The 72,089-nt window shown below is 41.9% G+C and overlaps 1 protein-coding gene across 1 annotated transcript; it reads right to left on the minus strand.

Moving 5' to 3' along the window:
• Window positions 1-8,740: 8,740 nt before the first annotated feature.
• Window positions 8,741-28,656, minus strand: LOC134840104 (protein phosphatase Slingshot-like). The gene is made up of 7 exons (XM_063855797.1): window positions 28,527-28,656; window positions 28,413-28,451; window positions 28,311-28,344; window positions 28,149-28,231; window positions 12,379-12,431; window positions 12,237-12,311; window positions 8,741-10,338 (listed from the first exon to the last, which is right to left on the minus strand). Exons 1-7 carry the CDS (start codon window positions 28,578-28,580, stop codon window positions 8,796-8,798), a joined length of 1,881 nt encoding a protein of 626 aa, XP_063711867.1. The 5' UTR covers window positions 28,581-28,656; the 3' UTR covers window positions 8,741-8,795.
• Window positions 28,657-72,089: the final 43,433 nt, after the last annotated feature.

The following is a 72,089-nucleotide window of genomic DNA, read 5'->3' on the forward strand; positions in this document are numbered from 1 at the left end:
GGCCTCCAAAACATGATGGCAGGCCCGTAAAATTTTTGTAAAATTAGACCTGGTTCTTTGTTTTGGCATTTCTGATGCTGTGGTTGTAACAAAAAGAGGTAGCATAATCTACACATCAGTATGTACACATCAGGTAGCATCAGTAGAAAATCAGAAATAGTCCATTTTAATTCATACAAAAAAGCAAGAGCGAGGAGAAATATTCCGAGAAATGGAAGCTTGGTCTATTTCCCAGTTAACCCATGCTTAACAAAATTATTGCCAAAATTAACGAAATTCAGGAAAAAAGCAAAGCGAAAGAAAACTGCTTCGAGCTACCAAATTATAGTGTCGATGATGTTGAGCAGTTCGCCATACTTTATATAACACTTAAGTTGGTTTTACAACATACTGTTCTATTTTTTTAACCAGTTTGGTCTCCCTAAACTGTAGCGCCAGCAAAACTAACAGCTTGGCGGGCAATGCATTAACACGGCAATACTAGAAAAATCACAGGTTACTGTGAGTTCGGGCGAAGTTATACCCGAGCTTAGATTACGAGGTCAAACTTCTCATACAACGTACCGTTTGGGGGATGTGTGTCTCTGGAATTCGGGGACAAGCCTCTAAACATGTCAAAACTTGAATATGAAATCCACACAACAAAATTTTGTTTGAAAATTTTGGAGAAAAAATTGCACCATATTAGTTCTGATGAAATTCTAAGCAACTTTTTTTCTCTTCTTTTTTTGTCTAATTTTCACCCAATTTGAGAAAAACGTGTTTGAAAAATCATATTTTATTCATTTTGTCCGGATAATTTAAATCAGCACTGTATTGGAGTTCTCAAAGAATACTTGTAAAGTATTTTTTGTACGCAAACTTGATGTGTAGCGGAATCTGCAACGAGCAAACATAGGAACTTGTTGCGCGCTCCTCATTTGTAAAAAGGTTAGGTCCGCAAATTTGTTAGCGGAAGCCGCATTTGATAGAGGATTCAGCAAGAGGGAACTGGATTCCGCAGTTTGTTACCTGACTAAGAGCTAAGCTAGAACCAGATCAAAAGTGAACAAGTAAGAGCTAGCTCCAATTAAATGACATAGGTACCAGTGTAAGTTTATTTAAATTTATGAAAGTCTTCGGTTTCTGTCTGGGGACCTGCTGCTATGACCTTGCGATTGCTATTGTCTGGCATACACTTAAACAAAAAAGTGCAGTAAATTTAGGTATTGTGAACAATAGAGTTGTCTTATCAATTAAACCTCGATTACTCAGTTTTTGGATCTTTATCATGGCGCAGCCAGCTGCAAGAAAAGTAGGGGGAAAGAACCCATTGAGCATACTATCATTTTGGGACGCGCACACGCCGGAGCCGCCGACATACTGGGAGGAGTGGATCATAAAATTTCACCACTGGGGAAAGATCTCTAAATATGACATCGATCTCGATGATTTCTACTTCAATGATACCTTAGATGCCACGGAGATTGCAGCGCTGCCGGGGGAAAATAATGGAAAAAATCGTTTAGAGGGGGGAAGAAGTTAAAATCCAACTTGTACCTTTGCATTGGGATGAAGCACAAAGGATCTTTAAAGCCCGTAAACCGGCGGTTAGTATTAAAACGGAGAGATACTCACGAGTTTTGGACAAAATGCGAAACGTATTTAAACGAGAGCGTAACGTTACATATTGGCGAGGATTGTTTTACGGAAGACAACAGAGAGACAATGAAAACAGAGAGACAATGAAATTAATTGCTAAGCTCGGACAGTATTATGCCCAACATTATAACGACTTTGCAGTGAGAGAAAACTGTCTGTGGATGGACGGCCGTTTGGCCATACCGAAGGTTATGTCCAAATCAGTACTTAACCGACTACATCACAACCACCACTGTCGAGATAAAATGTTCGCGGCGGCGAAGGACACTGGGATCCCGCTCTTGCATAGGAACCTCTCGGCCACCGCTAAGTACTGCAAAAGCTGCTTAGAAGCAGGTGAAAACCTTAAACCGAACATTCCTAAAAGTAATTTTGGGATAACATATGTACCCATGGAAACTATCGATTTAGTCCAATTGGATTTCTGGGGTCCACTAAACTATGTTCAAGGTCGGCAGAAATATGTTTTAGTAGCGGTAGATTCTTTTTCACATTGGCCATTTGCATATGTTTGCTCAAGTAACAAATCGAAAAATGAACTAAAATTCCTAATGAAATATATAAATACACATGGTCACCCAAGGAAGCTACATACGGATCAGGCGGCCGGATTCTTTTCCAAAAAACAATTTAAACTTCTGTTATTACGAGGGTATCGAACTTATAAAATCCCCGGTAAAGGATCATCGCGCAACTGGTATGGTTGAAAGAACCATCGAATCAATAAAAAAATTACGTTCTAACATACCTACGGGAAAACAAAAACCAAAAAATCAAGATGATGATATCCCGAGCGTTAAGCGCTTTACAATTCGTACCGCAATCTAAGACTAAATTGACGCCATTTGAGGCCTATTATGGACAAGAAGTATGCTCCCCAAAACCGAAAAACTTCTCGGGGGTTGGAGAAACACGAATTAGCAGAGGCGGACGTCGAATTAACCCATGCGAGCGCACCAGCGTGGCTCAAGCGCAACAAGAATACCACCACAGCGGTGTATCAGCGAACCGGGATCACGGATCCAAAGGACCCTAGGAGGTATAAGCGTTTATCTTCCACAAAAGAAAAATTAACACCACATACGGTGCAAATGAAAAAGGTATTATTACTAAGGCGAAGCGGTGTTTCTTTTAGATCAGCGGTCGAAGGAAATAGGATAGAAAAGGGTCCCAGTGAGAATACACCAGGCTCAAGTACAGTTCAAGAGCCGAAAGTTAAACCAAGGGTTGAAACTCATATGGTATCAAACGAAAATTCGAAAAGGACGGCAAAGAAGCGAATGCAAGAGTAAACTACACGAGAGCGAACACGAGAGTAAACTAAAGAAATTAGGGCGACTACTTGAAAGTAGCGATGAAGAGAGCGATGACGACAATGACGAGAACGAAAGAGCGGGCGAAAGAAACGAACGGGAAGTCGCAGCGAGCGGCGGGACGGCGATGAATACGGCGAGCGAAGAAAGGCGAGACAAGGAGACGGGTGAACCGTCGGGCACGAAGCAAGCGAGCTCATCGAAAACCATAGGTCAAAAGACTAGAAAATTGGAAGAGGCTACGCGTCGGTCGACGAGACAAAGGAAAGAAGTGGACGAGATGGGCGGAGTTATGATCCATCTATTTGATCAAAAATAAAGAAAAGAAAAGGAGACAAAAAGGACCCAGGGAGAGGGTCGGCAGATGTGCCGAAAAACTCGAATATTTGCATTATCTAAACTCATTTTCAGTATATACATTTTTCCGATTAAACTGAAACTGAATGATGAACAAATACTTATTGAGATGATAATATGTATCAGATAAGGTGCGAAGTACTATAAGTTTTCAATCTATGGTTTTAAAATTTATTTGTGGTTGCCCATATGACATAGGTACCAGTTTAAGTTTATGTAAATTTTTGTAAGTCTTCGGTTTCTGTCTGGGGACCTGCTGCTATGACCTTGGGATTGCTATCGTCTGGCATACACCAAAACAAACAAGTGCAGTAAGTTTAGGTATTTTGAATATTACAGTTGCCTTATCAATTAAACTTTGATTACTTAGTTTTTGGATCTTAAACAGAAAAGCAAGTGCGGGACAGTTAAGCTAGTAAAATTTAGTTGAAAAATTAACACATCTTAAGCATTGGCTGACTGAAATCGCGCATGTACCTCTTTAACCAACTAAAGATGGTTTAAGCTTTAAAAACTTCCCTTGAAACAAAGTTATATTTCACGAAATTTGTGAATGTTTACGATAAAAAAATATGAATTTTTGATTGGATTATTTTTTTTAAACTAGAAGTAAGCTTCTTCAGCTCATGGAAAATTGTGAAGGTCCCAAACGGTGAAAACTCTTAATCGTTCCCTCAATGCTTATTACTGGTTCTTAAATATTGAAAAAATTTTCTATACAATTTCTGCGTCTTTATTTGCTGAAGAATGCTTTGACCAGATGGGCGGTTTTAGCTGGGGGCGGGGTTGCGGACGCCATCTTCCCTCAGGGATTCGACCCCCTGCCAACCAAAAGGGTCCCCCCTTTGGTAATTTTTAGGAAATCCAATTTTGGCCGACCAATCCTAAACTTTTTCTAAAGGCGCCTTTGGCGCCAATATACAAACTTTAAGGGAGAGCGCGCGCCAAAATAACGCGATTTTTTGTCAAAATTTTCCAAAACGTGACTTTTTTTAACCTGTTTTTTCAAAAATTTGCCTGCGGCACAAAGAAATTGGCCAAAACAGCGTCTTTTTAGTGCTTTAGGAGAACTGAAAAATCGATTTGATCGACCTAAAAAAAAGGTTCGACCTCGAGAAAATCCTAGATCCGCCACTGGTTTTGACCATTGAAAATGGTAAGTAAATTTGTTCGACCTCGAGAAAATCCTAGATCCTCCACTGGTTTTGACCATTGAAAATGGTAAGTAAATTAGTTCGACCTCGAGAAAATCCTAGATCCGCCACTGGTTTTGACCATTGAAAATGGTAAGTAAATTTGTTCGACCTCGAGAAAATCCTAGATCCTCCACTGGTTTTGACCATTGAAAATGGTAAATAAATTTGTTCGACCTCGAGAAAATGTTAGATCCGCCACTGGTTTTGACCCTTGAAAATGGTAAATAAACGCAATTGTGCTTTAGTTCCCTGATAACTATCAACGCAAAAACCGGAGGTTTCTTTTGTGATGTTAAGTTATTTTTTTGCGCTTAATTACTTATCCATATGTTACTGAACTCCACGTGCAATTAGTCAATTCCGTTTTCTAAATGCAGATTTCGCGACAGCGCAAACACTCATAAGTTGGGTTGTTTGTTTGTGAATTCCGCAAATTTTGTTCTGGATTGTGCAAACTTTGTTTCTTGAGCAACATTTGAGTTTTAGTGTTACAGCCATTTGTCTCTGAATTTAAAAACAGTTAGAAAGCCCAAAAATTGGCATTGTTGAGGATTCCGCAAGAAAATTTGTCCAGCTTTGTTGCAGAATCCGCTTACAATTCAAAAACACTGCTTGGTCTTGTAAGATAAGCACTAGGTGCACCACTTTGCTTTGCACCGTTTAACTAAAGACCCATTAAATTTTGCGAAAAAAGCGTGCACTTCCGGGCGATTTCCCACTCTAACCAACCCACCATTCAATTTCAAATAACTAATTAGTTTATTTGACCAACTTTGTCATAATTTGTCACAGCTTATAGTTAAACTTGTCATAGTTTATTGAAACATTGCCTGGCGGCGAAGTTATCTATTGTGAACAAATTTGTTGTTCCATCTTTTTATCTTATCATCACGCATTTTGCAATAAGCAAAGAAAAACACACATTTAGCTACAGCGAAAACACTTTTTTGCAGTATCTAACATTTTTTGCAGACGGGAAGTGGAATAAAGCCAGCCGACGTGTTATAATATATTTGGTACCGTGAACACGCTGATTACCCACTATTGCCACTTTTTCAAAAGCCAAATTTTAAAAGTTTTCTAAATTTTAAAGGCTTTTCAGGTTTCTTAAAAACCACTGAATGAATTTTTTATGCTTAAGCAAAATAACTTGAAAAATAGATTAAAAAGTTTTAGGAAGAACAAGGAAGAAAACTACGAAAACAATTTTAAAAATTTTGATTTTACAAAAACAGAAAACATTTATTTTCCTGAAGTACAATTTCTGGTCGCAGTTAGTTCCTTCGTTGACTGTTACCGTTCCAAGCATGCACGATACATTTGTACCTAACGAGCTAAGGTAGATGCTGGAAGTTCACATGCTACTCGAGTAAGCTTTTAAGACTTTTCCGACAACACTTTAGTGTGCCACTGAGTGAGTGTTTAATTTGATTTATCGTATTAGGAAACCCAAATTATTCCTATTCCCTTTAACGTCCCAATGGAAGAATTTAAAAATGGTTCATGTTTAATTTTAAAAATTATTTAGTTTTTGGAAAAATGAAAAGATCTGAATTTCCTTTTGATTATTTTCTCCATCTTATTCCCCGCCACGCCAGATGATAACTTTCGTGTATGGTAACGTAATAAAAAACCAAATAGCCTGCCTCAATTCTATTTGAAATTATTCATTTCGACACAAACGCTCTAATAGGACAAAAAAATGCGTGCTATTTGTCCCAAATTAGTCTAATTGGAACTAATCAAACCACAAAAATAGCCAACATATCGATCAAAAAGCCAACATATCGATCAAAAAGAGTCTATGAACGCAAGGAAACAGAAAAAAGAGACCTATTTAAAAAAAAACACTTCAATTTTCGAATTTTGAAGTTAAAAATTTTGATTTTACAAAAACAGAAAACATTTATTTTCCTGAAGTACAATTTCTGGTCGCAGTTAGTTCCTTCGTTGACTGTTACCGTTCCAAGCATGCACGATACATTTGTACCTAACGAGCTAAGGTAGATGCTGGAAGTTCACATGCTACTCGAGTAAGCTTTTAAGACTTTTCCGACAACACTTTAGTGTGCCACTGAGTGAGTGTTTAATTTGATTTATCGTATTAGGAAACCCAAATTATTCCTATTCCCTTTAACGTCCCAATGGAAGAATTTAAAAATGGTTCATGTTTAATTTTAAAAATTATTTAGTTTTTGGAAAAATGAAAAGATCTGAATTTCCTTTTGATTATTTTCTCCATCTTATTCCCCGCCACGCCAGATGATAACTTTCGTGTATGGTAACGTAATAAAAAACCAAATAGCCTGCCTCAATTCTATTTGAAATTATTCATTTCGACACAAACGCTCTAATAGGACAAAAAAATGCGTGCTATTTGTCCCAAATTAGTCTAATTGGAACTAATCAAACCACAAAAATAGCCAACATATCGATCAAAAAGCCAACATATCGATCAAAAAGAGTCTATGAACGCAAGGAAACAGAAAAAAGAGACCTATTTAAAAAAAAACACTTCAATTTTCGAATTTTGAAGTAAAAAGTAAATAACCCTAAATATCTTTGAATTTCCAGACAAATTTATGGTGATACTTTTCTGTTAAAGTTAACTAATTTTGAGAAACCAGCTACACAATTCTTGTAATTCTCTGATTACAGTTCAACTGTCACTTTTTGCAAGTTTTAGAACGCGCTGGTATTTCTAGTTGCTCAGGCTTTCAAAAAAATTGAGAACAATATGCTCTGGAACTTTTTTTATTAAGAACAATTTCACAAAACTCTATGCTCCCTAGAGCGATTGATTCTATGATCTGCATGGTCCCAGTCAGATGTGCACACCTTTATAGCATTCTGCCAAGAGTCTTCTAAACTGCTCGATTTATATATTACACGTGGCGAATTATCCCGCTCTACAAAATTTTTTCAAATTGAATAGAGGCAATGAGCCAAATGTTTCGACTTTCGAAGAGAACGGAATATTTGTGTGAGGTGCTTTTCTTTTCAGTCAACTTTCGGCAATCGAAAAAATAGTTTCTCCCTCAAATCAAATATTTAAAAAAAATACTTTACCTCCGATCATTTTGTGCAAAGTTTCAGGAGTTTGAAAATTGCCAACTTGGCCACGCTCTGGACTAATTTATGCGCGTTTTGAAATTTTATTCATAATACTGAAAGCACAACACGAGTTTTTATGCGTGGCAAATTATCCCTCAAAACAAAATTGTTCCAAATTGAATTAAGGCTAGCTAATCGGTCGTCTTGATTTGGTACTCAAATTTTCTCAATTCATTTTTGATATTGTCTAAACTTGTAGTATTTTCAGTTTTTTTCCCAAAAACTATTCGATATGGATTAAGGGGCAGTCGGAATCTTCAGGGCTTCGCCCTGATATACGAGCAGTCTTGTTTTGGTCTCCTCAATAATTCCATATACGACTCAAGTTTTAACATTTAAAATTTAATATTATGGGCCTAAAATTCAGTTTTGCCATTATTTAACTAACTCGTTTAACTAATCGCTAAAAATTGCTAACAAGTCAATATAGGCAACATTAGTTTGTCTCATTAAGGCAATATAAGACGCAATTCATGGCATTTTGATCATCATAAGTTCATTAATATTTTTTGCAGAGGATTAGAAATAATATTAAGATTTTTGACCTACTTTTGATCAACATTTTTTAAAACTCCTTACTCGAATCGACTTGTTGAATTTCACACACTGATAGAATTTGGAATAATTTTGTAGATGATCGTTCAGTTCAAATTTTCGATCTATGAAGTTGAATGAAAGGTAACTCTGTGGCAGCACTTCACAAACTTTTACTTACTTTTTTAGCAACTGTCAATTTACTAAAAAATAGCATAAAAACGTTTTGTAGCTCTACAAATAGCAAAAAAGGGCAGAAAACTAAAATATGTCTCTGAGACTCAAACATCTTAGACTTTTTCTGTGATGTCAAAAAAATGCATCCAATTGAAAAATGTAATAGCTAGTTAAATAATTTAATAAGCATTTTATAATTTTCAAATTATTAAACTTATAGAAAAAGATAAGTTTCTAAGCGACAAGAATTTACGATACTTGTATTTAAACTTCAATTACGCTGTAGACGCATTTATATTACGTTGGTATAACCCAACCCAACATGTTCACTGACTCTCGCATGACAAAAGAGCCCCTCTTATTTGACTTCTAATACGAGAGCCTCCTGAAAGCATTCAAAATAAAAACTCAGGTGGAAAAACTATACTGTCAGTGATTTTGAAAGTGATAGTTTACAAGTGCTTTAAAACTGATAATTTATCGACTGTCTTGAACTGGACAACGATTGGGTGGACCTTCTGGATTTACTGTCCCTTCCAAGTTCGTCTTTGTTCGCGTCTCGTGGGTGCCGACTCGTCGTGCACAAGTCGTGTTCTCGTCTCGAATACATTGCACGTGCTAATTTCGGTTCCCCAACAGGACATGCATGTGCATATGAACTCGAATCATACTGACGTGTGAACTGATTTGCAGATGAATTGCGGTTTCGGATTTGACGACCAAGTGAACTTTCGGCTCTTAGCCTAGGTGAACTCGGCGTACTGTTCGGGTAAGTTCGTTCTGGGCAAAGGTCAGAGTATTTTCTGGACCGGGTTACTCTGGATCTAGGGTGGTGAAAGCTCGGCTCATCCGTTTCAGCATCGTAATCTTCGTCGTCAACGCTACTCGGAATCCACCGAGATTCATGATATTGCACTTCAAGATAGTCCTCACAAGGCTCGCCATGTGACTTCGATTTACGATAGCAAATTGTTGTTTCGGCTCTCCGTCGATGATAACTTTTCTCTTCGCTACTGTTGAAATCCGAATCATCATAATATTCGCCCGAGTCTATTCGTTGCAAAGATCGCTGGTATTGATTTTCGTTAAAGGAACGATAAACACCTGCACTTCGTTGTAAACTAGGCGAGCTGCCTACCTCAAACTTTACAGGCGAGCTTTTCTTTCTGTTCCTGCGTTCAGGCGATTCTTTTCTTCGATTCTGACTCATAATTGAAGATGAACCAGAAGCACTTGATGTCAGAGGCAAAATATCGGAGTGCACTGATAAGGTATCGAACTGAGGTTGTTTTACAGATAGGCGGTGAAATTGTGACAAAACATTGTCGCTATGGCTCGTTGAGCGAATACTTCGATTGTCATCCGTTTCGCTTCCTTTTTGCTTCTTTTCATCGCACGACGGGTTATTTGGTGTTGTAGAAATGAGACGTGATTGGTCAGAACTCCGATCAATTTGACCGGCTAATGACACATTCGATTCGCGACCTTCATTTTTTATGGTAAATTTTGGTACATTTGCGGGAAAACTTAATGCTGAACTATATCTACGCTCGGGTTTTGAAGTACTTGACGCCGACGGTAATTCAGGAACAGTTGATTCTAGACAAGGCTCCCCATAACCAGGCACTTGTTTTGTATGCTGGGAAGGTGACTTTGTTGATAACTCTTTCTCAACGGCCCATGAGTACCGCCTTTTACCCGCTGGAGGTACGGGGAAAATATTTTCATCCATACTTTTGCAGTACTTCTCGTATGCTTTCAGACTGCGATTTAGAAGAAGTTGATCTTTCAAAGGGTCGTATGTCGGAAAAAGAGTCTGGACCCTCTTTCGTTCCTGCTCTAAGATGGTTTCCTGGTACTTCTGGAGTTGTGATTGGAAACCGAGGTTGGGATTGGCGGTGGACCTGTTGTATTTGATACACCTGAGGGCATCTTGCCATGATATGTCTGCGACTGTCATTAAGTACGCAACTACTAACGTGGTGCTGCGTGAAATGCCACACATGCTGCAAAAAGAAAGTTATTAAAAGCAATGGTTCAGTTATGTAGTATTAGTAACAAGGCCGATAAGTAGATTTAGGGAAGGGGCGTGGGGTGACGCGGACAACCTTTCCCCATCTGCTTAGTGATTTGAGTCACTGACTACCCAAAGAGCCCCCTTTGTTATTATTTAACGGCATTCATTTTCGGCCGACCATAACTTTTTCTAAAGTCGCCTTTGGCCAGCTGATTAGTACTAAAACTTAGGGGAAGCGAATGCAGTAATTTTTTGCAAAAAAGGGTCTTCGCAGTGTTTTGGGAGAGCTCGGGAAATCAATTTGGTCGAGCTATAAAAACTTGCACAATTTTTGAAATATTTTAAGAACCCCCCTCGAGAAAATCCTAGATTCTGTTTTTACCATGAGTTGATAATCAAGGATTTTAAAGTGGGAAACTCATAACTTCTACCACAAGATCGGAAAAAAAGTGCTCAATCAAATAACGGGAAACTAAACTTTGGCCGAAAAAAGAACATTTAATGTGGAATGCCTGGATGGTTTATAATATGGCAATGATCGAGATTTATTTGGGGTTGATCGGGTGGAAACGAGCTTCTTGATTTTTCAAAAATTTTTCGAATTGTTCGCGTCCTTTGACCCAGCAGTGATTTGGAGGACGATTTTCAGCTGACACAACCAATTTCTGACCCGAAGATTATTCCCGTTGTCTTTTTCCACAAACGATGCTTCGCAACGACCGGTCTTCGAAGCTTACATCAGGCACGAAGAAACGAACAGACGTCTTCTGTGATAATAAGCTCCAAATTTCATTGGACGAGCAATATAGAGCCAGTCGACAAATAAGACTCGAGCGAAGCTAATCTCCATTAGCTCATTCATGCAGGGAAAAATCGAACAGCTAGTCTGTTCAATCAGACCCCCCATTAAATTAGTATTGGTTCACACCAGAAAAAAAAAACATTAAAAGCTCTCACGAGAATGCTAAAAATAGTCTCGTTTCACCATGAACTGTTTTTATATAACTTAAAGTGAGAAAACATCAAATTTTGACTAATGATTCCAAAATACCAATATCGCCTAATTAGGCAAAAAAAAATCAAACATCAAAAATAAACAGAAAAGGCCTAAAGTTTTTATGAAAATGGACAAATTAAAAAGTTTTTATCAGGATAGGTTGGCTCTGATTATTGTGGGCGGAACGGTCTGTGTTATTTGTGCAGTTTTCAACCCAGAGACGAAACGAAGCTGCCCAATACTTGCAATAAATTACAAATAAAGTACGGCGGGCTAGGCCAAAGAGAAAAGAACCAGCCACTACGTCCAAAAGTTTGAAAAAGTCTGACAAAGTTTGCAAATGTTTGTCTCTGATGATGTTCGTTTTTGGGAAAAGAAACATTAAAAAAAACAATTGCCAGTGTTTAACTAGCATTCCTGTTATCGCTAGTTAATTTGGCTACTAAGTCGGCAATACTTGGTTAGACACCGGCGGCGCCAAAAGAAAGTGGTCAGAAAATTTTTAAGCTTTAAAACACTTGGACAGTCGAAGTTTTCAAAGTTCCTCCGACCCAAATCACATCCACGCATTAAAAAATATTTTACCCTTGCATTGACGCAATATGAAGCAATAAAAACTGAAACCATTTAAGCCGAAAAAAAAACGAAAATAAATCAAAATTGGTTTTAGTTAATTTGCAACCAACATGTTGTTAACAAGTATATGTTCCGAATTGATAGCGCTTACTATTCACAAGGTTAATTAGTTTTTTCTGCTCTCATCTTCTTTTTTCTTACCAACCATATGGCAGCTATTTAGATTTTCAAGTGAACGAATACACATGGTAACGTCGTAAAAAGTTCTAAAAAATAAAATTGATTGTCTTCTAAAAATAATATTGTTTACTGACCAGTGAACTAGGACTCCACATTGATTGACGCGGGCTCTGTGAATAAAGTCAACAGCCTCCCGGAAATGGTTTTGGCTAAAAAGACATATCTATGAACCAAGGCAAAAAAAAACTTTTTTGAAATAGAGCAATTTATATTTACATTTGACTGCTCGGATTATCCCCAATTTGAATGCATAGATACGTCAATTGCTTCTAAAACATCAAAACTATCATCATCAAACACGGTGATCGTTGACTCCTCGGAGTAAAAAAACACATGGATTTCCTTCGTGAATATCAATGGCTCTGACATTTTCTACAGCGTGGGGGAACTATATGAATTTTAAAAATCCTGCAATCTAGCTTTATTAGGAATGAAAAATTGATTTTTCGAGAAACTCAGAGACAATATTCTGAAGATACCGTTTTTGATCGTTTTCTTTTGTACAAGTTTTATCAACGAATATCCATTCACGTTACTTCATTTGACCTTGAGCAAAAATCTGCCAGTGGTGCCAAACAATGTTGAACCTTTACATGCCTCATTTTAATCTCGTTTTAATTATTTAATTGAGCAATCGTATCTGTTTTTTTTTGCCATCCCTTGATCACTGCTATTGTTACAACCAATTTTAGCGAGAAGGGATTGATTACGAATTGGTTATTTTGAAATAATCTTAATGGTTCATCATAAACTCATCTCGCAACCAGCATTGATTTGACTTTGGAAATGAGAGCCCATTTGTACTGTAATGGACTTTAATCATCCTAAATGAATAAAAGAGGGGAAAGCAAAGACAAATCCATTAACTGGGAAGCCCCCAGATTTAATTTGAGCCATTCATCAAATGCAAATAGTCACACATCATTTATAATTCCTAGATTAAACAGCGGATTGGAATGATGGGTAGAAAACTGCCATACAAAGGAAGCACCCCCCGGGTTTGACCAGATCAGGGAGGTCCGTGTTCATCACGGTGATGGATACTCAGCAGGTTACTGAACAAAGGCCAAGCAAAACAAAATTAAAATCTATCAAATCCTTATCATCCCACAGCTATATTTTCACGATTAAGCGTTGGTCTAGTTGTTTTTTTTTGTCAAAACATTCATGGGAATAATTAAAGAAAAACAGTAACAGGAAAAACCCAAAAAACGTTTGAATAAAAAAGGGGTCTAAATGTCTAATTGCTGTACATATGGCTCAGAAATTTTCGACCACGGCAGCTACAAGTTTCGCCACATTCCAATTCCGAAAATCACAATAAATAGAAAAATAGACAACAGACAGCTGAAAATTGGGCTACTTCACTCGAGTAATAGAAAAAATTCCTTATAGAAGATTCGACTATTCGAACTACCATTTTAACGAAATTATTATTGTTCCGACTTTCGTAACGAAAGTAACGGAATATTTGTGCTCGGGGTTGGTTTTTTCTCCAGGCAAATTTCGACTTTTTAACTAACCATTTTTCACGGAATTGTTTTTATATCATTCAAAATCTATTGTTGTCCTGAGCTTAAATCTGAAAAGATATTTCACCTGTGATCAATTTTCGTAAAGTTATGGGGGTTTAAAGATTGCCATTTTGGGCAATTTGGGACAATTAACTATTGTTGTCCTGAGCTTAAATCTGAAAAGATATTTCACCTGTGATCAATTTTCGTAAAGTTATGGGGGTTTAAAGATTGCCATTTTGGGTAGTTTGGGACAATTAACGCGCGATATATTTCGCGCTATTAACGCGTAAGCGGAGATTTAATCCGTCTTAGAAATCGTTCCAAATTGGTTGAACGAAGCTTGTTTGCCATAATTGATTTGTTACAAGGAACGAAATCTATCCTTTTGTACTTTATATGGCGTGTGGGGGGATGATTTTCATAAAAAGTTTCAAATTTTAGAAAAAAAAATTAATTTTATTTTATTTCATTTATTTTTTTTTTTATTATTACTGCTCCATAAACCTTAAAAGGCAGTTGGAACATTCAGGGCTTCGCCCTGATACGAGCAGTCTTGTTTGTTATCATTTGAAAGCTATTGATGTCATGAATTCAAACTTCAAACGGAAAACTTTACGAATTCAACAGTTGATTTCCTCTGAATACCATGAACACCAAAAACTTCTGAACTTTTGCTATTTCATTGTATAAACGAATAACCAGTATCCGTAAGTACAAAGGCGTTTGTTCAGATACAGCTGGAATTTCTCATAAGTCTCTCGAACAGTTCTGACTTCGCACAAAAACTCCGTAAGATGAGAACAACGAGAAAAAAGCTACCGAAAGTCAATTTTAGCTCGTGTTTTTTTACAGCATAACATCACGCTAAGTTTCATCAATAAGTTTCTTGTTACAATTACTGTAGACGCAAAATTTAGTTTTGATTATATATCGCATCGAAAACCTGTAAAATTCAAGCTGGAGCTATCAAGAAATAGCTCAATATTTCCACATCACACAATATCAAAGAAACAAGAATAGCCGGTTACTGTTCAAAAGTAGCACAGAATGTTCTGACCAGTCTTGAAAAAATACAACAGAAAAGTTATTTTTTCAAATTAGTGTCGATTTTTTTTCCGGAGTGGTGTGATAAAAGGAGCTGAACGAAAACTGGAGAATAGGCATACTCGACAGCCATTAAAAATGAAAAACAATTTTTGTAGAAAAATAACTAGAAAAACGAAAGAATAAAAAACAATTTCAAAATTTCAAAAACAATTTCACAATTTCAAAAATGTGCCAAAATACTCGCAAAAAACGTACGCTACTTGAGTAAAACTAAAATTTAGCGTTTTAAATTAAACTTTTGTAAGCTTTTAAGCCATTAAAATTAGCTATTGTAAGCCTCGCTTTATTCTCTCGAATTAAGACAAAAAACCAAAAAAATTCAAACTGGTTTTTCTCGACACTGAGAAAATTTGTTAAATTTTTTTATATCTTTCAAATTGTGGTTGTAAGGGCCTTAATGTGATATATCAAACAACTCTCTCCGATGATTATTTGTAGTAGCTGATTTGTGTGGATTTTTCAAACGGTCGGAACAACCAGATGGCTATGAACAATAACATAAAGTTCCCTCAGACTACATTTTTCATTTAAAGCAAGATAAGGGAAAAAAATGTTTCGGCAGATTTATGCAAACAAAAATTGTCGCTTTTCGCTGGCAGATAGTCTCGACCGATATTGTTATTTAATCCCAGTACACTCCAAAAATTATGAAACTTTGCCAAGATAACCCATTTGAGCTGACGTACCTGATTCACAATGCCATCGGACACTCAGTCTGAAGAGTAATTATATTCAGCACAATTTTTTATAGTGATAAAAATGGGAAATTTATTTTAGAGATGCTAATTACGACTGAAAAAGCTTTCATATGGTATTTTTTAAGATCGTATATAAGTTTTTTTGGAGTACCTGAAATGCGTGACAAAGTTTGCCTTAGGGCATGTTTCACTCCCATCCCCGGAAACTCTGCCGGCTATCAAGAACATGGAACCTCAAGCTGGATTGTAAAACCAAAGAAAAATCAAAGCTTGCTGTTAATTTATTGACTCTTCTCAGTTTTTGGACAATTAATGGACGCCCAGAAAAAATGTGAAATGAAACATTGGGGAAGTGGTTTTTCTAATTCATGAATTACTTGTTCCAAAAACTGGCTAATTTAATTGGCGAAAGCCATCATCTATCATAAAACAGTTTTATGTGGCAAACAACAAAAATTATGAGCTAAAAATATTTCATTTTTAGAATTTAACAAGAAACAAAAAATAAAAATTCAAATGTTTAGAAAAGTTTAATTAATAGTCTCTCACGTCATCTTATCGTATCTGAGCCATGATCGCTTAAAAATTAACTAGCCTAGCTACTAAAAAGCAGCTACTGTTTCTAGTAAACTGCGAATACTATGCAGCAAAAGCGCAACTAAATAAAATTGAATTTTTTTGTTATGTGCCGGAATCACACTTCCAATCTCCAGATTAGAATTCGCACATATTTGCATCTGCGCCATGACCATTTGCAGTTATATCAACACTAGCAATCAATAACGCAGCTGCAGATGCTATTTAACTCCAAGCTTCAATATGCACCAAACATACCGCAATATGAGCAAAATTTTTAGCAAGTTGGGTTGCAAAAACAATTGATTCGTAATATATCACTATGCTCGCTAGCTCGCGTGTGTAACTCTGAACTGAGAAGGGCGCCCTGTTGCATCAAGGTTTTTGGCTGTTTGCACCTATCTTTTACCTCAAATTTACACCTACCTAATGTCATAGCATTCTACATGATTCCCACCTCGATTAAAAACGTTACCTTCTGTTCAACAGTCACAAGTTTTACCATCTGAGACAATTAAAAGTGACTGCAAGCAAAACTTATAATTCCAAATATTAAGAACGAGTGACGTTAAGATAATAAGTAAAAAGTTGTTCGTAAGGTTGTTCCGTTCAAGCCACTGCGGGGTTACGAAACAGCCTGATAGGCTTGTACATATTCAACAATTTGAAAAACCTAGACACATTCATTCAGATAAATGAAGTATTCTCAATTGAATTGAAAAAAAAACAAGACTGCTCGTATCAAGGCGAAGCCCTGAATGTTCCGACTGCCTTTTAAGGTTTATGGAGCAGTAATAACATCAAAAATTAAATGAAACAAAACAAAATGAAAAAAAAAAAATCTCAAATTTGAAATTTTTTAATGAAAATCATCCCCACACGCCATATTAAGTACAAAAGGATAGATTTCGCTCCTTGTAACAAATCAATAATGTCAAATAAGGTTCTTTCAACCAATTTGGAACGATTTCTAAGACGGATTAACTCTCCGCTTACGCATTAATAGCGCGAAATATATCGCGCGTTAATTGTCCCAAATTGGCCAAAATGGTAGTCTTTAAACCCCCGTAACTTTACGAAAAATGATCACAGGTAAAATATTTATTCAAATTTGAGCTCAGGAGAACAATACCTTTCGAATGATATTTTAAAAAATCAATCAAAATTGGCTAGTTAAAAAGTCGAAATTTGTCTGAAGAAAAAAAAACAGCCACCCCGAGCACAAATATTCCGTTACTTTCGTATCGAAAGTCGGAACAAAAATACAATCTCAACCTAATTGAGAAAATACAATCTGAATTGTCCTACTGCAGACTCAAATTGTCTTATTTTCTTTTTGGTCATTTTTATTGCCACTGAACTACGATTTGCTGATACATACACAGTGACAACCAAGAGAAGAGGAGATAACTGATACGTTAAGGACTAAAAACCTTCAAATGATGAATTAAACAAAAGAGGAAAAAATAATTCGTAAGATCGTACCGAACAATCCTGATTTTATTACCATTGTAACCAAGGTATCAAATTAGTGACCCAGATAAAACCCGCATGTTTTCAGCCTTCTTGCTTAAGAATATATAAATATTGCATTTCGAATCAAATGGAATATATGTTAGGAAACTATATAAACAAGTAAAAAAATATTTCTCTCAGATTCAGATGCGAATCTGCCCACTCAGTATGGGAGTGCAGGACAGATACCGTAGACCCGAAACTTTCTTATCAGAGAAATTGAAAAATTTTGATTTCTTTCAATTTTACGATATACGCTGAATGAAAAAAAAAAACCTTTTTTGTAAATCTCTGATCTGGATTTGGATCTGAATACCCGGCGTGCTGAACAAATACACTCACCTTTGGTTGAAGGTAGTTATAACAAAATAATTTAAAAATTTGAAAAAATTTGATTGCCCTATCTGTAATTCCCAGCCCCTTCAGTGAAACTTCTCCAGGGAAACGAAAAGATTGAACTTTCAAAATTGTCGTTTCCTCAGTATGGGAAGCAATCCAAGAAATAAGAAACCCGAGCCAAATATAACATGAATTTGCGAGATCTTCAATATCCGGACCAAATCTACAAAGTTAAGAACTTGCTTTAGCTCGTTAAAAATGGACTGAACTCGCGCGCTCCTCTGGGGGTGGCGGGAAAACGCTGCCCGCCAAGAAAAAAATCCACTGCCGCAACGTTTTTCTTTTCAAAACGCTGGACATCAATTAACTGCTTAAAATGTACAAAAAGACGTAAAACAAAGTGTTTTCAAAGTGTTTTAGTTTTTTCTAAGGCTTAACGATTCGGCTTGAAAAGTACTGCCGGCCTAACCCCTGTACGCCAAACTGCATGCAAGAATTTTTTTCGCAATACTCAAATTTTCAGTCATTAAACAAATTTCAGTCATTAAAATAAATGTTTTTCTTGATACTTGAACTGTTTTTATTATCAAAGCTCTTGCTTTTATGGTCTTGCTACGCAATTTTCTTGTGAATAGTTGCCAGAATAGCCTGGTACGCAATTCTTAAGCAAAGGGGAGTGGTAATTGAGGTATAATTATCATCAAAATAGAGGAAAAATCCAGTGAATTGAAGAATAAAAAAACTGAAAGCTTAAGCTGCAAAAGGCAACATTGTTGTACAAGAAGACATTTAAAAAACAGATAGAGCTAGCAGCTGCTCTATTTTATTGACATTTATTGAAATTATAAGTCTATAGAGGGAAGTTTCGGGAAGTGCATATTTGTGGTTTCAGAAGACAGAAAAAGAAATCAATTTTATTTTTTCTGTTTTTCACAATGAAGCAATTAATTTCAAAAACAGCATTTAGATCTCTAGATTTCAGCGAACTTTTGATTTTATATCAAGCTTTTGAATGCATATGTGATCAATTAATAACTTGTAGAACATTGATCGCGTAAGGTACTGGTTGCGCCATTTTTTGGACTGGGTCAGCTTCTGTCACAAAATCCGTCCCACAGAGCACTTGAAATAAGTTCAAGTTTTTCCCTTTTGTTCATGTTTTGACATTTTTTTTCAATTTTTCCCCTCTTTTCTGTCGATCTTCCATCTAAATTTACCGCGCGATTGACTTCAATAACAAAAAAGACAGAAAACAGGCAGAAAAAATGCACCGGCATGAAAACAGTTGGCCTTATATGAATCTTATCTTAAGCTTCAAGTCAATGCTATCTGTTCCAAATCGGAGGGAAAAATTAGAGCATTTGTCCTTAAGCAATGCAATGAAAATATTCAGCAACAGCTAATTTTGAGTAATGCTTATATGGCACATGAAAAATATGCTACCTGTCTTAAAAAAATACTACTAGTAAGGAAGTTAACTTTAGCTTTTTACTGAAACTTATCGTCGACGAAAAACTAAATCATGATTATTTAAAATAGAACAAGAAAAGCTCGACTATAAAGCCCGCTGTGAAGGAAAATTAAATATGGAAGCCTTCTTGTTTATTGAAATATGGGAACTAATTTTTGCCATTCCTAAATACCAATAACCAATCAAAATTTCAACAATTTTTTATATCCTCCTTCAAGCCATTGAAAGGAATAACACCTCAAGAGAGCATTTAATAGAAGTAGTAAAAATTACAAAATTACTTCATACAAACTGGGAGAGAAGCAATTCAGTTCTGTGCGAGGAGAGGGTTTCAAAAAGTTTTAAAGTCATAAAAAGCAGGAGCGGATCTAGGATTTTCTCGAGGTGGTGAGCGAGTTTTTCGAAAAATAAATTGTAAATTTTTGTCGACCATTGTAAAGCTTAGGTCGACTAAATTGATTTTCCGAGCTGTCATAAAACACTATAAAGATCCTATTTTGAATTTTTTTTGCGACGTCATGAGCACAGAATTCGTCACTTTCTCCACAAAACAAAACAACAAACTTTTGTTTTGGGATAGCGTCGATGATGCATTTATTAAAACACAGACAAAAACGGCAAAAAGCAGCTACTAAGGCGTATATCTAGCGCATTGAATTTTTGCCTTAGTTGCTTGAATAAATTTAAACATTTGTTTTTAGGTTAATATTATTACCATTGCGCCACAATAACACTTCTTAAACAAAGGGAGTAGCCTTTGAAATAATTGTAATTGAGAAAAAAAATAGGAGAGAGAAGAACACATCTACCTGTTGACTTTCACAAGTGGATTTGGAAAGGATTAGAACCTACGCTCATAGATTCGCCTCACTCACCAGCCAAATTTTTTCACTCCGGTACTTTTTGCAGCAAACATTTTTGCAAAATACAAATTTTACCTAATTTTTAGAGGCAGCGTTTAGTCAGTATTTTTCGAAAAAACAGCATTTTAGGCACGCTTCTCCTTAGATTTGCCTGATAAGCTGAGTCGTTTGAGGAAAAACTAGGTGTTTCAATTTTTGCGGAACTCAAGGAAAATTTACCTGTTTGACCTATAGAAAAAAAACAGCAACAAAATTATCAAAATCTGTATGTCCATCTCTGCACTTAAGTAACACTAATATATTCAAATAAAGGAAGTTAATATCTTTTAAAATCCATCCACAATTCATTATTTGCAATTAAATTTATTAATTTACATTTATTTCAATATGTAAAATACTTACTCTCTAACTATTATGATCTATACTGAAAAGTCTAACAAATAATTTTTCTAATATATTCACATTTGTTCATGCTTTTGGGATTAATTTTAGTTAACAAAGAAAGATATGTCTTCCCGGATACCATAGATGAAATTTAAAAAATTGCCACATGTCGAAAGATAATTTGAGTTGATCATACCAAACTCTACAAACTATACATCTGGAATCTATTTCAGAAGTTCCCGCCATATTTGGTAAATATAGATCATACTAAAAGAGAATCGTAATTGGTGTATATTTAAACACACCAAAGGAGAGGTTATAGAGAGCCTTAGAAAATTTAAAAGCTAATTATAGTTTTTTTTAAAACAAAAACTCAAAAGAAAAACACTTCTAAAGACATTTAAAAAATCACTTAAGTTTATACGAAAACTTTTTTGTTGTCAAAATGGTTTTCAGTTACAATCTTAGTAGTTTAAACCTCCGGGTATATGCGTTTTACTATTCCAGTTATATGTGACACTATTCCAGTTATTAGTTAGTTTAAAAGTCGGAATCCATTCATATCAGTTTGTTAACTGTAGCGTTGTATGACTGATTCAATGGATGATGAGTTCATTGGGGGCTGGTGGTGTGGCCATGGCCTAAGCAAACCCCCTTCACCTTTTTCAGCTGACTTACTCTGTCAGAGTAGCCCACAAACCGCTTTTTCATTTCCTTGACTATCAAAGTGTCCACATAGTGTTCCTTTATTGCCACGTTAACCTTGCAATATCAGAACAGCACTTATCAAATTCCAAAATCATTTAATTTGAGAAAAACTACCCGATCGATTATTTAATTTTTAAAAATATCTTGATGCCGTTTCAAAATTATGAAAAAAACTTTGCCCTATAGACGCTATGCGGACGTATTTATCGACAGCGCGCTGTTTCTACACTGCTGATTTAAATTATCCGTACGAAACCAACAAAATTTGAAACTTCAAACAAGTTTCTCTCAAATTGGGCCAAGATTAGACAAAAAGTGAAGATAACAAACGTTGCTTAGAATTTTACCAGAGCTATTATGGTGCAATTTATTTTGTAAAACTCGGAACCAAAATGATATCTCAAAATTAATACATTAGCGCTTCCTTAAAAATTTTAATCGTTCAGCTAAAAATGGATGTCGTACAATAGTACCAACGCGATCCTGGGTGAGGTGAAAGAGTCAAATCCAAAAGCCAAACCCAATCGCCCCCCCCCCCAAAAAAAACCGCTACTGATATCGAGTCGAAGCTCGTTCAATAGAACCGGAGCAGCCAAAAAATTTAACTAACGATATACTTTTATATTGAATACACTGCTTTAAGGCAAACAGAGGTGTTTCTAATGAAATATTAGACTAGGAAATTGCAAGTTGGAAATGTCAGATTATTGAAAGATTGCTTTTCAAAATTGAAAGTCGCGCTGATTTTATTACAAACGGCATTCAAGCATGAAAGTGGAAGGAACTAAAGGGAAATTAACCCGTCACTTCATTTGAGGGATTAAGATTGACCTTTAGAGCATAATGAACAATTTCACATGTTGGTTTGAAAAAAGTTCTCCTTGCTTGATGGTAAAAAGGAAACAATCGCCAGCCCAAATAGTGCAGTGTAGGTCCTAATCACGGGAGCAACAGAGGGTCTCCAGAAAGCAGCTTGTATGTTGATAGTTTCCAGTATAAACTGTCTCGCCTTGCACTTAGAAAAGGGGGAGTTTGGGACTCGTTTTGTCAAAAGGTGAAGATAATGACATACAGAATCGATAAAAATTTCGATGAGCGAAAAACCAAATATGATATTCAAAAATCTTCAAAAATGGGCGTAGACAAATTTTTATTGAAAAAAAAATGATTTTGTAAGTTTGAAAAATTTTTAAAAAAATTCAAATTATTGTATAAAAAATCGGATGATCAACTTTGATCGAAAATGTTCAGTGAAGACTAAGAATCTAGTTTGAATTTAAGAATTTAAGTGGATTTATTCGCATCTAAACTTTGATGGGCTTCTTTGATTGAGATTTATTTAATCTATTGAGCCTAAGTTATTATTTATGCACTCAATGCCGTTCTTTGGTTTGTAATGGTAGACGAGCAAACTGCGACGCCAGTAAACTAGGTGCTGAGAATACGCACGTGTCTTTAGGATTATCTGCAGTGATATAAAAGAAACTTCCTCAAAATTTCTGCACCAACTGCATAAACTGAAATTTAGATCATAAATTAAACTCACATTCATTATACAATGCGAATTCATTCACTGCGCTAATCCGGGTGTAAAAATCAATCGTTCAACTTGCAAAATTTGCAGCAGTTCTGCACTTTGTGAAGATGGTTATTTGCAGTTAACCTTTGAGCTAAATAGATGCAGTTACAACGGACTGCAGAAATATATTTTATTCATCAACTGAGGGAATGCAAAAAGCAAAAGAGACGGCTGGAAACGTTTAAACTCAGCGGCAGAGGGATTAATCAGCTCCTCTGCACACAAACGACAAGCTACAGGGGCATAAGTTGCACCAGGTTGAATATTTTAAACGAAAATGTCACCAACTCAAAATACAAAACGGCATCAATTTGGAGCAGAGAGCACCAAATTTGATTAAATTTATTCAATAATTTAGGATATCAAAGCATCCCACTATTTCTTTTTAAAGCTCTTAAAATAGGTTAAGATTTAGGGCAAAGTAACATTCAATTCAAGGGATTACCCTAGCGGGCTTCAAAGAATTAGAGGTCCAAAATTAGACACGGTTCCCGAAAAAATCTTCAACGAAAGATTTGATTGATTTCGTGATGGCACAAAAAATCTGATAAATGAATGATTCACTAAATTTTTTGCACATCAAATAGCTGCTGCACATAAAGCATAGCAATAATCTTTCAGGTTACCGCTGATGAGAAAATACTTTATGAAAGAAATGCCGGTTGCTGTGTAAGAAGTACAGAATGTTCAGACAACAATTATTTTAAATTTTTTTTTATATATATTTTTCAAGTTTAGGCCGTTTTTTAGAATGCGGCGTGGGCGGAGAATCTAAAAAACTTTTAGAGGATAAATACTGGTCTTAATTGACCACAGCTATTTTTCAAAAAAGAATTATCAAAAAAAAATTCAAACACATAATAGCCTAAAAACTTTTCAAATTTTTTAAACAATATTTTTTTTTGCTGAGCGCTTGTTTTTTTTGCACACCAGGAATCTTCATGAGCTTCCGACCGGTTTTCTGCGACATTGAGAAAAAAATTTGGAAACTTAAGAATGTCGTTCAAATCTCGATAGAAAAGCCTGAATATAAAAATATCACTCGACCCAATCTGATTTTTTCGTTGTACCTAATTTTGCGTGGAAAAACTTTGGAAAAAACACCAAAGTCAACTTTCATAACTAATTTATGGATCTGGACAAAAACAGAGTTTTCCAGGTTCTTATGCGTTTTGAGAATTAAAGCTGAAACCAAAAACTAAGGGCAATCGATAGTAAATCAAATTCACTAGCTCAAAAGCATCATTTCGTCAATCAAAAAATGTCACACGTTTCGCAAAAGAAAATGTTTTACTTTAATCACAGCGGCAGGGCCTCGGACAAACTAGCCAGCATTTTCACCATCCCTCTCCTTACCTGTATTTATTTTTTCTCGGATCAGTTCTCTGGTTTCTTTTGAGTAGTCATGAGAGACACTAATGTTTTTGTAACAATTGTCGGCTATTTTCAAGTTTTTCAGAACTGCAAAAATTGTCGCTTTTAGTTCTTTGTGCTCCATGACTAGTTTTAAGGGCCTGCTTTTAATATAAGTTTGATCATTTGCATTGGAGTCACCGAGCCTAATGGCGCTTTTCACTGTGATTTCTTCGCATTGGAGTCCATTTCGACAGAAGTCAAGGAAGAAGGATAAATCATCGTCTTGTCTTTATTTTGCAATCAGTTTTTTTTGCCCTCAGGGACTCTGAAAGGTACCACATTTGCTTCTCTTTTCTCGTTTTTCTTTGTCCTGTTACTCCAGTGTTTCTCGCACGATCTCTTTTCATTTTGGAGGCTTTGAATGAGACATGTTCCATGAGTTTTTATCTCTTGAGGAATGTCGACTTGCTTAGTAAGAACGTTGTCTAGTTTTTTTTCGAAAGTGTTCCGCATGGACTCTGGCTTTGAGTCTATTTGTTTGTCGATAGCTACAGAGATCTTTTGCAGTGAGTTAGCGTTTTCTGCTACTTTTTTCTCAATTTCCTCAATTTTAGTGATCGATTTCCAATCCTCTTTTAACACCTTCTTCCCTTCAACTGCACAGTTGGGGCATAGCCACAGAATTCCGCTTATGTTTTCAATTGCTGAAAGCTAGTTCAATGGTAAATTTGAACAGTTACCACCATGAAACCAAGTTCCACAGTAGATACACTGGAGAGAGCATTCACCACAAGGGTATTTTTCGACATTTTTTAAATCAAGTCAGCCTTCCCACCAACTACATTCCAGACTACCAATTTGGTTTCCAGAGAGGCAAATCACCATTGTCTCAACTTCTCTGCTATCTCCACGATATTTAAAAAGGAATAGAGAACCAGGAATCAATTGTCGAAGCAGTGTACCTCGATTTCTCGAAAGCATTCGACAAGATAAATCATCAAATACTTCTGAGTAATTTACATCACATTGGTGTGAGAGGCCGCCTTCTAAATATTTTAAGGAGTTATCTTTCGAATCGCAGACAATATGTACAAATCGGCGACACGATGTCCACCTATCTTTTCATAACAAGCGGAGTGCCTCAAGGTTCACTTCTCGGGCCACTGTTGTTCCTTGTTTATGTTGCTGATATGAACGTAGGTGTTCAGTCACTGCCTTATATGTTCGCGGATGATACTAAATTTTTGTCTCTGAGAAACTGTATGGCTTCTTGTTTACAAGCCGACTTGGATGTTCTTGCGAATTGGTGCGAGGCGAACCAAATGCTATTCAACTATGACAAGTGCCACCTCATCTCGTTTGGGAGAAAAAGGTCCAACACAAGCCTTAACATACTGGGTCAACCACTTTCCCGTGTCAATCAAGAAAAAGATTTGGGCGTCATTCTCAAATGGAGCATCAACAGCATCCACTTTACAACAGCATGCAGAAAGGCAAACTTTATGCTTTCACTTATCAAACGCAACAGCTCTCCGAGTTTGACATGGCATCATAAATTAAACATGTACAAGTCAATGATAGTCCCTATTATTATGTACGGCAGTTGTGTTTGTTTTACATCCAAAACCGACTTGAAGACAATCGAACAAGTCCAACGTAGAGCGACGGATTGGATACTTGGCTATCCTAATACAAGCTACAAAACCCGACTCAAGACTCCCAACATCTTGCCGATATCGATGAATATGCAGATACATGACGTCTTAACGCTTTCTAAAATATTGGACAACAAATACACTTCGACTGGAGAAGGTTTCTGTCTTTCAATCAACCAAGTTACAACACAAGAAGTTCCTCATTACAACTATTCAGTTTACCCATTCTTAAGCTCGAAGTTAGTCGTGGAAATTTCTGGTATCGCACACCGAGACTCCTGAATATCATCAGTAAGAAAATTGACGTCTCAAACAATGGTTTGAAAGGAAGACTTTTACACTTCTTTTGGCAGTATTTCAACAACTTCTTCGATGTCGATAGACTGTGCACATGGAGGTTTGCCTGCATGTGCTCTGGATGCCGTGATACTCTAAATTAACTCTTTTGTTTTGGGATCACTCCCTGCGGTTCTACCGCGAAGCTTTAATAATAATAATAATGATGATCATAATAATAATAATCGTAATAATAATAATAGTAATAATAATAATAATAATAATAATAATAATAATAATAATCATAATAATAATAAGGATTTAGAAGTCCGTTTTGATCCAAAGAGGATGTTATTCGAAAGCTCAGCCTCCCCACCAATTAAGGATTTAGAAGCCCTTGAACTAGACAGAAGATCGAGGGTAGGAAGAGGGGGGAATAAACGGTTCAGAAGGGGGGCATTCTTCATCCGGTAGGTAGTAACTGTGTTATTGATCAGGTCGTGCCACATCACAATATATCTCCTTCTTTCTTAATAGGGTATTGCTCTGATTGTGTTTCTCAGCGAGCTTGCTCCGATGATAAATACCATTTACATACAATGCCGGTCACTATTACATAAGTTTATCATATCAATAAGGCTAACTAATTTTAGGAAATTTATTTTTAAAAAAGTGAAAAATTGTTCCAAAGAGTCTCAAAAAAATGAAAAGAACAACCAAATCCCCTACATTTTCATCATACCTACTTTTATCTAAGAGTAATTTCAGTTCCTCAATGAATCAACACCATAGGACTTTTTTGCAGAGTTGTGAATGATAGAGCGAGGCATGGCAAAAAAAACAATAGGCCATATGTTAATTTGATCATGAACTCGAATATAAAATTAACCAAAAGTTTAGGGATCAACAAAATAGGAACTAATTGCATGTGAGCCTCATAAAATAAGGTAACGTGCATGTAAACAATGCTTTATTACAGAATTCCAACATAACGCTATCAAAAAACATTTTTTCGCTGAAGGATTGGATTGGCGCGAACTATGAAATAGAAGATAAGCAATCCCACATAAACTTAGCGCAAACATTACAGCCTGGAACCAAACTAAATAAACCTTTTAGTTGATGTTGCATTAATTTTGTGTCAGTTAGAAATTTCAATTGCCAATAAGATTTTAATAAACGAAAACAAGCTGTAAGTTAGCCATTTTCTAAATAAAAAGTACATTTATGATTTTGTCGCATTAAAAAGTCTAATATCGGTTGCAATTCACTCGGTTTTGCAAAAGTATCTGCGCATTGAAAGCATTGCAGATATAATGCCTAGAAACAAAACATCAATTTCTTTCTATCAGTTCTATTCGCTGTTATCAGATTACTACCTGTGACTCTTCTTCCTCAATTACGATGCTCTTTATGCTACTTCTGCTTTCTAAACGACAATAAGCCTAAGCCATGTCAGTACGCCAAATAGAACAGATTGAAAAATTGGAACAGTTTTTGGAATATGAAAATAAAGATGACGACAATTTTTAAAAATTTATATTGATAAAACTTACGAGTGGGATGGAAAATACCCCCCACAGTACCACCGAGTAAAATTACACTATAAAGTTGGTTAAAAATGTTCATAGGGCAATTTGCAAGAAACAAATGTGGTTAAATTTGTTCGCTTGCTTACACTGACACGCTTCAATGCAATTTATATCATCAAAAAAAAAACATTTCCAAGCGGCTGTCGTGAACAAATCTCAGTTCGAAAAAGGGGTAACTCCAAAAGCGCATGATTCACGATGTTCAGCATATACCTTTTATTTCCTACTTTACAATACAAAGGTATCATAGTAACCGAGGTTACAGTCAGGAGTCCCTAAGGTATCCCAGTCAGGAGTTTCATCCATTTAGGAAATGAGGTGTTGCAAATAATGATGAAACATTTACTTACCGGGTAAATAGGGGTTGCATTATCGTGGATAGAAAGCACATACGAAACTTTATTCTTCTTCAGTTGATCATAATCTTTACTATCTAAAAAAAACAATTAATATAATTGTAACTCCTTGAACAAAAACTATTTCAGCATGAAAATTAAAAAAAAATGTGGCACCTCGCAGATTTCCCAGATATAGTCCCGGCAGAATCTGAAAGAACAAAAAAAATAAACCCATAATTTTAAACTTAACCAGTCAAGTTCCAGGAAAAATCTTACCTTGCTCATCCCATTTCCCATTCTAAATTTGTGAAAAACCTATAAGCAATAACATTAAAGAACGAGAGATATTCATTGGATTTATTCTTCGAAAAAATCTGGTTTATGTTTTACCTTTTTCAAGGCTGCAATTTTCTTTTCTTCTTCCTTCTCATCTTCATTGAACATAAAAATCAAAAAATAAACGTATTTATCAGAAAACTAGTATAATTTTGAGGTATTTTGGCAGTATTAAACAGACGTTTGGGGGATAATTAGAAACTTTATACTATTTTTGCTTTTTTTTAAGCATGCCTGAAAAAGTTTTGTATCAAACGAATTCTCCACAAGGCATAAAAAAAACGCACGTGCAATATAGTTGATGTTTTTGCCTTCTGATTTCTACATTTTGAAAGAGAAAAATCTAATTTTTTTTTCAAGTATAACTACGGGTGAAGGCTTTTTTGCCCCCCATTGAGTAAAACCAAGTCATGAGTCAACAACAACTGACGGAATCTCAGCTACCAATTACTCACGAAGTGCTGATTGAAACGGAGACAAATTTCAGAAATGCGCTAACAGCAAACAAATCGACGACACAAACAAAACAAATCCAAATAATCAAAATCATCCCCCCATTCTCGAGAGAAATTGTAAGGTCAACTGAAAATCTGGCGCAGGCATATCGAAGTTGTGCTTCCGATATACTTAAACAATTCCCCACAACAATGCAACAGAAGATGACAATCTCAAAAACAATAACCGTGACGAAAGATGACCGCAAACTTCATACACTGACAGTTATTGCTCCCCCCGAAGCAGAGCAATTCATAACTAGCATCAAAAGCGAAGGAATCGTTCTACTTAACAGGACGGTATTTCCCATGGGATGCTTTCCAAGGTCTCATAGACCCAAGAACATTTACCCTAAACTAGCAAAAATCAAATTGTCGAACTTGCCTTATGTATGCAACGATATCGAAGCGAAATTAATTCTCCAATTGCCAGAAGACATAATTCATAGCCCCATATTCCAACGTGAGACCTGTATCGTAGCTGAACCGGGTCAGTATGTTTACACAGGAAGAGCAATTTTAGAAGTTAAAATACAAAACGAAGAACAAGAGAAAAAGCTGAAGGACTGGTCTTATAAATCGAGAATGGATGGCTTCAAAATGTGGGAAGGTGTAGAAATCTCATTTCACAAACCTTCACTACATGAATGTCAAAAATGCAAGATGTCTGGACGCCAAGAAAAAGGTCATCACGATGATTGGTGTAACATAGGGAACCAAATAACCAAAAATCCAAATAATTGGATTAGTTTATCACTAAACTAAATTGGATAAGTTTATCACAACAATTTAGCCTAATTGTTGTGATAAACTTATTAAATAGATTTGTTATGTTTGATGTTTGTGCCTGTATGTGGAGCGCCCTCTGAGGGATTTTAGAGACAGGTCTGTCGAGTGGCTTTCTGTGGGGAGGTGGGGAACTGGAACTGGCTTGAGAAGTCTGGTGGTGCGCCGCTGAACCTGCTGAGCTCGGGTGAGATTGTTCCTTGTTTTTGATTTTTAACCTTTATGCTGCCTTTTAACCTTTTTAATTAATTTAGTTGTCTTTTTTTTTTATTTGCTGATTTGTAAAATTCCCACTAACCGCTTATCTGTAACATTCGCCCGGAAGATACATATCGACGGATAACAAAACTAAGTCTTAAGACGACTGGCTAGCGTCTAAACAGAGCTTTGCATGTTTTTCACCGTCTCTGCCAAGCCAGTACTTTTCGGTGGTCTTTCTTACATCGGGTCGACAAAAACGTTACTGTTCTCCGGCTTCGTCCAGAACGCTCAAATTAACTGAATTACATGCAAAAATAGTGAGCTCATGGCTGGGTCTCAGTATCCCCAGACCACGAGGTCACTCCTAAAAACAGGGCTACTACTTATTATATTACTATTGTTTTTGTTCAGTAGATAAAAATCATCATCTCCATCGAAGATGGATCAACCCTTTCCCCCAACTCCTAGCACCTCATCCTTGTCAAAACTAATCCAAATATCAGTTAAATTCAAGTCAGGACATGACAGGATGCTAAAAGTTTATGTGAGTTAATAAAAGTTTCCGTCCCGAGACCCTTCCGGATTCTTGAATCCGCCGAATCAAGCTCCTTACTCTTGATTTCTTGCTAATCCGGAAGGCTGGTTCTCACCCTTCACCGTTGTTGGCAACGGCCTTGCAACTATTGTAGCAGCACAATAGTTGCAACTCGGAACGTTCTCTGCTATTCTGTAGTTCGTTGTCGTTCTCCAATCTCAATTTTCGTACTGTTCGCAATCGCAGATAAAAGTTGTTCTGTTTTTCACTCGCTTTTTGTTAAAATGGCCGTTTCAGCATTTCTCAGAAATGTGACGTCATCATTCGAATTTTTGAAAATTTAAAATACTAGAATATTCTAGCCCTCACCGTTTGGCCAAACGTTCCAATAACGTCGCTAATCCTTCGAAATCATCAACTCGGAAGGCTTACTGCTCAAAATTCGAATCCTGCTTAAATTGCATTTTGGCCATTCTGGTCGAATGTCACATACTCCCCGGACAGTCCGGTCAATGTCCTCATTGAATCGCGCAATGTTCTAAATGGTTACAGTGTCATCGAACAGAATTTACAAAATGCACGAAATTACTTTTACCTACGTCACATCGACTCACTGCAGAATATAAATGGCATCATACTACATCACTATAGCCTTCAAATTCTTTCATTAATCTGCACATTGAGGATATGACTTAAGATAAAACATATTTTCTGACTTCCAGTGTCAATGTCCCGATTGAAACTTTTTCTCCTAGATTTAAAAGGTGTTGGCTTGCAGGACAGTCCTGCCAACCAACAAGCTAAAATTATCCTACTATGCTCCTTCCCTTCGGAAATCTTGCTTGTTTATTGTCCTGAATATTAAAACCAAGAGACCTTGTGGTTAGAAAGAACAATGCAACAACCTCCCTCCTCAAGAAGTTACTCAAGTTTTTCATGTCACCACAAAGTGATCAGTCTTCCTAAGTGATTAAAAACAATCATGCAGGCTGGAATATTTAAATATACTCTTCCCTCAAGCCTTTCTAAATAAATAATAAGTGAGTGTCTCTAAAGCCACTTCAACTAAAACCAAAATGCAAATTTATAAATGCAACAATTTCAAAACTCAACAAAAATGTTTCAGTTTTCAATTACAACTTGGTTGCTTGGTTTCTCATTTGCGTTTTTCACACACATAAAACAATTCTGAGTTTTAACTTTTCTTCATCATCCCTTTGTTCTCTTCTTTTTTCGTCGTTTAGAAGTTCTAAAACTTCTAAATTCTTCTAATTTTCTTTCTTGCTGCCTCTTGTTTTCTCGACCATTCGTCAATGCTCCATTTTCTCCTCCTGTGACGCTGACTCCGCACTCTCGGTTTCCGTGTCTTGTAGCACGTCATTGACTATCCTGACGCTGTTGGAAGCCGTCCTCCAACACTTCTGCTCTTCCACCCTCTGCTTACAGCAAGGTAGGGGATCCACGTTTGATTCTCTGTTTCTACAGAAGCTGTTGTGGAGACACAACGTCACGTTTCTCTCCAAATCTTCTTTCAGCATCTCTGCCTTCTCATTTCCACTACGCTCGCTCGTCCTGGAAATTCTTTTCACAGCGGTGGTCACTGCATTCCGATGGGTCACGAAAGCTCGCTTGAAAGCTCCTGCCCCAATGTCCAGCTGATATTCACTGTACACTCTGCCATGTTTCGACATATGCTTTTTCGCATACTCGTACAACCATGCAGTCATGTTAGCTCTGAACCATGGCATCAATCGTTTTCTTGCCCATATCTTCTTCACTTCCATCGGAATGTTTAGAACTTTGCACATTGTCTCAAAAAGATCTAAATCTTTTAGACAATCTAATTTCTGCAATTGTCCTCTCGTCGGTGCCTCCTGTCTATTATTTTCTCTCACATGAGCTTCCAGCCATCGTATCGCCATCATAACTCCCACTATCACTATTGTTATGGGCTGTGATGAATCTGGTAAACCCATGGAGAGCAACTCTCCAGAGTCCCAGATCAACACCAAATTACTACGCTTGGGATACCACCAGGTCTGCAGCAAGCAGTGGCAAGGAAACTCGTCATGTGTCAACATGATGCTCCTCCAATTGCGTTTTCCTGAAGCTTCCAGCAATGGTTCCACTTCCATCATCACTCGGTGGATTTCATCATTCTCATCTACTGCATTGTAATCTGTGACAGTTGATCCTCTCTGTTTCTGTTTTTCAAAGTCACTGAAGTTCCCGCTCACATATCCCATGAACTTCTTTCCTAGTATTGACTCCAACTCCTCTTTGGTTCTCTCTGGAACTGCTGAGAACATCTTACATAGTAACTCGTAAGACTTTTCAGACATTCTCGCCAATCTCACGCACTTTGGCACTGAGAAAGCTTGATCCACGATCGTTCTTGTACTCTTCACGTCCACAGCCACGAAATGTACAGGGTATCTGCTCTTGCACATTGGGGCCAACGTTGAACCCACCAAATATCGTGCTCCTGATGGTCTACAATAAGTTTCGCTGTGTCTGATGTTCATCTCCGTTTCGATTGCTTCCCTCCATTTTCCTATATACTTCTGCTCAGTCTGCAGAACTCCTGGGAATACTTCTACGCCGATGGCTGTGACCATCTCATGTTTCTGTTCTAGATTCAATAGTGACTCTAAAGAACCAAACATGCTGTAGAATCCTAGTGCTGTCACTAGATTCACATCGGTTCCTCCATGGCAATCTGCTATCAGTTCAGTTAAAAAGATATTTATCCTAAAATTTATTAAAATCAATTGGTTTCTAAAATTTTGGAATTCGACCTAAGATTGGACAGTCCAAACTTTGGATCTATTCCCAAGATCGTCATTTAGTTGTTCATGGTCACTAACGCTTACTTACCCATGATCTTAATAACCTAACACATAACATAACATAACATAACCTAACACACATATCACATATTACATGCAACTTGGTCTTTGGCCTAACACCCTCTCGCTCATCACTCAGCCTATACTTAAGTAATATTTCTTATGTAGATACACTTGTATGTTCGTATCAGAGAATATCACGTGTACAAGCGCGTACAATTCCCGAGGATGCAGTCTTCCTCTATTTGGATCGTACACTGGAAGCGAAAGCTCCTTCACGTCCATTTCCACAAGGAAGTCCCTCAGCCTCGTCAAAGACAAGACTAGATTTTCTGGGTCCACGTGTTGCTTCTCTGTCGCCCTCGTTACCAGGAAGCATAAGTACTTTCCCGGTATCTGCGACACCGCCGGGGGTAAGGCTGCTACGCCCCCTATCCCTGGTCTTTGCTTCCAAAGGAATTCCACGTTTTTGTATTCCCTCTTAAAATCTGCCGCTAGCGCCGTCCTAAAACTCATGTCTGCGGTGATTGCTATCGCACATGTTCTGTTTGTGAGTATGAAATCACTATCTGTTAGTACTATGTTACTTGAATATTCATTTGGTAAGTTAAAATATGACTCAACTACCCTGCCTATGTCAGGTTTCTTAGGTTCTTCGCCTGTTTCTGCTTCTAAGTCTCCTGTTTCTCTTGCTATTCTCAATTTTTTTATTATCAAGTTTTCAGTGTGGGTAAGTCCTACCCCCACTCCCCGGACAAAAATATCCATCGGCGTCCCCGTCGATCGCATACCGGGTATTAAGTCAAGATTAGAAGCTGGAATGAGAAGTTGTCCTTCCTGGGCAGCCCAGGAAGGATCATCTCGTTCGGTCTTAATGTATTTCGCGCTTTCGCGATCTACGTCTTGAATCGTAACGCTGTTCTTTTCAGGGTCTGATGTCATTTCGTTCAGCCACTCTAAGACACGCAGGTTCGTCAGGTCTTGTTCATTTGACTGCTGTTGCTCATCGTCGAACTCCACCTCGGGTTTCGACCAGTCGTCAACCCACTCATCGTTGTGATCATCGACTATGTCAATGTCCTGTGACACGGTTATTTCCTCTAAACCCACTACTTCCTCCACTATTTTCTTTAGATCTATCCTATCCACTACAAAGTCGTCACCGTAAGGATTGTATTTCTTTCTTAGTCTCGTCCCGTCTTTCTGACGAGTCTGCATCGTGAACGGAAGATCTGGTTCCATGTTCTTGGGAACCTCTGTCTGTTCGGAATCCTGCCAATCTTCCTCTGCGTAGGGCAAGGTTTCATCGTCCGCTTCGATCTGTTCGTTTGGATCCAGGTCCAATGGTGTATCCGTACCTTCCTCTACGACTTCGTTTCCATCGTTCTTCTCCCTGGTGCCTTTTTCATTGACCTCACAAGCAGGATCCATCATTAGATAATCCCCTTCTTCCATGTCTGCAGGTATACACCAGTCTTCTGTCGATGGATTGTGTGGCTTGATGTTCTCGTAGTGGGCGGCTCGGCCAGTACTCAGTCTATAAAAGCGTCCCTCTTGGTGCACCTCTGTAATCATGAAGGGTCCCCTCCACTTCTTCAGAAGCTTTTTTGTCCCTTTCGGTGGTATAACGTTCTGAAATACCCATACGTAGTCTCCCACCGAGTAAGCCTTTGCACCAGCTGCTTTCTTGTCGAATCTTTTCCTCTGCCTTGCCTGTGCCTGCTGAGTGTTTCGTCTACACAAGTCGTTCAACTCCTGTTGGCGTCTGATCACATCCCTCACGTAGACCTGTGGGGATGTTTTCTTTCCCTCATACTCTGGGTAGAAGAATGTCAAGGGTAAAGACTTCTCGTGTCCCGTCAGCATCATGTGTGGACTGACTCCAGTGGTGGAGTGTTGCGTGCTATTATAAGCTCCCATCACCTGTGGAAGGTATCTGTCCCAATCGGTCATATACCTGGAACAGTATACTCTCAGCATCGATACTAACGTCCTATTCTGTCTTTCCACTAAGCCATTCGTCTGAGGGTGGTATGTCGTGGAGTGAGCCTGAGCGACCTGTGACCGTCTCATAAGCTCTTTCGTAAGCTCGCCTACGAAAGCTGTTCCATTGTCCGATTGAAACGTCATTGGACATCCATGTCTTGCTATCCATGTATTTATCAGGTGGTCGCATGTCTCTTCCGCCGAGGCAGTTATGCAGGGCACGGCCTCTGCATACTTCGTGAAGTGATCTATCATGACCAAGACTTGGTTATAACCGCTGTCTGTCATGCATATCTTCTGGTGATCTATCTGCACGACCTCGTTGAATTCAGACGACTCAATCGATTGTAGAGGAAATCGTAATTTCCTTGGATCCTTGACCTGTTGGCATGACAGGCACGCTGTTACCCATTTCTCACATGCCTTTTTCATCCCAGGCCACTCAAAGCGCTTCAGGATCCTCTGATACACTTTGTCGATCCCTTGATGGCCCATTTGATCACGCGACCTGAATAATAGTTCTGTCTGATAGAGTTGCGGCAACACTATCGCGTTATATTTGTATAAGACCTTGTCTTCTTCTCTTCTCCTGCAAGCCACGATCCCGTCCTTGTTCAGATATAATCTCCCCTCCTTCTGCATGAAGTATTGTCTCAGGATCCTATAGCTGTCTTCTTCCAGGTCACCTTTGTCAGGTGCACCGTTTTCTATCCACCTTTTTAGGTTGCTTGTCATGCGATCATTTCTCTGCGCCCTTAGAAGGTCCGAGAGTCTGTATCTCGCATTCAAGTACGTCTTCATGACTCTCATCTGACTGTTCAGCTCGTTGGGCTGATGTGTGTCTTCTTCCATCTTAACGCACCAAATCTTCGCCAACGGTTGTGTTTCTTGTTGAAACGGCTGAAGATCAGTCCTGACTACCTCTTTCTGCGGCAACAGGCTTATCGAACGTTTCGATACCGCTATCGTTTCTAAGTCATCCGCTGCGTTGTCAAAGACTCTTTCGCTTGGTATTAGGTAGCGATCACTGTCAGGATCCTGGTACACCTCTCTGTCCAGGTTTCTCGCCCGAGTTTCCACTAGTAGCGTGTGTATCGCCAGTTCTGACAGTTCTGATCCCGAGGTCGAATCCCTGTCTGAATAGGTGTTCATTCTCGAGCTTTCTGACTTATCATCCGTCGAAGGTGTTGTGCTAGAGACTGCACGCTCCTCCAGATCATGTCCGTATTTCCTTCGCATCCATCTGAACTCCCCGGACAAAACTTTGTTCTCTAGGTCCTGTTTCTCATCAGGAATTTTCTCGTCTATCTCGGACTCCCCGGACAAATTTCCTTGTCCCGGGTGTTGATCTTGTGATCGCTGGTTTTTCTCCTCATCCTTCTCCCCGGACAAATAGTCTTGCAGCAGATTTTGTTCTACCTCTTCACCCTCTTTTTCCCGGTCTACAAAGGTGACAGTTTTCTTTTGCTTGCCGCTCTCCCGTCCTTTCTGTCCGTAAGAAGTACTGGTTAAAATCTCCTGGGGTATTGAGGATACTAGTTGCTGAACTATTGTCCTACAATCCCTCTTGTTCTCTTCGTGCTGTTGTCTGGACGGCATGATCTTCACTTTCTCACTGACTGTTAGCGATGCCACTGCTGCTGTCCACTCGGGGTCATCTCTGGTCACTTCTCTTTCTAACAATCCACCCAGTATCCGCATCACTTGTGGTGTGACTTGCACCGTTTTATCCAATAATGAGAGGCTGTTTATATTCATGCAAGAGAGTTCCTGCTGGACCAGGTTCGAGCGCAGCAACAAATCCAAGGGGACCGGGTCCTCCCTTGACAGGATCTTTATCTCGGCTGCTTTCTCTACAGGTAACTCAGGATGCCCCGGAATTGGATGTCCAGACTTATCCAACCATCTCGTTAAGGGAAGCGCTTCATAAGTTTCTTTGTCCAGAAACGAGAATCCCTCCTTTACTTCCGCCTGATTGGCCTGCTTCCGCTCCAATCTTTCATAGAACTCAGTTTTCTTGCTGAGACTGTCAGCATTCTGATGTTTATCACGCATCCTGTGTTCGATTATCATATGGTAGCCATCCAGTCTTACTATCCATCTACCAATATAACTCTGATCCATCGAGTAGGTCTTCAACCAGGATAACGCTCTGTTGTCCACGCGTAACTTGAAGGGAGCGCTCCCCAAGTATGCACGGTACTTCTCCACGAAGGTAACTACTGCAAACATTTCTGCTTTTGGTGCGCCATATTTCATCTCTGTGTCACTCAAGACTTTGCTGCCGTATGCAATGGGACGGAGGACTGTTCTTCCGTTCCATTCTTGCTCTTGATGCAATATTCCTGAGATGGCCACCACCGATGCGTCTGTGTCAAGAACATACATGCCCTTTTCTGTAGGCATGCCCAGCACTGGCGCTTCGCACAGTTCCCGCTTTATGTTCTCGAAAGCAACTTGTGCCTCATCGTTCCATTCGAACTTTTTCCCTTTGTTGCGCATCAGCTTCTGCATCGGGTACACCTTGTCCGCGTATCCTTTTATGAATTCTCGGTAGTAATTGGCAAACCCTAGGAAGCTCATGAGCTGTGTGTCCGTTCTAGGAGCTTTCCATGTCAGCACAGCCTCTACTGCTTCTGGATCTGGCCTCACACCATGCCGGTCCACCATTCTTCCCAGGTACTTGATCGAATCCCTAAGGATTTCACATTTCGATGGTTTGCATTTCAAGCCTGCTCTTTTCATACATCCGAAGACCTCATCGAGTCGATCAATGTGATCCTCCAGGGTTGGTGTCGCTATGACTACGTCATCCACGTAGCACATCAAGAGATTCCCGTACTTTTTGGTCACTCCTGTCAAAGCCTGAGCCATCAGCCTTTGAAAGGTTGCTGTTGCATTGCACAAGCCGAAGGGCATCCTCTTCCACTGGTACAACCCCAATTCGCACGCGTATCCGGTTTTCTCCCTGTCCTTCTTTCGCAGAGGAACCTGCCAGAAGGCAGAACCCAAGTCCAATGTGGTGAAGAACTTTGCATCACCAAGTTTGGATAGGCTCTCGTCTATTCGCGGTATCGGGTACGCATCTTTAATCGTTACCGCGTTCAAGTAACGAAAGTCGCAACAAAATCTAAGCTGCCCCCCTTTCTTTTTCGCCATTACTACTCCGCAAGCCCATGGTGATTTCGAGGGTTCTATCATGTCGTATTCAAGCAACATTTCTATTTCCGCTCGGCACGCTTCCGATTTATGTGGCGTCATTCGCCTTGCGCCTTCCCTATGGGGAACGGCGCCCTCTTCTAGTTCGATTTCGTGTTCGACGAAATTACAGCAACCGATGTCCGCCTTATGTTTTGAAAATACTTCGGCGTTCCGATCTAGGAGGTCCCGCAATTTTTCAAAATCTCCCTCACCTATTTTTCCTTTTAAATGTTCTATTTCTGGCAAAACCGGTTTGTCAGAATCTAGTTCATATGACGAGGGGCGTTCCGGAAAATTCGAGCAGCTTGATAAGCCGTCGTCCGTTTCGGATTTCATTGAAAACAATTTACGAATAGATTTTAATTCATCAATCCTCTTTAAAATTTTATCTTTATTGGCATGATAAGGACAGTCTTTCACACTATATTTCTTCGAGTTTTCTGTCTCCTCATAGTCGGTCCTCATCGGCAATGCGTAACCAAGCTTCTTTCCACGCTGGATTGAAACCGTGGTGTCCAGTGTGTTCAACAACACACTGACACACAGTCCGTTTCGCGTTACCGAGAAGCTCCGGCCTAAAATCACCGAACTCTGACTATTTGGATTCGGTACTAAGCAAACCTGTTTACTATCACTTAACGAATTTAAATTTCTCATTCTAAAAATCGCTACTACAGCTTGTCCTGGTTGTAATTTTACTTTTCTATCCAAAAAAACTGGTACCTTATTCTCGTCTGTTATTATCCTATTAATTGGTCTCTTAACATACTTTCGGTCCGGGTTTCTAATCCGTATTAGACCGTTGTTCAAGTCAATCATCACGTCAAAGTTCCTGACAAAATCTCTGCCCAAGATGAATTGGTCGGCGTCGTCCAGATTCTCTACCACCAGGAAGCTCATCCAAAGGTTCCGTCCTCCCATGTGAAGGACCGTCACCGGTGTTCTTCCGGCTACGTAGATAGCTCCTCGATTTGCAGCAGCTAGTCGGAGATTCGTAGGAATCAGATCTTCCCGCGTGAAGCCCATTCTCTCCCAGGTTTTTATCGGCATCACACTCACCACCGCGCCTGTGTCCAGAAGCCCTGTGACTCCGATTTTTGTTCCGTTGGTGTCAAGCAGGTGTGCTGTCACATCTGCTTCATATCCAATATGTACCGCGTCTTGTTCCATCATGGCGTCATGGCCTATCCTGCGGACTTTGAGTTCCTCTTCACCCAAATAGATCTGCCCCATTTGGTCATCATCTGTTGTTATGTAAGTCCTGGTGTAGATGCTGATTCCATCCACGTTCAGCATTATTTGATACAGCCCATAGACCTCCAAGTAGCGTCCATGAAGTTTCTTCATGCGAGGGCCACCCGTCGTTAGTAGTGCTCGCACAGCTCTCGACTCAGTGCGTGGCTCCACCTGCCTCAGATAATCTGCATATGTGTCCAAATGCATTAAAGTGAACTCTGATGGTTCACTCAAATTTCTTATTACCTGGTGTCCAGCCACTGAGATTATCGACTGTATCTTCTTTCCCTGCGGCGCCATGCCGAACCTCTTACCGGAGATCACTTTAAGTTTCATATCTAAACTGCTTGGTGTTTTCGTCTCTTCGAACTCCGTTGCCTCGAAGGTATTCAGTTGCTCCTGAAGCTTTTCATTTTCCAGTTCAAGTTTCACTTTTTGTTCGATCTCTTTCGTCACCAATTCCTGCTGTACTCTATTTAAAGCATCCTTTGCGGCTGCCTTATAATCGATCTTGAAGTCATCGGCCGCAGTTGCTGGTTCCGTTTCACGTGCCTCTTCTGTTACTGCTTGCATTTTCTTTGCCGCCAGCTCTTGAGGTTTGTCCTTCCTGCGTGCCTCTGCTTCGCTCAAAAGTCGAGCCTTGCTTGCTTTCACTCCTGACAAAGCTTCTTCATGCCTTGGATGCTTGATGTCTGCCACTGCATCCCAGAATTGCGGACAATCTGATTTAAAATGACCTTCCAAGTTACAAAAGAAACACCTCGGGCCAAATTTCGCAATTACTCCTCTCATGAAATCCTCATGATCCAACTCTGACGCATCTTTGTCCTCGAGGCTAAAGCCTATTGCTTTCATGCCTTGTTTGTAAGCTGGGCATGCTGACACATGATGGTCTGTTGAACTGCAATTAGCACAAGAACGTCTCTTGTCCATATCATCCCTCGGTTTGTACCAATTGTTCCCTTGGTTAGCTGGTCCGTTGTTAAAATTGCCATAATTGTTCTTGTAATATCCAGATCTCGAAGGAGGTTTCAACAAAAGATACTCTTTTGATTTGAGCCTCAACTCCTCCGGTGTTGGCGCATTAGTTGATAGTGGTGTGTAATGCGTTGCTAGCATCGTACGAAGTTCATCATTTTTCACACCATCGATGAATTTTGAGGCTACGGCCAGGTTCATCCTTCGGTTTGACTCATCCGGTTGGCTGCGTCTTCTCAGCATTTCCAAATCATCGAGAAACTTGTCTATTGTTTCATCTTCTCGTTGCCTCCGTTTCTCGAAGCGCATCATCGCCTGGTGCCCCTGCACCCCTGATCCGAAACGGTTTAACAAGATTTCGAAGATTTTCTCAGCAGTGTCACGTTGATACTGTTTCTTAGCCATGACACAGTTCAGGGCTGTCCCTTCTAAGTTGCTGGTGAGCGCGCTGCATTCCTGTCTCTCCGACAAGTCCTCTTCCTCGAAATGCAGCTTCATTACCTCTATCCAGGTATCAATACAGCCATCAGATTCGTCCTTGTAGCATCTTGGCTTCTTAAAGACTCTTCTGGACTTTTCACTGCGTTCATTGGTTCTAGATAACCGCGTCAGGAATGTCTCCAAAGACCTGTTCAGGGGTTCAAATGCTGTGGCCATTGCCGTAGCATCCCTTGAGTGTCCCGCTTGAGTGTCCTCACACCTTGTCGAAGGCTCTGTGTGCGGTGCATCCCTGCAATCCGAATCACCATGAGCGTTTCCCGCTTGGCCCATGTGACTCCTCCTCGGGCTTGTATGCCCCATGTTGCCAGAATCGCTTCTCCCAGTCGCATGTGTGCTTTGCGTTGGTCGTTCGTTCGAGGTTTGTCTGTTCCCCGTTGAACTCGCTCTACTGTTTGGGCCCCATGCTGTATTACCCCTTGTGGCATAGCCTGATGAACTGCCCCTGCCTCTAGTGGATCCATACGTCTTCCTCCTTTGATGTTCATTGAAGTTCACCCTCGGTTCCCTGCTGGGACCTCCCGAGTTCGGCTCTCCTTCTTTTGGTCCACTCTTGCTGCTTAGTAGCCCGTCCAACCTATCCATGATAGCCTGAGTTCGCCTCTCCATCATCGCGTCTATCTTTATGTCAAGAGACCCAAGAGACTGCTCTTGCTGTATTCTTAACTTCTCCATGTCGGCTCTTAAGCGTAACTCCCTCTGTTCCGCCTCTCTTGTCATTCGCGACAAGTTCCTCGTCGTCATATGTTCGTCCGTTCTTTCTTTCAAGCGTTTTTCGCTTCTGCCAACTTCTTGTCTGTTGCGGTTTATTTCTTCCCGCAGACTTTCTCTTTCAATGTGAACTGCTCTTTCCAGTTCACTCATCCTTATCGACATCTGTTCATTTTGTTCTCCTAAACTGCCCACTATGTTGTTTAAGGCTTCCTCTAGTGCTGCCCCGTTATCCATGAGTGGCGTCACTAGTGGTGGTGTAACTCTGTCGGTCCCAGGTAGCTTCGTGCTGGTAGAGATCCGGGCCTTGACTCTCTGTCTTGACGTTTTATTATTATCTATTTCAGGATCCGCTAACGCGTTGCCAAGCCCACTGGTTCTACTCTCTTCAGGTTGTGGCTCCGAACTTGTCCTAATCGCGAAGTCCTTCGACTGGCCCGGTGTGTTTGCCTCTTTGCTTATCGTTGTCACTACACCAAATTTATCCATGGTTCCAGTCTCTCTTCCGACGTGTGCCTCACTCTCCTGGATCGAACTATTGAGACTGACTTGAGATCCAAAGTCCCCTTGCTCCTCTTCATCCTCTTCCTCCTGGGACTCCCCATCGTTTCCTGCTCCTCCTCCCATGCTGAATGGAAAGATGTTTCCGAAGGTGTTCTTCATTCTTTCTGAGAACGATGATGAGGTTGTTTGTTTTCCAGTTCCGCTTGCCATCATAGTGTTGTCTGTCGGAGATCTTCTAGTTGCCCTTACTTCAGTTGAGATGTCGGACAGTTCCGACATCTCCTCTCGATCCAACGTCCCGGTGGAAGTGGCAAAATCATGGCCTTGTTCTACCGGAGTAGATTCACTCGCCAGCCTTCTGCCTCTCCCTTCCAGTCCATTTACTCCCTGGTTGTCGTTCATGGTATGGTCCGTATTGACCTCCACTTCTAACAGTTCTCTTCGCTCTTCTGAGGTCTTTTGACTTCTCGTTTTAACCATTCTGCCTGAAACCGTCCCCTCTTTATCGGACCGGGTTCGCTTGATCCAATCCACAAAAGGATCGGTCATCGTTTTTCTTTGCTTTTCAGGTATGAATTTCCTAGAGCTATTACCTCGTTTTGGTATCCTTGACTTGTCTAAACTCATTCTTTATTTGTCACTTTCCTATGCCTACTCTTGACTCAATTGCTAGAGACCTTATAGTTTTATTAACAATAATAATGACACAACACAATAAATTTCACCAGATTCTATTAAATAGTGACCACGAATCCCTGTATGTTGTCAGAGTACAGTTTGTATAAAATTTATTCACACTAGCCGATTATCGGTCCAAAGATCTGGAAACTAGCACAATATGATGTTATCAGTCAATTTAAAAGATAGTGTAGTCACTACCCAATCAAGCACAGTTTAGGTTGATTTAAAATCAAAAACAAAAAATATATATTGACACAATATGAATGTATATATAAAAAAACGTATGTGTCTTGTACTCTTAGTTGGTCGCAGTACAATAGTCGAACCTGTCTTTTAAAGAAAAAGCTTTCCCTGCTTGGTGCTGCACCAAACAGACAAAACTTTGAAGGCAGTTATTTTCTCAAGTGGGCGTCTATTGCACCCACCGAGTATTGTGTTACCTATCTGCCTTCGGACTGCCCGAGCTAGACCTACTAAAATCCTCCGGGCAGTCACTTTTCCCAAAAACGTATTATGTTTCAATCCACACCAATGAGTCACGCTCTTTCTAATTTAGACTTAGTGTCGCGAATATCCGAGTTCGGATCTGTTTTGTATTAGTCTGGTTCTTTTTGAAAGGCAAGTTACCAGTGCAGTCACTGATACCTAGCCTGTTTATTAATAACCTAATACCTCTCGCTTTTTAGTCTTTCTTTCGTTTACCTAAGTCCTTAATAAAATAATACCCCTCCGGATTGGTACAAATAGGACCCTTCCGGACTGTCAGAATTTGGACCCCTCCGGATTGGTACCCCTCCGGATTGGCACCCCTCCTAGTTAGTTAATAGTAGACCCCTCCGGATTTGAACCCCTCCGAATTAGCAACTATAAGACCCTTCCGGATTCGGACCCCTCTGACTTTGAAAAATTTCGACCCCTCCGGATTGGGAGCCCTTAGCTCTGTCAAAGTGGCTTTTTGTAGTTTTCTTAATTTCAGCTTATACCCCTCCGGATTCGTTCTGCGTTGCTTTTATGCTGTTTGAATTAACTGGGAAGGGTATAGGGTCCTTTCCTTGACCCCTCCGGATTGAAGTTAAGGCACTTATTTGACAATTCACACTAACGGTGAAGGGTCTTATCACTTGCCTAATTTCGACTCTATTATGGTTGTCTTGTGCCTTCAGCCCTCCCTTTTTGTCTAGAACTGTCCTAAGTTACTTAGTTCAATCGCTATCAACTTTTGGTAGGGGTATAAGGGTTTTTCAGAAAAATTTATAAAACGTGATGGGTGTACCCCTCCGGATTTGTGTAATTTGCTAAAAACAATCTCAAAAAATTTTCTCGCTCGCTTTTCCGAAAAATTTCTGAACCTATTAGTAAGCTCAGCTAATTTCTGATCTATTGGTACCAAGATCAACTCGATATGATCAGTAGTTCCATAGTTATTAACCAAAACGTCTTTTTTCCGAACTCAAAAAATTTTCTCTCTTATAGGTTCCGCCTAACTTTTTCCGCAAATCTGGTCCTTTCGACCTAAAAATTATTGATCCGAGCTCAGAAGGCCTATACTCTTCTAGTTCTAGACCCGATCTAAAACGCTATTGTAGAAAAAATTTGCGAAAAACTATGCTACCTGGACCCCTCCGGATTGATGAATCCACCAAATCAAACACGTTATGTTCGATTTCTCTGCAACCCGGAAGGCTTTCGGGTAGCGGATTTTAAGACTTGTAGATTCACTAGTGGACGTTGTCCGAACAACTATTTTTACTGTCCTACCTCAAAAATTTCAAAAAATTTTCTAAATTTTTAGTGTTTCTTACTATCAAAAATTGGGAAAATTTGGTTTTTGGTACCGAACTAGTTCCAACCACTTCCGAACTAAAGTTAACCGGTTCTACTTATTACAGTAGTGCAGTTACAATGTAACACACTAACTTAGCGCTTTTTTCCGTTTCAAAAAATATCGATATCTCAAAAATCGCGACTTGTGGGGGGATCAAAATATCGCAATTTTGATCCTAAAAACCGGTCTGTTTTCGTTGTTTTTGACTGAAAATCGATATAAGACTATTAATATAGGCTATATAAGTAATAATATTAGTAATACTATACCCCTCCGGGTCTGTTTAATATCCGAATTAAGGTGCTTAACTCGGATATTCGCAGTTCGGTGAAGGGTCACTACAGTGCAGCACTGTCGAGCCCCCCACAGATTACTATCTTACTTTTTGTACCAAAAGGGATACAAAACTTGTTAACGATACCCAACAGTCGATTGTTGTTGTCGTTGAGCCCCTTCTTGTTGCTCCTTGAACTGCTTGCCGGATCGGTCTTCACCCAAGACCCTTCCGAATTGAGCGCAAATCAGCTGACCCTTCCGGATTGAGCGCAATTTATCATTAACGTGCTTAAATGCTCAAATAACCCTACAGTACAAGCCTCACAAACGGGCCTCAAAATTGATCGTAACGATCCTGACTGATATAAATGCCTGTAACAACAATATATCTATCAACAACAAACGGGGGGGTTGAATCACATCTTGTCTGGGGGGATGATTTCTACTGATTTTCTACTTTTTTACTGTTTTTGGTTTTTTCGGTAATTTTTTTATGTTTTTTGTTTTTCTTGGGTACTATACTACTTTTTGTTTGGTTTTACTTATATCTTTAAATGTTTTTGGTCACAAACCACTCAGGGGACGAGGGGTTCGCGATTCCCCCCACCCTTCCTGGTTCATGAATTTTCGGTCTTAACTAGGTTAAAAAACTATTCACGGCAATCCGGAAGGCTTCCGCGTTCCGAACTACCCTTCCGCCCCGGCAGTTTAGGCCTATTAAGGGCGTTAATGTGAGCATCCGCTCGGCGCGGAGTGCTCGTTAACGGTTCCGCCGGTCATGATGTTACGAAAGAATAACACCCAGGAGCGCCATAAAAACATACATGTAACATTCGCCCGGAAGATACATATCGACGGATAACAAAACTAAGTCTTAAGACGACTGGCTAGCGTCTAAACAGAGCTTTGCATGTTTTTCACCGTCTCTGCCAAGCCAGTACTTTTCGGTGGTCTTTCTTACATCGGGTCGACAAAAACGTTACTGTTCTCCGGCTTCGACCAGAACGCTCAAATTAACTGAATTACATGCAAAAATAGTGAGCTCATGAATGGGTCTCAGTATCCCCAGACCACGAGGTCACTCCTAAAAACAGGGCTACTACTTATTATATTACTATTGTTTTTGTTCAGTAGATAAAAATCATCATCTCCATCGAAGATGGATCAACCCTTTCCCCCAACTCCTAGCACCTCATCCTTGTCAAAACTAATCCAAATATCAGTTAAATTCAAGTCAGGACATGACAGGATGCTAAAAGTTTATGTGAGTTAATAAAAGTTTCCGTCCCGAGACCCTTCCGGATTCTTGAATCCGCCGAATCAAGCTCCTTACTCTTGATTTCTTGCTAATCCGGAAGGCTGGTTCTCACCCTTCACCGTTGTTGGCAACGGCCTTGCAACTATTGTAGCAGCACAATAGTTGCAACTCGGAACGTTCTCTGCTATTCTGTAGTTCGTTGTCGTTCTCCAATCTCGATTTTCGTACTGTTCGCAATCGCAGATAAAAGTTGTTCTGTTTTTCACTCGCTTTTTGTTAAAATGGCCGTTTCAGCATTTCTCAGAAATGTGACGTCATCATTCGAATTTTTGAAAATTTAAAATACTAGAATATTCTAGCCCTCACCGTTTGGCCAAACGTTCCAATAACGTCGCTAATCCTTCGAAATCATCAACTCGGAAGGCTTACTGCTCAAAATTCGAATCCTGCATAAATTGCATTTTGGCCATTCTGGTCGAATGTCACAATCATGGGTTAGTTCAGTCCCCTAAAGTCCAGTCAAAATCCTTTTTTTTACCTTTATGCTGCGTCAAGATGAGGAAAAACAACAAAGAGTGTACAAGCAAAGATTGCTTAAAACCTTCAGGACTGATAAATTGGATTAAATGTGATTGTTGTTCTAGTTGGTATCATATCAGTTGTGTAAATATTTCTCTTAGCGACTCTAAGAAAACCCAATGGTTTCAGTGTCCTTTATGCGTTGATGTAAAATCTGTTAATAAAGCAACAATAGGTAATGATTTAGTGCTAGACAATTATGTTAATACAGCCATCTGAAATGTCCGAGTACTCAAGAGAGTACCAAAAGACTCGCGTGTTCCCTTGGCGGAAAATCTGTCGGACAAAATAAATGACATCGTCTACAATGTAGAAGATGTTACAAAATGGCTAATTTTTTTAACGTCGTTCTTGTTTTTTTTTGGAGCAACCGAAAAGAAGTGGACGCAAACAGACCACAAGCATGAGCTCTTTGATAAATAAAAAAATTCGAGCAAATGACGTGTCACTTCCAAAACCCCATCCCCAAGTTTCAAGCCCGCCTCTGAGTGACCTCGAGCAGAGAATAAAGTTAATAAGTAGTAAGCTCGATGAAGGAAATGTAAAGGGAGGAATAAGGCTTGCTGCTTCGGATGACAAAATAGCTCCTTTTTCAACTGATAACTATCAAAAATTGTTATCTAAGCACCCGCAGCGAGCCAAATTTGCAGCTCCAAATCCAGAAAAGTTGGATAGTTTTTTCGTAACCGATTTCGACCTATACAAAGCGATAATGTCCTTTCCAAACGGATCAGCAGCAGGTCCTGATAAAATATTTCCTCAAATTTTTAAAGATCTTGTTAGTAAGTCGAATGGCAGTGCAGGACTTAATTTTCTGAAATCGCTTACTAAGCTGATAAACCTCATTGGAGATGGCAAAATACCGGAACCACTAAGACCTTTCTTTTTTGGCGCAAAGCTTATCGCCCTCATAAAAATAGACGGAGGGTTGAGACCGATTGCCATAGGCAACACGCTGAGACGTATCGCGTCTAAATGCGCTGGAAGCAAGGCCCTCTCCGAGCGACAAAATTTTTTCGGAAACGTACAGGTAGGATGCGGTACCAAACGAGGAGCAGAAATAGCTGCGCACTCGTTTCGAAACCTAATTGAACGCGACGACAATCCAAAATGTACTGTTCTTTTAAAACTAGATTTTAAGAATGCCTTTAACTCTTTAAACAGAGAAACAATGCTGAATCATGTTTTTTCAAATCGCCCCGAATTATATAATTACACCCATTGCGCGTATGCTAAACCTAGTTACCTTTTTTACGGAAGCTCTGTCATAATGTCAGAAGACGGAACTCAGCAAGGTGATCCTGAAGCCCCACCCCTTTTTGCGGAAACAATTCATACACTAGTCAAACAGTTGGAGTCGAAAATTAACATCTGGTATTTAGATGATGGGAATTTAGCCGACGACTATAAGGTAGTACTCCGGGACCTTAAAAACATTCTGAAATCGGAACAAATTTACGGCCTGAGCTTAAACACTGAGAAGTGTGAACTTTGTTTTTTGGGACCGACTACTAGTACACAGTATAATTCAATTTTAACACAATTTCGAAAAATATGCCCCAAAATAAAAATAAAAACAAAAGAAGAACTCCTCATTTTAGGATCTCCAATCGGCGAACTGTGCCGAAAAGAATTACTCGACGAAAAAATTAGGGAGCTTGAAAAAATCTCGGATGTCATTGACAAACTAGACGCCCATTATGGTTTTTACCTCCTGAAAAATTGCTTTAGCATGCCAAAACTCCTATATTTTTTGCGTACGAGCCCTTGTTTTTTGCAAAATGATTTTTTGGAACGCTACGATAAATTACTAAGAAATTCGTTATGCAAGGTCACCAACGTGAAAATGGATGATAACCAGTTTTTACAAGCAGTTCTCCCGGCAGCCAAAGGTGGCTTGGGCGTTTCTTCCGCTCGTCTACTCGCTTTACCCGCTTTCTTAGCCTCAGCAGTAGGAGCGAAAGATGCCTTGAGCGAAATCTTTGGTTTGGAGCATGTGGATGGAACCTATGATGATGCGCTTAAACGGTGGTTTGACCTTGGAAAAATTGAAATGGCTCCGGAAAATGAAATCCAAAAAAATTGGACGGAGCCAATTTTTGACAGCGAAATTGCAGACTTGATTTTACGACTCGAACCAACGGACGTGAAAAGGTTCAACGCGTTCCAAGATAGATTTGGATCCCAATGGTTGAACGTCTTCCCCTGCAAAAATTTAAGGTTAAAACTGTCGAACCAACAACTCAGAATTGCGATAGGACTTCGATTAGGATCAAAAATATGCGAACGGCATAAATGCGTGTGCGGAAAAGACGTTACCGAGGATGGTTGGCATGGTCTTTCTTGCCTCAAAAGTGCAGGGAGATTCTCTAGGCATTCAAACCTGAATGCCCTTATAAAGCAGAGTCTATCATCTACTCACATTCCGTCTGTTTTAGAACCACGACACCTCTACAGGACCGATCAGAAGCGACCAGACGGTTTGACGCTCGTTCCATGGGCTGATGGTAAGCAGCTCTTGTGGGATGTAACGGTAGTAGACTCCTTAGCTCCTTGTAGGATTAATGCCGGGTCTGTTTGTAACCCTGGTACGGCTGCCGCTGAAGCGGAAGAGCGAAAAATTGACAAATATAAAGATCTTGTAAATGATGGATATCTTTTTCAACCGCTAGCTTTTGAAATTCAGGGCGCGGCCGGCCCCAGCACAGAAGTTTTTTTGAGCAAGCTTTGTAAGAACCTAAGCATATGCACTGAGGAACCCAGAGCAGGCAGCTTTTTAAAACAGAGAATCTCCCTGGCAATACAGATTGCGAACGCCGCTTGCGTACTCGGAACAATAAATGACAAAATAACTTTCGACGAAATTTTTTACTTGTAACACTTGTATATTATATTATCTCGTGTCGAGTTGCGTGTTCTTATTGAAGAAGCGTAACCCGTATCGATTTTAAATGAAAAGGACTTAAACACTTGACATCTTCTTTTATCATTATCACTTCCATATCTAGAAAATTCCAAGGATTTTGACTGGAATACATGATGAAGGGACTCATGACTGTAACCTCGGTTACTATGATACTTTTGACCTTCTGATTACCTCAAGAAAAAAGCAATAATCACTACCCACAAAAACCAAGCTCCAATAATGCCAGCGACGAGAAAAACGATGACGAAACAACAAGCGATAAGTTTTGTAATGGTACCGAAAATGAAGAAGATAAGAATGTTGAAGCACCACCATCTGGAGTTTTGATTGATGAATCTAAAACAAACAGTGCAGCTACTCCAAGCGAAGAAAAACATGTGCCATTCTGCCAGATGGCACAGCGCAACCTTCCGACGAAGCACGAAACAGAGAGAAAAGGCCTTAACAGCAAAAAAGTGCTTGAAAGGAGGGTCAGAATATTCTGGAATACTTATTTTTAAAATTTCGATTTTCAAGTTGACATTTCTCAGAAATACGAAAAACGGCCATTTTGAGCCAAAAAGTGACGAAAATCAGAAAAACGACAGATATTGTGAAAACCAGTCGTACCAGAGACGGAAAATACGAAGCCTCTTATCGTGGCGACAACGCACGATAAGCCACTTGTCAACAGATATTGGTGGAGAAGGAGGCTTCAGTGGGGGAAGAAATACACCACGGAACCCTCCCGGGACACAAATTGGAAGAGATAAGAGCGTTATCTCAGGAATATTACGGGAGCGGAGGCTTGGTCCCCCAGAGACTGTTCTATGTGAAGGGACTGTATAAACTAACTTTATTGCTACTGGAATGTCATAGATCTCTTTATTAACACCGTTATTGTTTGATATTTCAGAAAATGAGTAGCTAGAAAGAGGAAAGGGTCAATCCATCTCCAATGGACTTAATATAGAACTGTCACACAAAAACATATTAAAATAGGTTGTTCGAGCCGTGTTTTTAATGACAATCACGTAGTCTGAGGATCCGAGACTCAGCTATGTGGTTGTGTTCGCATGTAAACGAAAGCTGATCAAAAGTCGTTTGACTGATGGCCTAAAAATGGTAACTTTTTACTTTGCCCTAGACAGACCAGAAAATCAACTGGCAAGGTCGAGACGGTGAAAAGCGAGTAGGATTAAGGTAACTGACGCCTGCCAGTCGTTAATAGGTACTTTTCCTACGCTCCGTCGCTGTGTAGTATTTGGGCGAATGTTACATAGACGTTTTTATGGCGCTCCTGGGTGGGCCTGTCAAAGGCATAAGACCATCGTGATCAGCAAGCGTTTCAGCGACGAACCCTCCGCTCCGGGCGTATGCCCGAGTTAGAGGCCTTAATGACCATTATGGTACTAGGGGGAAGGTGCGTACCCTCCGTCCAGTACTATTTAGCTTTTTAACTTAGTTAACACCGAAAATTCCGGGGGCCGGAGGGTTAGGTGGGAAGTCATGAACCCGCTTGTCCTGAGGTCCCAGGACCAAAAACAATTAAAGAGAAAGCGTAAAACCAAACAAAAATAGTGTATAACCAAGAAAAAGCCAAAAATAAATTTATTTGAAAACAAAAAAGTACAAAAAACAGTAAAAAATCCAAAAAAGACCAAAAACAGTAAAAAACATAAAGTGACAGTTTATATGTTATTTCCGGACGAGATGTGATCTGACCTTCCTATTTGTTGTTGTTTCAGATTGATTTATATCGTTTCTGATAGAAAGATTGTGTGTTTTGGTGAAGGGTTGGATACCCTCCCTCGAGTGTAATTTGAGTGTTTAAGCACGTTAATGGTGATTTTGCCGGTGGCCGGAGGGTAGAGTGGCAAGCTGATCAACGTGTTCCACACTCAACAGGGACATCAAGGACAACATCCGCAACGACTGTTGGGTATCGTTGAAGCAATTTTAGTATCGTTCGGGTACTATTTCATTAAAACTTAAGTGGTGGGGTGCACGATTGGCGCGGTCCGATTGTACCCTCCATCGATTACAAATTTCCGAGTTAAGGGTCTTAATTCGGGTATTTTGGTGCAAAGGAGGGTATAGTACTATTCAATAACGACTACTAATATGTTATTATCCTTATTACATATTACTTATCTCCTAAGTTAGACCCAAAAAACACCCAATTTTGTCGAAAATCATCGATTTTCGATCAAACTGTAGACCCCCAAATTTTTGGATATCCGAGCTTTTCCGAACAACAAAAAGCTTTTATATAGGGAGTAGCTACGTAGTTCGATCCCCCTAACTAAAGAAACCGCGTGAGAAAAGACTCAGTAGAAGTTGGAAAAAACCAAAATTTTTCGGTCAAAAATTCGATAATTTTCTGAATTTTGTCAATCTGTTATTAGAGTTAGAGCAATAAAATTTTTTGCGTTAGGAGCGTGTTAGCATAACGTGCTCGGTTACTAGAGAAATTCTTGAGTAACCCTCCGATTGGCTCCTTGGATAGAGCTAACGACTTAAGGATTGGAAAAGGAAGGAACCGGAGGGTCCAAATTTGATAGTTATTGGCCAAATTTTTGTCTCCAAACCAATTTTGATCCGGTTTTTTGCACTATTCCAGTGCCGTACAGGGCTACTACGCTCGTTTCAATTATTTTTAGGCACTTTCGATAGGAATTGCGGAAAAAGTTTCTCAGAACCTATATAGGTGGTGAAAAAAGGCCATTTGGACAAACACGTTTTTGGCAATTTCTCAAAGACTAGTCATCCGATCGGGATAATTTTGGTACCATAAGTCGACGTTTTGGACCAATTTTCCGGACCGCAACCGTTTTTGGGTTGATAATCTTGGAAGAGAAAATTTTTTTAGAATTTGTTGGTTCGGAGGGTCCAAATTTCAGGTAACCCTCCGAGCGGCGGAAAATTTTATCAAAACACCTTTTCATCCAACTGGGAAGGTTGACCGTGTCAGCCAACCTAGTTTTAAGTCAGGTATACCGCTTTTGGAGACTTTATTGCGGTAACATAAACTTTTTTCTTGATTTTTGGGGAACCCTCCGAAGTAACCCTCCGGAGTCAGCTAAACCCCTTAGCAACCCTCCTTAGTGGAAAAATTCCACGAGATCACCCAAAGAAGTTAAAACAGTCCCCCGTAGAGAACTTCGCTTGTTTTGACGCTTCCTGAGGTTAATTGAAGACCCTTCTGAGTGAGTTTCAGAAATTTGAAAATTTTGGAGGTAACCCTCCGAAGTAACCCTCCGGAGCACATTAAGCATCTTATTGACCCTCTTTAGTAAGTCTAAGGGGACCCTCCGAGGTAACTTGGGCGATTAAGGTACCCTCCGAAGTAACCCTCCGAGGTAGGCTAAGTGTCTTAACAACCCTCCGGAGTGACTTAAATATCTTAGCAACCCTCCTTGTTAGGAGCTTGAGGAAACCTTCTGTGGCAATTTGGGAGACGGAAAATATCCATTTAATTAAGATCATATTAGGATATTAGGCGTGCTTATTAGAATCATAAGAGCCCATTTTGACCCGGAAATTCGTGATCAACTTTGGATTCTAGATCGGGTGTATCAGAAGTACAAGAACAAAATTTTTTTTTTTATCTGATTGTGATTTTGGTTGTGCGGTTGCCTTGAGCTAATTAATAGGAAAGTTCGGGCAATCCGGGAACAAATAAAAGAAGACCTCGGTGAGTGTATTAGGCAAATACACACTCACTTGAGAAGAAAAGTTGTTCCCTGCTCTCGTGCGCTTGGAGCGTTCCGGGTGTGGGGGAGCTTTTTCATAGACTTTAGAAGTTTTCGATCAGAGGTTGCCTTGAGCTACTTAATAGGACAGCTCGGGCAATCGCAGGTCACCTAAAAGAAGACATCGGTGGGTGTATTAAGCAAATACACACCCACTTGAGAAGACCGTTCCTGGGCTTTGTTCTTTCGGATCGTTCCGATTGAGGGAAGTCTTTTTCTTTAAGACTAAGTTTTATTGATCTGTTTCTGAGTCATAACTGCTTTTATCAAAGATTGTTTAATTTTAACAAAGCGGTGACTTGATAAATTGTGTGGCGATAAATTAATACTGACAAAAGGTCGCTGTCACCTGTAGGATATTCTTATCTGATTATCTATTGTGTTTGGTGTGTTGATTATATCTTGTGAAAATTCTGTGATACTGTTATAATATACGACAGGGTTGAGCTAGCATTATATCAATACTGAGTAAGCCCTGTGTGTGTGTGTAACTCTAACGGAGTCACTAATATTGTCATTGAGAAATCTAAGAGACACTCTTGATACTTACGAGATCGAGGAGGCAGCGTTAAGTAATTTAACTTGAATTTGTTTGCGGTACGTGTGCGTCGCCATTAAATCATACGAAAATTGCTTTTGTAACAAAGCATGCAGCGCAGGGACTCGTTAGGATCGACTACTAAGATCCCCAGGCTGAGTAAGGGCAGCACGCGAAAATTTAAAACTAGGCGTAGCGAGTCCTCGTTTAGCAGCGCCTCCAACGTGTTTGCCGAAAACGAATCGACTAAAGGTCAACCTGATCTTTCAGTGAGCGAAATGAGATTGAGGAGCGAGAAAAACCTCGATGGCGATCAAAGGCGGAGCGCCGAAACCGGAACCGCGAGCGAAACGCTTGTGGACCCCTTTGACGAGGAAGAACAGACGCTCATTCGACCCGACTTTGAGCCGAGCGAGGACCTCGAGCAGGAGGAAGTCGAGAGGACGGAGGAGACCTCGGAGCGTTCCGAGGTCGAGCCGCGAGAGGAAGTCTTATTCAAGGGAATGTCCAAATCGGAGACCAAGAGTCACAGGTGGAGGGGAGAATAGTCACATTCGGCTAGTACGCACTCATCCCTGGCCAAGCAGAGCAACAATGCAATGATGTCGAGTATAAGCCCGAGTGAAGAACAACCGGGTTCGAAGGCCAAGAAGAGTTGGAAGTCACTGTACGACGAGCGCATGGCGTCACTACCAACTGTAGGTTTAACTTCCAGTTATGACTACCCGGAGACATCCCATCCGGATGTGAATTTCACACCGTGCCCAAGGAACGATAAGAACGGGAAGGCGTTATCAGCCTCGCCGACCAGGCCCATGTCAGATGGGATAACGATGGGAGCGTCATCAACCTTCGACAGATTAATGACGTCCATGAGCAAGCAAAAGGGCGGTGCGTCGTCAAGCACCAGGCTGCAGCCGCAGTTGACCTCATCTACTCTGGGACTAACCCCGTCATTTGGGGCCACTGGCGACATAAGTGACATGATCGCTGGCGTAATGAATGGTCTGGATGAACTGAGAAGGGACATGACTATAAGAATAGATCAGGTTGATGAGAGAGCTCACAAGGGTCAAGAGAATCTGAGAGATGAACTAATGCACGTGAAGTCGCAGGCGAGGGTTGATCAAGCTCAGTTGATTCGCAACACCGATCAATGCCTGGCGGAGAGCCTGGCACAGGCAAGCAAGGAGTCATACGAAAGAGAGGCTAGGATGACCAGGGAGATCGAACGATTGTTGAACGATCATGATAGTACCTACTCCCACACGATGACTAGCCTGGAGAAGAGGTTAGATGCAAAGTCTGACTTAATGACGCGGAAGCTTGACGCGATCCTGAATGGGAGTAGTTGGCAGGAGCATTCCAACCCAAGGGAGCGCTCACGCCATGCGAATGTTGGAGATGGTACGAGCAGCAATGCCAGAGCCCAGCAAGGCTCGAGAACGAACTACGAACCTAGAAACAAGGAGCGGCCAAGGGCAGCCCCGCAGAGGCCTGGCTGGACGAATCCAGTCCCGCCGGAGGTAGATGCCACCCCGGAGACAAGGTTGCCAACTGTGCCACAAGTCAGTTCAGTACCGGATCTGACTACGGTCTCACAGGACACAACGATGTATGCCTCGATGTTTGAGCCTCTGAACAGATCTCTCGAAACATTCATCACCAAGCTCTCGAAGTCAACCGAGAGAGGAGAGAGGTCAAGAAGGACACTGAAAAAGCCGAAGTCATATAAAGACGAGTCAGACGGCTGCATTGATACTTGGATAGAGGTGATGAAGTTACACTTTGAGGAAGAGAATCTCTCCAAGAAACAAGAGTGCAGCGCGCTGACGAGCAACCTGGAGGGTACTGCATTAAGTTGTGTAATGGCGAAAAGAGCCAATGAGAGAGACAGCGCTCGCAAGATATTCGACATCCTGCTGAATCGTTTCGGCTCTGGAGTACAAGGGCACCAGGCTATGGTGAGGTTCGAGAAGAGGCGTCAAAGAGATGAAGAATCCATAGATAAATTCTTGGACGACCTTGAATTGCTTAGGAGGAGAAGCAACCCGGATGAGAGAATATCCGAGCGAAACTTGGCAATTGCTTCGAAGTTCATGGATGGAGTAAGGAGTGAGGAGTTGAAGACGATGTTGGCCACTCACTTCACCCTGTCGCTTGACCAGGTACCACGCCTGACGACTTGCGTATGAAGTCACGTGAGTATTTACTCATAAAACCGAGGGCGCAAAACCGTTACAGCAATTATGGCAACTATAGCGGGACAAACACTGGTGCGAATTCCAGTTGGTACAAACCTCGCGATGACATGGATAAGAGGAGGTCGTGTGCGAATTGTGGTTCGATGAACCATCACGTTTCCGCGTGTTCTGCATACAAACAGAACATGAAGGCCATAGGCTACTTTCTCGAGGACGCCGACGCCACCGACGAGGATCATAAAGAGTACGTCAGAGGGCTCATCATGAAATATGGTACGAGGTGTTTCTTCTGTAATTTGGAGGGACACTTCAAGTCGGATTGTACTCAATTTTGGGATGCAGTAGCGGACGCGAAACATCCCCGCCACGAAGAGGCGCTTTCGGGTGTCAAGGCCAGTCGAGCACGTCTGATGAACGAGGCTGAATCTCGGAGAAAGGAGACGACACCGAGCACCTTCACGACCAAAAAGGTTAGGACATGGCCTGACGAGGTGGTAGCCTCGAACCTCGAAGCAGAGTCGTCTAGCCCACTCAAGGTGGATTACGGCCTGGCGGCAAGGACAGCGCTGCAGAATGTCAAACAGGACCTAGCCACGAAAGAAGTGGAGCAATGGGTAAGGTCGGAGCTGGAGAGCACAGATCTTCGGGAAAGTTTTAATGTCCTGGGTAAAACGACAAAAGCAGAAGACAAAGAGGAACCCAAGAAACAGGGACTAAAACTGAACGTTATATCTGGTAAGACTTTCGGCATTACGAAGGCGGGGACCAAAATAATGTCCATCATCTCAGTCGCAGGGCACCAGGTGGTCAAGAACTTGAGTGAACCATCCGAGATTACACTAGTCCACCTGGACATCTATGCCGACTACCTGAAGGAAAAGGATCGCAAACTGGACTCCAGGGCAGTGCGAGCGCTGCTCACAACGGGAGGTCCGAGACTGATGAAAGTGGACGGACATTATATCGATGTCCATGGCCCTTACCCGATCCTGATGAATGTGGATGGCATCAATATCTACACGAAAGCTCACATAACTGATGCGAACGATCTGATTGGCCGGATATACAATGGTCAAGAGGAGCTGAAGGTTAGACGAATCGGACACAACGCGATGCTCGAACAAGATGCGGTGCATATTGGTTGTGAGGCCGATCTGTCCGCACACGTTCTGGACGTGCAAGGCAGACAACTTTCAGTAAAGGGACTGCTAGACACGGGAGCAGTGGTTAGTGTCATGCCAGTCAAAACTTGGACTGACATGGGTTTCGAAAGGTCGGATCTCATAACGACAAACATCAGGTTGGAAGCTGCCAATCAGGGAGCGATCTATGTCACCGGACGAACCCCGATCATTTCACTGCAGCTCGGAGGAAGACATCTTTGGATGAGCTTCCTAGTAGTAGAGAATTTGGACGAATCCGACCAGTTCATCTTAGGAAGGGATTTCGTTCGCAACTTTGACGTCACGATCGATCTCAATGACGGATTGATTAGGATCAAGGATCCTGAGAGAAAGTATGAAAAAAGACCCCTTAATAAGATCTTAATCAATCAGGCCAAGGTGCCGATTTTTCTGGATCGAAAAGTTAGATTAAAACCAAACCAAGCCGTAGTAGCGACGTTTAGGATGAGGAACCTGAATGATCTCAGCAATGACAGACAGGTGTGTCTGGTACCAAATCCAAACAGTAAAAGCTCGGCTATTTTAGGAAGAAGCTTCTCACTCACTCAGAGCGGACTGTGTGTGAGTGTGTTATTGAACACAGAAGCAACAACAGTGACAATACAGAGGGGAAAGAAACTTGGCTACGCTTTGCCTCTGAACACAGACTTTCAGAGTGTGGAGAACTTGAAAAAGTTTGATGTAACTAAATGTCCATTGCATGCGAACCAAGAATGTATAATGAAAAGAGTGAATGAATTGAAATCTTCTAGGAAATTGTTTTCAATGAAGTCGGAAACAGATGATGGGCTGTCTAGTTGTTCCAACTTCCCTGAGAGACCGACGGAGGCAGAGTTAGCAGTGAATAAACCTGTCCTACCTGAAATAGAACATCTGAAGGGTAAAATATCAGACAAGGAACTAGATTCGCTCAGGGCGGTGCTAAATCGGAATGCAGACGTTTTTTCGAAACATAAGGCTGACATAGGTTGTTGCAATTTTGTAGAGCACGAGATTGAGATAGAAGAGGGCTCGGTACCTCATAGGGAAGGGGCGAGAAGAATGACCCCAAACAAGTCAGAAGCGTGTAGGAAGGAAATCGAGATGTTAATGGAGTACGACATGATCGAGCCGTCGAAGTCCCCATGGGCTTGTGGCGTGGTCATGGCGAAAAAGAAAGGGGGACAACTCAGATTTTGTTGTGATTTCCGTTATCTGAACGCAGTGACTATAAAGGACGGATACCCGATTCCCCGCATCGATGAGAGCCTATCCAAGCTGGGAGACGCGAAGTTCTTCACGACGTTGGATTTGGGCTCTGCATTCTGGCAAGTGCCACTCAGAAAGCAAGATCGAGAGAAAACAGGCTTTGCGTGTGAGCTGGGACTGTTCCAGTGGAAGAGGATGCCATTCGGATTGTGCAACGCGACGGCCACATTCCAGCGACTGATGGCCCAGGCACTCACGAGCGTCACTAAGAAATACGGGAATCTCATCATGTGTTATGTCGATGATGTCGTGATTGCAACACCAACCTTAGAAGACCACATAGAGAGGTTGGAGGAGGTGTTGTCTTGCATGAAGCAGGCGGGTCTGAAATGCAAACCCTCCAAGTGTGAAATCCTCAGGGATTCCATAAAGTATCTGGGCCGCCTGGTTGACAAACATGGAGTGAGACCAGATCCCGAAGCGGTTGAAGCGGTGCTGACCTGGAAGGCACTTAAAACAGATACACATTTGATGAGTTTTCTGGGATTCGCAAATTATTATCGAGAGTTCATCAAGGGGTATGCTGACAAAATATACCCCATGCAGAGGTTGATGAGAAACAAGGGCAAAAAGTTCACCTGGACTGATGAGGCACAAGTTTCATTTGAAAACATCAAACGTGAACTTTGCGAGGCACCGGTCCTCGGCATGCCAACAGAGAAGGGGATGTTCGTGCTGGACACGGATGCATCAGGATGCATCAGTGGTTGCGATATCGGGCATACTTCACCAGGAGCAGGAGTGGAACGGGAGAACGGTTCTTCGTCCGATAGCCTACGGGAGTAAAGTCCTGAGTGATACCGAAAAGAAGTACGGCGCACCAAAAGCGGAGATGTTTGCGGTGATCACTTTCGTGGAAAAATACAGGGCCTACTTGGGGAGTGCTCCCTTCAAGTTACGTGTGGATAACCGTGCCCTTGCCTGGCTGAAAACCTATTCGATGGACCAAAGCTATGTTGGTCGTTGGATCGTGCGCCTGGATGGATACCACATGATCATAGAGCACCGTACTCGTGACAAACACCAGAACGCAGATAGCCTCAGTAAAATGACGGAATTTTATGAGCGCCTCGAGGAAAGACAGGCAAACCAATCAGAGATCAAAGACGGGTTTTCCTTTCTGGACAAAGAAACCTACGACAAGCTGCCACTTACTAGGTGGTTAGACAAGTCAGGACATCCTATACCTGGACACCCTGACCTTCCAGTGGAGACGGCCGCGGAGATAAAGCTTTTAGCTAGAGGCGAGCCCGTTCCATTGGATCTGCTAGTCCGATCCAACTTGGTACAGCAAGAACTAACCAGGCTGGGTATAAACAGCATGGCTCTATTGAACAGGACGGTGAACGTGGCGCCGGACGTCATGGGAAAACTCCGTGACTTGTTGAAAGGGAAGTGGATAGGCATGATCGTGAATGGATGGAGACCATGCAGCGGTTGGCTGTCACCGAGAGAACAGAGAAGAGGCCAGTGTCCATTCGCAGCCGAGGCGTTGAACGGGATTGCAGGTCGATTGTCAACCAGCTGGTGAGCTCGATGCCGAAGGAGGTCTTGTTGAGAACTTCGTTCACTGAATATGGAACATTGAATCAGAACCAAACTACTGAGGAAGTCAGGATCAGGTCGAAATCTAGCTTCACGAGGAGAGTGCACTTCACGGATGCAAAAGAGGAATACGAGCCGAGCCCAGATTGTTCGTCCGTGGACGAGGCAATGTCCGGGGAGTCTGATACCTTCGAGCCAGTCAAGGACGACTCGTCTGAGGAGTCGGACACCTTTGAGCCCGTGCAGGACGACTTGTCCGGGGAGAGGTTGACTAGACCACCTAGGGGCAGAATTTTGCCCGGGAGTCGGGTTCAAAGCGACCGATGGACAGAGTTTTGTCCGGGGAGTCGAGAAACATCTCAGACAACTTGGAGTATGATGTTGGAGAATCAGTCGACTCAAGTGTTGACTCGGGACCCCAGTCCTGGGACAACACGTCTGAAACAACTTCCAATTCCGATATATCAGAGATCGCAATCCACTCCTTATTGGTAGACTGGAAGCAGCGTGGGCTGGACCGAGAAACACATCAGGATCCAGACAGGGACAGATACACCTCAGATGAAGAGGGCACTGTGGTAGATAATGCCGCAGACGAGCTCGAGCTGATAGCAGTTTCGAAACGCCCAACCAGATTGCTGCCACATGGTACGGTCGTCCGTACCAATCTGAAACCATCTGTGCAGGAAGCGACGCCTTTGAAAAAGATATGGTGTGTCAAGTTGATGGACGATGCTCATGCTCCGGAGATAATGAGTGGGCAAATGAACGTGGTGAAGACGTATTTGAAAGCCAGGTACAGGCTGTCGGATCTCCTAAGGGCTCAACGAAATGATAGAATGACGAGCAGTCTGAAGAGATGGATCGAGAATGGAGCACCTGACAAGGGAGATTTGGAAGAAGACAGCTACAAAATCTTGAAGCAATTCTACCTGAAGCGAAACGACTTGTTGTACCTGAACAAGGACGGAATCGTAGCCTGCAAACGGAAAGAGGAGGACAAGGTCCTCTATAAATACAATTCAATAGTGTTAACACAGTTGTACCAGACAGAATTGCTCTTTCGCTCACATGATCAGATGGGCCATCAAGGCGTGGACAAAGTGTATAACAGGATACAGAAACGATTCGAATGGCCGGGATTGAAGAAGGCTTGTGAGAAGTGGATCGCAGCATGCCTGTCATGTCAGCAGGCGAAGGATCCCAGGAAGCTGAGGTTCCCCCTACAGTCAATAGAGTCGTCAGGTTTCAACGAAGTGGTGCAAATTGATCATCAGAAACTCTGTATGACAGAAACGGGCTATAATCAGGTGCTGGTAATGATCGACCATTTTACGAAGTATGCGGAGGCAGCACCCTGCATGACAGCATCGGCGGAAGAAACATGCGATCATTTGATAAATGTGTGGATAGCGAGGCATGGCTGCCCCATCACGTTCCAATCGGACAATGGCAAAGCATTCGTGGGCGATCTCACGAAGGAGTTGATGAAAAGGTCGCAGGTAGCGCAGGCCCACTCGACCACTTATCACCCGCAAACGAATGGCCTAGCCGAGAGGCAAAATCGCACACTGGTATCCATGCTGAGAGTCTATTGCTCGCGTTACATGGATGACTGGGACAAGCACTTGCCGCAAGTGATGGGTGCTTACAACAGCACGGAGCATTCCACCACGCGAATAAGTCCGCACATGATGTTAACGGGTCATGAAAAAGCGCTCTCGTTGACGTTTTTCTACCCTGAATATGAGGGGAAGAGGACAGCACCGCAAACGTACGTGCGGGATGTTATTAGAAGACAGCAGGACCTCAATGACTTATGCAGGAGGAATACGCAACAGGCGCAGATTAGACAAAAAAGGAGGTTTGACAAAAGGACAGCTGATGCGAAGGCCTACTCAGTTGGCGACTACGTCTGGGTGTTCCAGGAAGTGGTTCCACCAAAAGGAACCAAGAAATTATTAAGGAAATGGCGTGGTCCATTTCAGATAACAGAGGTGCACCAAGGAGGTCGTTTTTATCGATTGAGCACTGGAAGAGCAGCTCATTACGAGAATATCAAACCACACAATGCCTCGTCAGAGGATTGGTGCATCCCAGCGGACATGCAAGAGGGAGACTATTTGATAGTGGATCCTGCTTGTGAAGTGAATGAAAGGGGTACTCGCGACAAGAACGACGGGAATGAGGTGGTGGACGATTGCGATCTACCACTGGATCTCGAGTTGACCGAGCGAGTAGAGGTGGACGATGAAACTCTACCTTATGCCGAAGAAGACTGGGACTGCCCGGAACAAACCGAAATTGACAAAGGAATACAGCCTGACTTTCCTCTCACTATGGAAACACGCCAAAGCAAGAGAGGAAAAAACCAGAAGAAATACAATCCGTACGGCGAGGACTTCGTTGTAGACAGGATAGTAGTAAGTGATGTCATAGACTCGCTGGTGGGACTGGACGAAGTGGCGATGCTAGAAAAAATCGACCTTGTGAACGATATGGATCAAGATTGGATCGACGATCGATCAGAACCGGAAGTGGAGTTCGAAGCAGAAGCGGAACAGACTCATGAGCAGGAACTAACAAATTTGCGCGTGCTCGAATGGCTCCATGATCTGCCGACAGATCCAAAAGAGACGATCCTGACGATTTAGGACGTCGATAAAGACGGCGTCAAATACATCAGTCATGACAATACCGAGTCCAACTGGGTCGCCCCAGATGGTCCTCTACGTGTTCCACAATCCAACCTCGATCTCCTAGACTCTGGGCGATCGACGGGGACGTCGATGGATATTTTTGTCCGGGGAGTGGGGGTAGGACTCACCCACACCGAAAATCTGATAATAAAAAAATTGAAATCGGCAAGAGAAACCGGAGAACTAGAGACAGAGGGCGAGAATGCTAAAACACCACCTTTTGGACGAATCTTTGAATCGTATTTTGATCTACCGAACCATTATTCGAACAATATCGTCATAACGGACAGCGATTTCATACTCACGGAACGCACGTGCGCCATAGCGATAACCGCGGACGTAAGCTTCAAAACAGCACTAGCGGCTGACTTCAAAAGAGAGTATAAAAATATCGAGTTTTTGTGGAAACAGAGGCCTGGTGTGGTAGGGATGATAGCGCTTTTCACCCTGTTGCATCACAGATACCAGGGAAATATTTGTGTTTCCTGGTTACCAAGGCCACTGATAGGCAACACGTAGATCCAAAGAGCTTGGTATTGGCCTTGACTCGACTTAGGGATTTTTTGGTTGAGAGAGGAGTGATCTCTCTCTCGTTGCCAAGATACGATCCTAATAGGGGAAAGCTACATCCGAGAGAGTTGTACGCACTTGTACATGTGATATTTTCAGAGACTGACATAGAAGTTTACTTACATAAAAAATACTATCTGAGCATATGCTAAGAATTGCGCTCGGCGATAAGTGGTTTTTATTAAGTTACTCGATAAGAATTAGAGTCAAGTTTTAGGTTAGGTTAGGTTTTAGGTACAGTATTAGGGATTATGTTTTTATGTGATAGTGTAGGTGTGTGATGTTTATGTGTTTATGTTATGTTATTGTTATGATGTGTCTCATGTGATGGTTATGATGTGTCATAAAAGACCTGGGGTACTCCAGGTCATCAAGGTGACAGCGCACATTCGTGCTACTCTGACAAAGGTAAAGGTGGACGATCCACCTTGGTGCTAAATTTTTAAATCAGAATTGAAAAAAGAATTTCAATGGAGACTTTTAAAGAATTGAATGATGTTGTATCCAAAAATGATGGTTCTAAGTCGCGACTTGTTTTTTAGATCTTGATTGATCGAAGATTGTTTATTGAATCCATTGAATCGAAACGACACAAGAAGACACTACACGACAGCAAGAATCAACACGATAAGAAATGGGTGACACGAACGAACTCATGGAATTCCTCTCAGCGATTCTAGGAGCGACTCTAGACGAGATCTATCAGCGGCTGATCGATTGTGATTTCACACGAGAAGACCCGGGGTTGGCGATGTTTGTGGTCGCGCTCCTTAATGCACTAGGACGAGAGGGTCGAGGGAATCGCCCTACGGAAGTCGTGTTGATGTTGGCCTTCGGTGAGTCCGGGACCGCCGAGAGAGGCCGAGAGAGGCCGAAACCGACTGATGAGATGGAGGCGTGGAGAAATGTCTGGCCACGACCTGGCTCGTGAGCCAGGACTAGGTGAGCAGAGGGACCACCGGCTAGGTGAGATGCCCTTACCAGTCCAACCGGCGCAGCCACTCATCGGAACGAAGAGACAACGTGATGGGCCAGGCCCGTCACATTCGGTCGACTCTCCTACAGCTGCTCCTCCTTTGAAGAAAGTGAGGGTGAGTGAGATAGAGATCCAGACGTCGGAGACGATCGAGACGCTGGAAAAGAAGGAGAAAGATCAGAGCGAGCTGTGTGCCAAACTCCAGGAGTATAGAGCAATAGCTCGAGAAAGAGACGAATGGAAGAACAAATACGAAGATCTTCAGGTGGCTTATAAGGAGGATGAAATCAAACACCTGAAGGAGCTGTATATGGCGAAGGTGAGCCAAGTGTCACCGGAATTCCTGGCGAGCATGAGATCGTCGGAGGGATCCAACGACACACGCCCGGGGACAACAGCTCAGGAGCTGTGTGTATCGAGAGAGCCCGAGGCTCCTCAGCAGACACGACTGTCTGCTTCTAGTCAAAGGTTCACGATACCAGACCCTTCTGACACTTACCTCGCCCCTCAGTTCCAAGAATCGTTCAACCAAGTGGCCCGAGCGACAATGCAGGAGATCAACCGGACCACTGGACGGACATTGGGTAGGATCGTTCCTTCCCAGCGTCGTGATCAGTCATCAAATAGCTCGGAGCGAGCACCCCACACAATAGTGCCCTCGGGGACTGCGCATGGGAGAACCTATCAAAAGTCCCGCGTGGTAGATATCAGGAAGAACCTGATGACACGGCACCAGTTCACGCAAGTAGCTGCAGAGCATCCTCGAGCTTGCCTGAATGACATGAGCTGGAACCCCGCTACGAGCGACCAGGTGATTCCCCCAGGGAGTCGCCACCTGATCATAGGAGACAGTTTGGTGAGGGATCTGAATGAGATCTTCGTCTATGGTCAGACAACCACCTTGTCCTTTGGAGGAGCTTCTGTGGCTCAGGTCATCAAGATGATGGAGTTCCAAAGCGAGGATCACCTGGATACACTGGTGATAATGCTAGGAACTAATGACGTCTCGAGAGCCCCAGTGACCCCCGAGTGCAAGTGGGAGCCTCTGCTGGTATGCCTCCTGAATGAACTGAAGGAGAAGTACAGGCCCAGGTTTGTGGTGCTGTGCACGATACCACAAAACCCACTGATGGGCACCACAGTGGCAGATTTCATGAACGCTTACCATTGATCATGTTGCGCTTACCAAAGATGGGATACATTTCAACACCCAACGAGGGAGACACTGGATGAATGATATATTTCAGACGCAATTTAGAGAAATGGAGCAGGAGTCGAGGGCGACCAGTTCTCTGGCTCGGACCAGTTCAACGACCGGAGGAAGCAGAATAAGGGCAAGCGTGCCCGAGTCCCTCGTCAACCGCCTAGGGCCCTTGGCAATGGAGACGGTTGTAGCCGCACCCACCACTCCTAGCTCAAATGTGAGAGAGAGGCTGGGGACTGCTCCTCCTCCCAGAATACAACCGCTTGAAAGCCGACTCGGCAGATCAGTGGTTCAAAACAGAAATAACTCCCAGACCGTGTCTAGGAGGAATTATCCACCCGCCACGGCAAACCCTGCTTCCAGCAGCAGGATCATCTACGAGCGCCGTGCCTGCGGAAGGAGTTGAACCAGGCAGCCTGCTGCTTTGGAATCGATCAGACCCTAGTCATTGGGGACATTATAAGACGGACATGTCCACGAAGCTGAACATGAATACCCTGACGTGTCGGTAGGACGCGATGAGAATGATTGGCGGAGAAAGTCCCACGGTGTCGCGATTGTATCGGATACCATGCGTGGATTGGCTGCTAGCAGAACAGGAGCAGTTCAGCTCTACGACTACGCTCCGACATGCAGACTTGAACGGGTTGCCTCAGGACAATACCTTTGGACCTTTGAACACACGATCTCTTACAGAAGTCAGACAGAGAGCCCGGGAATTGACGCCACCTGCTCGAAGGGGCAAGTTTCAGGCAGAAAATAAGCCCAATAACAAGCATCATAAGATGTACAGGCAGTTCGCTAAACCACCCGGTCAGACGCCTGGCGAGTATTCAAGGGACTACCCCAGAACGACTACGGTAGATGGAGATGAACAGAGATATGGGAAACTGAAGACCCCAATAGGCGATGGCCTGTTCGCTGCTTACGATCCCTTAGAGATGAAAGCCGCAAAGTATCTGATCGTGGCCAGTTCCGATTATCTCTACACGCCCCGTTCCCTCTTTTGGCCCGACGTGATTTTCTTGACGGCACCTAAGTTGGACTGGGGACAAGCAATCGGCATGATGATAAGTGTGCGAAGGGTGGTCAGTATGGAGCCGCAGGTCATAGTGGTTGCAGGCTCAAATGATCATCTGCAAAGCAGGGGCTTATTGTCACGTCTGACGGATGGGTCGATCCCGAGTAACGAGGTTATAGGGGAGGCGATAATGACACTGCTCTCGGTGATGGCTGAGGTAGAGGCAGCAGCAAGACAACGCTTCACCATGAATGTGGTGAAGGTGATCTTTGTATTGTCACCAGGGTACGCTGCATTACCAGAACCCCTCCAATTTGTATATACAATGGTCACAACAATAGCAGAGGGGAGGTTCAATGTGATAATTCCTGCCCCAAACAGAGTAGTGGACCCGGACAATTACTACCCGTCCCGATCTGAGCTTCCCGCCGTTTGGGCTGACATTTCGAATGCCATACAGGGGCTCAGAGATTGTAGCACAACTCGGTTGGTGCTAGATGAAGTTCTGGGGTTGGAGCTGTCCAACTTTGCCAGGTTGCTGAAGCTAAGACCAGGGGTGGATGACGATCATCTGTTAGTACAACAGGTGGCTGATGATCTCTGGTTCAGACAGATGGATCAGGCCGAGAATGAGCTGGGCATGACAGTCAGGAAGAACATGACAGCAGCCGAAGAAGATCTCATGGCAATGGCTTTGCGCACGAAGCCGCACAACAACATATGGTTGTACTTGTCACCAAGGTTGTGCACCTTGGGTGAGGACGCGTTTGAGCACGCGCCGGCAGTGATAAAGGAGATACACGTGTACCTGCAAAACATGTTTGATGCCCGAGAGTTAACTGGGGGCATGATGTTGAAACTAATGCAGGACGTAAACACGATGTCACTGGACAAGTTCCAAGCTGACGTGCTAGCCACGAGGGCACAGTACGAACGATCGGATGCTATCTTGGGAGGAAAGGGAGTGGGATGGACGCCATCCTTCCTATCGACGTGCTATCCTAGGGCATCCCGGAACTTGATTGCGAGTTTTGTCAGAGACATCAGGAAGTTATCGATTGGCCTGGTATTAGCCTTGTACGTGACATTTGGTCACGAAAATTTCGTGAAGGGGCCGGCGAATCTCTCCACCCAAGCGTTAGCCGATTTGAGATTGGATGGACTCTTGACTCTGATTGCTATGACCTACGGTCGACTGGGTGATTTGCTTGTGCTGTCACGTTACCCTGAACAACTACAGGGACCGAGTCGTGAGTTCAATGCACAGTTGGAAACCGCCTCGCTCAAGAAGATGAAAGACTGGAGTACTATCCTGCTTCAATACCTCTTACAACAGAACAGAAGCGTCACGGGAGAAGATAAGGTGGCGACGAATGCGGGCGAGAGTAAGCAGTATTGTGGCATGCCCTTACTCACGGACTTAGCTGTCATGATGCGGATTGATCCGTTGGCTCTGGTCCACGGACTGCGGGAATTCGTCACAGTGGTGTATGGACCGGTGATGTCTTTTGCGTTCCCGGATGTACAAGTTAAGGCGTACAGGAATTCAGTGTTGTACGTCAACCTGGTCTCAGTCGTGGACTGTTCCGTACTGAACTGGGTAGAACAGAGTGAGTTGAGAGGGCTGGCCAGTGACGATAGGCTGTTCGGAAGAATAGCGGAGCCAGGTTGGATGTTGATGGATTTCAACAACCACTTCAAATGCCGAATGGGCCGTGAGGAACTTTCTCATATCCAGGTTAACCCGAAGCTTTGGAACTTAAGACCAGTAGTAAAGGATACGGGAGCGGCTATGGGAGTGCCACTCTTACCAGAGGCCTATGCACACGCCAAAGAGAACCAGCAAGCGTGGCTATCTGGGTCCAGGCCGCTGCCGGACCAATGCCCTCGATATCCACCGATAAGGAGGTTGTTGTTGGGAGTCACATCTCCCATCATTGCCCCTCGCATCGGAGCAGCTCGTGATGCAGAAAAGAGAATGTTGAAGTGGAGTGAAGGGATGGAGCCGCGCTTCATCGGCTGGAATGTGGCAGCCGCGCACACATTCGACTTCTCATTTCCTGATGCTTGGAGTAGGAAGAAGATCAAGGCACTACCTTCCAGGAGACTTGAGGTCTCGGCCGAAATGTGGAACGAAGTGTATTCTCCCACGGATGACTTATCAAACTGAAGTGGTCAGGAGAAGTGAAGGTAGTGATGATGGAAGTGGCAAAGGAGAGCAGAGGGGGCTCATATATAACGATAGAGGACCTAGCACCACATGGCGAGGAGTCTGTAGAATTCCTGGTGAATGATGAGTTGTTTTATCATGCAGGAGACATGACCGTACCGGCTCGGCCGGACTCGGGCATAGACTCACGACAAGGACCTTCAGGACCCAGGCCGAAACCTGATGCAGGTGATGATGATTTGATGGATCATGACGACAACGATACCGAGGGAAAGACGGGAAAACCGGGTGAGACGGATCTGGGAGCGTTAGAGAGAGACTTGCTAGAGTACCGGTTTAGTGAAGACGACGATGGGGAAGTCGATGGGAGTCTATTGCTAATGACGCCATCGTCTTTCATGTCCCCTACAAAGGAGGCGTCGGCCGACTTATCCCCGATAGACCCAATAAGCCAAGCGAGAGAGTGCCAAAGCAGGGATCCGCAGAGATTGCTCCATGAGTCACCAAGGAGGAGAAAAATCGAAGAATCAATGAGGGTATCCTTCCTGAGCACGTTGCCGGAAGAAGAATGGGAGAGATATCAGTGTGAGCTAGAAGGCAAGACAGGGACAACCTGGAGCCGAGTGAATTTCATGGAAAGATCATGGGACGTGATAAGGCGATATGGGACGCAGTCCATAATGAAGGTGGGGTTGAACCAACCATCATGCGTGAGGTCCTGGAGAAGATAGTGAACTCCATGGAGTCGGATGTTCTGACCGAGTCAGTAACAGAAGACAGTGCCGATGATCAGAAGGTTGCAAAGAAATTACCTGTTAGACGAGCCAGGAAGGGGCTGAAGCGACTAAAAGGGAAGACAGGAAGTCGAGCCATGAACCCGAGAGTGGTGAAGTCGAGAGCCAACGTAGTGGTGACCTCTTTAACGAGCGCAGGTCGTTCAGGCGAGAGCGGGGAAGGAGATAGTGCAACGCTGACAGGGGGAGAAAAAGAGAATCTGATACCCCCTATGCTCTTGGCTGGTCTGACCACGACTGCCGTAAGATCAAAGAAAACAGCACGAATCCTGGCAGACACTAAATTAGAGATAGAGATCATCAGTCAATGTGGATCTGGAGGACTTGAAGATTACAGGCCCTCGCGGACCAACATAGCCAAGTTGAAGCTGGAAGGACAACTCGACGTGGTCGAGTACAGTCGAGTTACTGTGCCAGAATCAGTCCACATGGGAGATCCAGCAGGAGGTTATGTGGAAATGTTGAAAGCGAGAAACTCCGCGAGAGGGCACCTGATGGCTTGGAGCGAGAAGCGAGCCATGCAGGAACATCTGAAAGAGCTCACGGAAAATTCGAACTTAAATCGAAAAGAATACGGCAAGGTAATGTCCTCTGAAGCGAACGAAGTCGGATTGGAAAAATTGCTGGAAATCTCCTGGAGGGCGGCCCTCCAGAGATACTTCGACGAGGCGATGCATGCACCTGCTACAGTGGCGGCATACCTGGCTCATCCTTGCGTGAGAACTGATCTGCAAGTACGGTTGGCTTGGTGCTTGATGGGATCAAGAGAGCGGAGTATGAAGCCAGTAATGATTCGAAATCACGGGAACAGGAACTGGAGTTGATGGAAGCTCTGCGAGCGTTGATTTCGAAAGACGATTCTGCGATAGCATGGGCTAAGCGTAAGGATGCCCTTTGCTTTGTCAGGTTCGTGGTGGATCGTATCCCCACTCCTGTTTTGGGAGAATGCATAAAGATCATTCGGCAAAAGGGAGTTGATTGTGAAAGGAACTTCCTTAGGGCACTCCTGGAACTATATCAGGACATGCCATTGACTGTGCCAAGCAAGGAGTCGAATGATATGGAAAGTTATCGCAAGTTGGAAGAGGTGAGAAGATATTCCAACAAAGAATTGAAAGTGAGCCGGGAGTTGATTGAAGCGGTCAGAGGACAAAAAGAGTTTGCAACACTAGGGAAACTGAGGTCATTCCAATATGTGTCTGGCATACCGGGGATGGCGTATAATCCCTTTGTGAATGAAGAAGCCAGGGAAGCGTACTTCGACTATGAGCAAGTCATAGTACTCAATTTCTGGGTTGAACGTATTAAAGAAACTGGGATGCTGATGGTGGAACAACCCAAGCTGGGAATTATTTTGGAAGAACAAGTGGTCAAACCCTCGGTTCCCGAGCTAAAGGGGCAAGTGAGTTTTGATTGTGGTTCTTGGGACGGTCCGTTGTGGTTCTTGAAAACCAGTCTAGTGACGATGTGGGAACTCATGAAGCCTTCTTGGTGCCCTCATCCTAATGCCGGTTTAATCTGGGACATGACGGCGGATATCACGTTAGACCTAGATGATGACGCGAGTTTACATGATCTGGCCATGATACATCATCTGCTGGCCATGAGATTGACGAAGCGGAAGAGCAACCCATCCACGGAGCTGTCCGAGGAAGGTCCAACGAGTAATTGGTTGAAGCAAGGCACATGCTTGGCTCAACCCAGTGGGATGGAAGGACATGTTTGTAACTTGGAACACTGCCTGGTTACGCTGAGCGAGCAGCATCGGCAACTGGCACGATTGTACGGAAGACTGAGCATGTCGGATAAAAGTGGTATGGAGTTGGTCGCGGACTGTCATGGGGTGACGGACGTAAATTTGATTACAGCCATGGGATTTTGCAGCATGACGAGTTCGATTGAATCGCTTGAGCGCCTGGAGCGTGCCCATGAGCTAGTGACGTCCCTCAGCGTGGAAGTATTCCCTGGAGCATTGCAGACAGAGCAGAAGATCGGAGGCTGGAGAGAAGCTCTGGAGAACGAGATGAATCTGAAAGATAGTGAGGCCTATCATAAACCGACTGGTTCAAAGTATCTGGTGGGTTCAAGCTCCGCACCATATTGCAGTAGTAGATATCCTACACACATGGTGGTGATGGATGCGAGGACACATCAGGTGTTGATTGATCAACTTTTCTCTGTGCCAAAGTGCGTGAGGTTGGCCAGG

The sequence above is a fragment of the Symsagittifera roscoffensis genome, chromosome 2, assembly GCF_963678635.1.
Source record: "Symsagittifera roscoffensis chromosome 2, txSymRosc1.1, whole genome shotgun sequence".
Classification (NCBI taxonomy): domain Eukaryota; kingdom Metazoa; phylum Xenacoelomorpha; order Acoela; family Convolutidae; genus Symsagittifera; species Symsagittifera roscoffensis.

What these genes read in the sequence shown, in the direction of transcription:
- LOC134840104 (XM_063855797.1), bottom strand. Translation starts at nt 28,580, where the DNA reads ATGTTCAATGAAGATGAGAAGGAAGAAGAAAAGAAAATTGCAGCCTTG. An exon ending in TGGGAAATGGGATGAGCAAG is followed by an intron (nt 28,345 to 28,412) that starts GTAAGATTTTTC and finishes TTGTTCTTTCAG; the next exon opens with ATTCTGCCGGGACTATATCT. An exon ending in TGTGGAGTCCTAGTTCACTG is followed by an intron (nt 10,339 to 12,236) that starts GTCAGTAAACAA and finishes TTCTTTTTGCAG; the next exon opens with CATGTGTGGCATTTCACGCA.